The following is a 65,707-nucleotide window of genomic DNA, read 5'->3' as shown; positions in this document are numbered from 1 at the left end:
GTTTGAATGTAAGAGCTGGACCATAAAGAAGGCTGAGTGCGGAAGAATTGATGCTTTTGAACTGTGGTGTTGGAGAAGACTCTTGAGAGTCCCTCAGACTGCAAAGAGATCAAAGCAGTCAATCCTAAAGGAAATCAACCCTGAATATTCATTAGAAGGACTGATACTAAAGCTGAAACTCCAATACTTTGGCCCCCTGATGCAAAGGACTGACTCATTGGGAAAGACCCTGATGCTGGGAAAGACTGAAGGCAGGAGGAGGGGATGACAGAGGATGAGTTGGTTGGATGGCATCACTGACTCGACGGACGTGAGTCTGAGCAAGCTGTGGGAGCTGGTGATGGACAGGGTAGCCAGGGGTGCTGCAGTCCATGGGGTCATAAAGAGTCAGACGTGACTGAGCAACTGAACAACAAACCTGTCCCAAACCTGTCTTGGGGCCCTCCTGAAGCACCTCATCCTCTGCCCATCAGGATCACCAAGCTACATGGTTTATATTGAGTCCTGCCCCAAGGCCACAGGTGCGAGCCCTTGTACCATGGCCACAGAAGCGGAGCCCAGAAACAAGGTCACCTCTGAAGCTAAATGAGCCCCTTTGTAGCTCTTGCCAAAAGCCCCGATCATCACTAACAAGCTTTATGATTAAAATTAGGCAAAGATGCCCACTCCAGTAATCACCCTGCATGCTAAGTTGCTTCTTTCCTGTCTGACTCTTTGCGACCTCATGGACTATAGCCCACCAGGCTTCTCTGTCCCTCAGTCAAGAATACTGGAGTGGATTATCCTAACCAATCACCGAACGTCAACCTTCTGGCAGGAATTTTCTTTGTCTTGAGGCTATAAAAATTGGCAATTAACCCACAAAAACTGTGGACTCTTCCTGGTCTGTCAGGAGGTCGGCCCGCTGCACTCGCAGTGTCCTTGTTATCTCTGCTCTTTGTTCTTTTACTCCTTCCCTTCCGAAATACTCTTTGTCTGGAAATTCCTTTCCAACCTGGGCTCAGACTGCCTCATCAGTTTAGGGACAGGAGGGCACTATCTCCCAGGCTCTGGCTTCTTCTACCTCCTGCCAGCCTGAGATCCTTGGGGACCCTGGGTCTGCAAGATTGCGTTAGGGGTAAATGAGGCCTCACCTCACTCCCTCAGAGGCCAATTTTACCTAAAAGAGGGGCCCCAAAGTGCTGTATGATGTCCTGAGGGGGAATGTTGGCCCCTGGCCTCCCTACTCCCATCCTGTGTTCTTGTAGGGTGGTCAGGATGGCCGAGGGGCCAGTCAGTACACATGCATACACTCACGCCCACTTTCACATCTGCACTCACACCCACACCACAAACTCCCAACCACTTCCTTTGTTTTGATGGTGAGAGAGACAGGATCTTGGAAGTTTCCTAACCTCTTACCACAAGTCTCTCCTTCCATGGTCCCCCACCCATTTAGGGGACTGGCCTTTGCCCTGGGTGGGGCAGGATTGGGGCAGAATTGTATGTGGGCGCTGACTCAGCGCCAGGCCCTTCTTGCAAGTGGAGTCACGTCCCTCCTTATTCACCCTGGCGACGTGTGCTTTGGCTGTGGTGGCCACATCAGAGAGTAGGGGCCCCCTTGGGCCAGCCCGGGCTCCCATGGCCAAAGCCCAGCCTCCACTGTCCTCGTGGGTCAATTTCCTTCCAGCCCCTCAGCACTGGGCACACTGTGGGCAACATGAAATCTCTTTCTCCTCTAGACTAATACAAATCCTACATTTCCAGAAGATCTCATTCAGGAAGCCCCTCTGTTAAAAAAAAAAAAACCTTCCTGGGATTTCCCTGGTGGTCCAGTGGTTAAGATTACATGCTTCCAATGTAGGGGGAGCGGGTTCGATCCTTGCTCAGCGAACTAAGACCCCACATGCTGCGTGGTGCTGCCAAGAAAAACAAACAAAAAGTCTTCCTGATGGCTCTTTCCCTTTGGCACGCCCACTGAGGATCCTGCTGTTGCCATGAGTTTCTGCCCTGCCTGGTGTTACTGGTATCGTGAAAACAAGCCGAACCCAGAGTTTCACTTCTGCTGAAATGTCCCTGATGCCAAGATCCACATCTTTGACCTGGGGTAGAAGAAGGCAAAAGTGGATGAGTTCCCTCTCTGTGGGCACACAGTGTCTGATGAGGATAGGCAGCTGTCCTCCGAGGCCCCAGAGGCTGCATGTATGTGTGCCAACACATACATGGTGAAAAGCTGTGGCAAAGATAGCTTTCACATCCAAGTGTGGCTCCACCCCTTCACATCACCTGCATCAACAAGATGTTGCTCTATACTGGAGCTCTTAGGCTCTGATAGGCTCCAGACAGGTATGTGCGGTGCCTTTGGAAAGCCCCAGGACCCAGTGACCAGGGTGCACGCTGGCCAGCTTATGATGTCCATCTGCACCAAGCTGTAGAGCAAGGAGCATGTGATTGAGGCCCTGGTGTGTGCTAAGTTGCTCAGATGTGTCCAAATCTTTGTGATCCCATGAAATGTAGCCTGCCGGGATCCTCTGTCCATGGGATTCTCTAGGCAAGAACACTGCAGTGGGTTGCCATGTTCTCCTCCAGGGGATCCTCCCCAGCCAAGGATCGAACCCGTGTCTCCTGTGGCTTCTGCTTTGCAGGTGGAGTCTTTGCCACTGAGCCACCAGGGAAGCCCTGAGATCCTATTCATGGCCAGATTCAAGTTCCCTGGCCACCAGAAGATCCATGTCTCCAAGAAGTGGGGGTTTACTGAGTTTATTATTTATTTAAAAAAAATACCTATTTATTTATTTGCCTGCATCGGGCAGGTCTTAGTTGTGGCATTTGAGATCTTTAGTTGCAGCATGTGAACTGTTAATTGTGTTCTGTGGGATCTCAGTTCCTTGACCAAGGATTGAACCCAGGTCTTCTGCCTTGGGAGCACCAAGTCTTAGCCGCTGGACCATCAGAGAAGTCCCGGGACTTACTGTTTAATGTAGATGAATTTGAAAACATGGTGACAGAAAAGTGGCTCATCCGAGATGACTATGTAGTCAAATACATCCCTAATCGTGGCCCCTGGGCAAATGGTGGGCCTTGTGCTCAGGAGAACCTTGGCGCTGTCCCCTCCTTATCACACTCACCAATAAATCCTACTTTCCTGTTAAAACAGAAAAATGGCCTTCCTGATGTATTGCTCCACTTCACATCTCGATCCCTCCACGTACCACCCACCCCTGTGTGAGGAAGCCCAGTCTATGGGAAGTTTCTGGTGATTTTAGGAGGGTTTCTCCAAACTCAGGGAAACAAAAGGCCCCTCAAACTCTGTGCTGCAGTGGACCAACTGTGTGATCTGGAATAATGCCTCCGGCTGAGGGTGGAGGTGGAGTGTGAGCGGTGACTGGCCTACTCCACGCTCTGGGCGCTCCAGATCTGGCCACCTTTCTGAGTGTCAGGTGGCCATGGGGAACAAGGCCATCATGTGCTGGGCCTGGACACCTTCCAAACAGGCACAGCCTGGGTGTGAGAGTCAACAGGAGTGCAGGCTGAATGGTCCTGTTTTTACGCTGCCTCTGGGTGGATGGGGGGGGCCCAGCTGGGAGCTCAGAAGAAAGTGGGAGCAGAAGTGACTATTCTAGGTGGTAATGTGGGGGCCTTGGGCCTGCTTAATTAAAATATATATATTTAAAATTTGGAAATAATTCCAAAAGTTTATGAAAAGTTGTAAAAATAAAACATAGTTCAAAGAACATCTTTATTCTTTTTGTCAAGATTTACCTATTGTTGGGAATTCCCTGGTGGTCCAGTGGTGGTGGTGGTGTTGTTTAGTCACTTCAACCGTGTCCAGCTTTTTGTGACCCCGTGGACTGTAGCCTGCCAGGCTTCTCTGTCTGTGGAATTTTCCAGGCAAGATTACTGGAGTGAGTAGCCATTTCCTTCTCCAGGGGATCTTACCAACCCAGGGATTGAATCTGAGTCTCCTGCATTTCCTGTATTGCAGGTGGATTCTTTACTGCTAAGCCAGCAGGGAAGTCCCCAGTGTTTAGGACTCCACATTTTTCACTGTTGAGTCCCCAGGTTTAATCCCTGGTGCAGGAACTAAAATTCCACAAACTGTGTGCCTTCCCCACCACCGAAAATAAAAAAGATTTACCTATTACTAACATTTTACTCCATTTGTTTTATCATTTTATCATCTGTCCCTGCCAGTGTGTACACACACAGATGGACACACATATGTGTGTACATGCATAATTTTTTCCCTAAACAATCCAAAGTTAAGTTACACATGTCATGACCTTCACCCTGAATACTTCAATATTTTCCAAGAATATTTTTCTTGTGGTGTCAACTTTACAAATTGACCCTGAGCCAGTGCTTTAAGCTGCCATTGATCATCTAGTCTTATTTGTTGACCTTATTATGTCCTTGGGTTAAATCCCCTTCCCCGATTGAATATCTGAGAGTAGATACTGCAGTTGGTTGGCATGTCTCTTTAGCCTCCTCCTCTGAAACATTCCCTCTGCCTTTGTCTTCCACGCTGTTGAAAAGTCCAGGGTCTCTGTGACGGCTCTAGGCAGAGGTGGGTGAAAATGAGCTAACGTACCTCCTGCAGCCTCCATAATTTTGCCTCACCATCTAACCGTTGTTCATTTGGAATTACCAAGGATGGGACTAACTGTTTCACTGAAATATTTTCTTCCACTCAGATAATTTCTATCCCTTCAATGGTGTCTAACTTCATTTAGTTTGGCCATTTTGGAGAGAATATTTTATCAAATGTATCATAAACTTGTGTTCCTTTTTAAAAGAGGACATGCTACATCCTTTAAGTCTTTCTGGATGATCCAGGTCAAAACTCTAAATGGAAATCATCGTGCTTTGTTGCAAAACCAGCAATTATGGACACTTAGGGCCTGATTGGGTTTCCCTGGTGGCTCAGATGGTAAAGAATCCACCTGCAATGCGGGAGACCTGGGTTGGGAAGATCCCTTGCAGGAAGGCATAAGCCACTCCAGTATTCTTCCCTGGGAACTCCCCATGGACAGAGGAGACTGGAGGGCTACAGTTCATGGAGTCGAAAGGAGTCGGACATGACTGAGTGACTAAGAACAGCACAGCACAGGGCCTGTTTACAGCTCTGCACTAAATGATCACAATGACTCTGCTCTTGGGTATTCATTTTTGTACTTTTTTCCCCCCTGATTCTGAGATTCTAGTCATCTGCCATTTCTTATAGCTTCTGGTACACTTCTAGGGCTTCCCTGATGGTTCAGCGGGTGAAGAATCCACCTTCAGGGCAGGAGACATAGGAGATGTGGGTTTGATCCCTGGGTCAGGAAGATCCTCTGGAGAAGGAAGTAGCAACCCACTCCAGTATTTTTGCCTGGAGAATTCCATGGACAGGGGAACCTGGCAGGCTACAGTCCATGGAGTTGCAAAGAGTCAGACACGGCTGAGCAACTAGGCACACTTGTAGCAATTCTTTTTTTCTTTTTACAATTTATATTTATTTATTTGGCTGTGTCGGGTCTTGGTTGTGACATGCAGGATCTTAGTTGCATCATGTGGGATCTTTCTTTGTGCTTGGGCTCCAGAATGCACGACTCAGTAGTCGCAGTGTGGGGGCTCAGTTACTCCAATGCATGTGGGATCTTAGTTCCCTGGCCAGGTCACCTGCATCTCAAAGTGGATTTTTAACCCCTGAGCCACCAAGGAAGTCTCCAGAAATTACTCCTTTAAATGGTCTTGGGCTGGGAAGATTGATAACCCAATGTGCTAGAATTGTTTGTAAAGCAGGAATCCTAAGTGCTTTCTTTCTTTATTAGACACTTTATTTATTTAAAAATGTTTTTAAAACAAAATTCACACTTTATTTAGGTTGAAATTAATTATGCAAAAGTTTATTTCCTTCACTAAAAATAACCGCAATATTTTGTGTATTATTCCTAGGTAAACCACAAACACTTCTTTTTGTAAGTTTTCTATGTTTTGCTTGTAAATCAAGATGAGGCAGTAGACATAGTCATGTCTTCTGCGCAGCCAGTAGCTTGACTGTCATGCACTTACTGAATACACTTACTTGCATTCAGTAAGTGAAGTGATGGAAAATATCAAAGTTATCATGAATTTTGGTTTGAGGAAGCCACAAATGTAGCAAGCAAACTTGACATTCAGATGACACTCCAAGGGAAATTTCGCAGAGTTTAGCACAGTAACCTGGAATCTCAGCTTGCCTTTGACAGCTATGGTAAAAACACTCTAGATGTTCTAACAGTGGACCACATTACTCAGGAACAGAAAGATATATTCTCAGAACAGTACCTCAAAGCTCTTAAAATGCTTATCTCTGCTACCCTCTGTCATGGGACAGTCTTTTATTTTTAAAGCATATGAGTCTCCTGCCTTTGCAACCTCCATGTTTGTTGCACTCTGAGTTCTCTGCTACATTCTAGGTTGTTGTGGTCCTTGGATAAATCCAAGAAGTGAAGATAGTATAATACAGATGAATTGTTCTTCCTTGATTTTTACTGCTTTCTGTCTTAAAAAACAGGGGCTTCCCTGATGGCTCAGCTGGTAAAGAACCAGTCTGCCAATGCAAAAGAGACGTGGGTTCACTCCCTGAGTTGAGAAAATCCCCTGGAGGAGGAAATGGCAACCCACTCTAGTATTCTTGCCTGGGAAATTCCATGAACAGAGGAGTCTGGAGGGCTGCAGTCCCTGGAGTTTCAAAGAGTCGGACAAGACTGAGCGCACATGCACTTAAAAACAGAAGGGACACCAGAGACTGTCCTGGCTGACTCCTCCCCCAGAGGAGGAGGAGATGGGGGCCAGGGTGGGGCCAACAGGGTCAGCAGTGTTGTCCAGAAGGTTTGAGGGAGGGGAGAGCTGCTGGACACCACTGATAGTGGGCAGGTGACTGGAGAAAGAACCACGGTATTCTCACGCCTGGTGGTGATGGCCAGTGTGGATGGGAGAGAGCTAAGGGAGGCCAGAGGAGAGCCGCAGGCCGTGGAGCCGGACTGGCATCAGCGGTGAGATGGATGAGGGGTGAGGGGATCATAAACACCCCATTTCCTGACATACCCCATACAACACAGCAGCCCTGGGACTGACTCCTTCAAATACACAGAGATGATGACGCTGAAACACAGGCAAGCCCCTGCTCTCACAAGGGAACATCCTCCTGCAGGTGGGCAGCGGCTGACCACGTGGAAAACTGACTGTGTGCCTGAGTGGGGGGGGGGCTCTCCCCCTCCCCCACCCCCAGACAAGGCGCTGTGTGCGGCCCAGCTGGGACACACGCAACATCTCTGAGCTTGGACACAGCGACCTCTATCAGGAAAGGGAACCCCCACTGACCAGGGCACATCCTCGCTCTTGGGGATGTCCCCAGAACACTCCCACGGTGAGAGGAGCTCTGCATACGCTGGCACGCGTGCTCAGATACACACGTGTTCTCAGACACACGCAGGCCCAGGGAAGCCCTGGCCCTTGGAGTTTGGGGGCGCTGATCCGGACATCCTCCCCTTTCCAGGATTTTTGTCAACTGCAGCCTGACGATGGGGAAGATTGGCTGCTTCGGCTTTGACGCGGACTACACTCTGGCTGATAACGGAAAGGGGGAGGGGTGGGGGTGCGGGAGTGAGGAATTGGGGGCCAGGGGCGCCGGCCGGGGAATGGGCACCAGCAGGCCTGGGTCTGCTCGGCCCGTAGCTTACAAGTCCCCGGCTTATGAGACGCTGGCCTTTGAATTGCTGCTCCAGCGCTAGGTGTGCATCGGATACCCGCACGAGATCCTGCGCAACACCTACGACCCCACCTTCCCCACCAGGTGAACAGGGCCCGGGGGCGGGATGATGAGCCGAGTCCCGGCCCCGGCACCCCATTCACAGCCTCTGTGCCCTCACCCAGGGAGCTGGTATTCGACACGCTCTACGGAAACCTGCTGAAGGTGGATGCCCAGGGGAACGTGCTGCAGGGCACCCACGGCTTCTCCTCCCTCTCGAGTAAGGCACCGGCTGGGGGGCAAGGATGCTGCAGGAGAGACGATGGGGGCTGAGTCAAGCACACAGCAGGGGCTCGTCAATGCCAGCTGGAGATAGAGGGACAGGAGGATGGGGACAGGCGCGAAGGAGTGGCTGGGCCTGGCCGACCACTGGGGGGCGCTGTGGAGGGGGCATCATGGCATAGTGCTCACTGCCCCCTCTGGAGGTCTGGAGCTTCTACCCCAGCAAGTTCATTCAGAGGGACGACCTGCAGCGGTTTCACATCCTCAACACGCTGTTCAACCTGCCTCGTGAGGGCTGATGGGCTGAGGGCTGATGGTGAGGTGGTCCCGGCTCTGGCCTGGATCCTTGGGCCAGAGACTGACTGGCCTCCCCACCCCCAGAAACCTACCTCTATGCCTGCCTGGTAGACTTCTTCTCTGGCTGCTCCCGCTACATCAAGTGCGTTCTGTGCCCCTCCCCTCCCCCAGCCCTGGGTGACCCAGCAGGATACTGCTCCCCTTAGGGGCCAAGCCCTGAAGTGGGGGCTCCAGCAGAAGGCAGAGGCTCCTCCTGAGGGGTTCCAAGGGCTTCAAGAACTCAGTGGGAAGGCCTTAGATGTGGGAGCCCCCAACTCTATAACTGATACCCCCAAGGGGTGACCCTCGGCACAGGGTGACACCCCTCCCAAGAGGGCTGGGACATGAACCCAGTGTCCTCACTGTGGATGGAAGGATCCCACTGATGGGGCTCCAGGGTGGTGGTCACCTCAGGGGCCCTTATCAGCCTCCCTCCTGGCTTGACTCAGCTGTGACACGGGCTATCAGCATGGGAACCTCTTCATGTCCTTCCAAAGCCTCTTCCAGGATGTGATGGATGCCATGGATTATGTCCACCATTCAGTGCGTGTCCCAGGACCCCAGGCTGCACCCAGGTCCCCAGATCCCATAAGGGTTCACTCTGCTTCCGGTTGAGGATGGTGGTCTGGGTTCCTTCATCTTGGATGTAGGCATGTGCACACATGCCCATGTGCGCACACACACATACACACATGAGATGTGAACTCACAGCTCTGCTCCCTCCTGTGGGGCTGTCTCAAGGAGAAGACCTTGGATGACTTAGAGAAATACCTGGATAAGGTGTGAGTGGCCCTAGACTAGGGTCATGACTAAGCCTTGTCCCCCTTGTCCCCTCCTCCCCCAGGGCAGTGGGGCTGCTCCACCTTTCTCTGGCTCCTTCTTCAAGATGTGGACAGAGCTCTGCACCCTGGTCTTGTTCCTTGCCTTCCTGCCTGACCTGGGGCCCCCTGCCCACCCATGGGGCTGAAACCTGAGAACAGGCTCCCAGGGCAGCTCCCGGGAGGCCCCACTGCTGGAGGTGGCTCCTCTCTCTGCCCCAGGCACGAATCCCCGTCCTGCTGGACAAGATGAGGGAGGTGGGAAAAGTGTTCCTGGCCACCACCAGCAGCTACAACTACACAGATGTGAGTGTGTAATAGGAGGTGGGTGGAGGGGCGGGGCTCAGCCTCTGGGCTGGAGAACTTTCCTTTCTGGCTCTGGGGAAGCTGAGGCCCTGCAGAAACAGTGAGGGAGTGGAGAAGCAGTGGGGGTGAAACCCTCACTGCCTGGTTGGTATCTTGGGTTCCATTTCTTGGCCTCTTAAGGTCTCTGTGAAATGTTAATCACTCAGTCATGTCTGACTTTTTGTGACTCTGTGGACGGTAGCCAGGCTTCTCTGTCCGTGGGATTCTCCAGGCAAGAACACTGGAGTGGGTCGCCATTTCCTTCTCCAGGGGATCTTCCTGACCCAGAGATCAAACCTGCCTCTCCTGCACTGCAGCAGATTCTTTACCCCGAGCCATCAGGGAAGCCTAGGGTCTCTGTGACATTATCCATCTCCCCTCCATCTTGCTCCTGTGGTCCCCGGTGTGTCCTGTGGGCTGAGGGCCTTGGCAGCCGCTGGTCCGACCCAGCTAGGTGCTCTAACTCCTGGCTTGTCCTTGCTAGGCCATCATGACCTAACTCTTAGGTGCTGGTGAGGTGAGTGCCATGGGCCTGGCTGGTGGAGGCTGTGCCTAGGGCAGGGAGGCCGGGCCACCTTGCTGTAGGTCCCTCCCATGTCCAGCTCTCTCCTCCAGAGGAACCAAGGGTATGGGAGGGATCGTTTCACCTGAGTGGGCCCAGTGAAAACTCCCCAGTGGGTGCTGGAACTTCCCCAGTGGGTGGGAGACTGGTGACTTCAGCCAGGCTATGGGAGGAGCCTGGAGGGGTGGGGAGACCTTGGAAAAGTGACTAGATATTTGGGGAGGGGCTGGATGGGGCAGAAGAGAGTGAGGGAGGGGGTGAGAAGTGGCTTTGGCAGGCCTGGGGGTGGGCAGTGTGACATACCTTGTGGGGACCCGGCCAGCTAATGGGTAAGCAGGGCTCCAGCTGGGGGGCGGGGGGCGGGGGAGGAACCTGTTGGGGGAGGAACCTGTGCTCTCGTCTTGTGTCCCTGGGCCTCTGACTCTGTGCTATGAGGGACTCCAGGGGCTGCCACAGCCCACTCAACATCCAACGCTGGCCTCTGCTAATAGCTTTTGAGCACGTCCTGCCAGCGTGGCTGGGGATGCTGGGTGGTCAGAGGCCCAGATTCCTGAGCCCTGGGATGTCCCATCTGGCTGAGAGGCCAGGGCTGAGATGGGGGAGCTGGCGAGTTTTCACCGGTCCAGAGCCAGGCATCCCGGCCAGGTGTGGGTGGGGCAGCTGTGGGTGAGGACCTGGCTGAGAGCCTGAATCAGATTTTCCAGGCTGAGCGCGTGTGTTGGCACGTGCCTCGCCATGTGCCCCACCATGTCTCATCCACCCACCTGCAGGCTGAGGCTGCAGCCAGGCCCTGGAGGTCCTACTTTGATCTGATCGTGGTGGACACACAGAAGCCCCACTTCTTCGCGGAGGGAACAGTGCTGAGATGGGTCAACACGGTAATGCAGGGGTCGAGGCCTGTCCTCCGTGACCCATGAACCCACTGTGGGGAGGGAGCCCGCCTCTCAGGCTTGACCTGCCCTTGGTGGTGGCTGCTCTGCTGTCTGTCTGTCCCTGGAGGCAAGAATCCAGGGAGGTGACTCCTTCAGGGCCCTCTGTGGCCCCCTTCTCTCCTCACCCCATAGTTACCCCTGCCAGTCCCAACCCCCCACCCTCTCTGACCAGGGCACCCCTCTGCCCCCTCCAGGACACGGACAAGCTCTGTGTTGGTACCTACACTGGCCCCCACCAGCACTGTGCTGTCTACTCTGGAAGTACCAGCTCCCCCTTTCCCCTCCCTCCCTCCCTCCCATTCCTCCTTAGTGACCCTTCTTCAACTAGAAGCCCACATCCCGGGCCTGCCTGCCAGGACAGGACTAGGAGCCCCTGTCCCCAGCCTGCTCACTAGGACAGGAAGGACTGTGAGTGGGCCTGTCCTTCCCTGGTCCGGCAGGGTCATTGCACGTGGTGTGTGAGCTGCTCGGGGTGCGGGGGAAGGACATCCTATACATCGGGGATCACATCTTTGGGGACATCCTCAAGTCCAAGAAGCAGCAGGGCTGGCAGACTTGTCTGGTGGTTCCTGAGCTGTCCCAGGAGTTGGGCATCTGGGCCCCAGAGAAGGGTGAGTTGTAGGGGGCAGACCAGCAGGGGGCACTGGCCAGCGATGCTAACGCCTGCACCGTGGTCATCGTCCCCTCTCTCCTATGTGGGGTCAATAGTGACCATGATCATACTGTCTGCTCTGTGGTTTATGAGAGTGGATCTGTTTATTCATGAGGAAACAGAGACCCAGAGAGGTTAAGTGTCTTGCCCAAAGTCACACAGCCTGGAGGGCTAAAGCTGAGACTCACATCCTGTCTCCTGACTCCAGAGCCCTGTGGTGCTTCTGTAGTCCCAGATTTCCTCCCTCACCTGACTGCGTCCTCCCTACTCACCCTGAGAATTTAGTGAGTGCAAGGCCCAGTCCTCCAGCCGAGAAGTCAGGAGTTAGTATGAACCCAAACAATTTGGGCTTGTTCTAAGGGCTGGGTTTGAGTCACTGACGTCACAGAGTGAATGGAGATGCTGAAGAGGCTGGACACGCATCTAGTGGACCTGTACCAGTGAGAGCCCTGACCTGTGACCCCTACCCTGGGAGGGAAGCAGGATGGAGGGTGGTGGTCCATGTCCACGCCTGGCAGCAGGGTCCATGCCAGGTTGCTCAGGAAATCATGATCTGTTTCAGACTGGGCTTCCCTACTAAGCTGGACTCTGACCCCCTTGAGATGCTCACACTGACTGCTAGGCCCTTCCTCCTGAACCACTGACCCTCTCACACGTGGGCACACACCCAGCTCAGCGCCCCCACTGGGTGCCCACAGAGTGTCTCCCACCCCATGCCATCTGGGGAGGTTGTACCTGGAGTCTCTGGGGCCCCCAGCTCCTCTCCTCCTGGGTCAAGTGGCCATTTTTGCACCGGGCACACAGATGGCAGCAGTTACGGCCTGCAACTCATCAACTCCACCAAGAGGGAGATTCGGGGAAGAGCAGGGTGCTGAGGAGGAGGGGATGGGCCTGGTGGGGCAGAGGGTGAGGTGTGTGACTCCAGGTTGCCTGCCTGGATTAGCTCTTTCCCAGGTCCCCAGAACCCAGTTATGACTCCCCCAGTCTCCAGGAGTGCCACTGGGCCTTGTGAGCTGGTGCCCTCTGCTGGCCCACCTGCTGAATGACAGTAGTGTGCTCTTGAGGGGTTGAGGTTTTTCCATCTCCACCATTAACCTTGAGAAGTGCCTGCCTCCTGGATTGGGTCCTCATGTGACCGACTGCCTGGCTGGTGTCTGGGGTCAGCCAGACAAAGGGCCTGAGAAGACAGGCTTTAGGGTGGATGCGCTGGTGGGTCTGGGTGAGGAAAGGACACGTTCCCTAGTGTCTTTCCTGACGAGTCACTAGAGGTGGAAGAGTCCCACAGGGATTCAGGCCACTCGACCTTCCCAGGCCCAGTAGGGACCAATAGGGCAGGATCTCGGCTCAACCTCTTGTAGGAAATTCAGTGTTTTCATGCCGTGTGATCCTCCCACAGCTCCTCGAGGGGGACTGGACAGGGATTGTCACCTTTATTTTATAGATGGGGAAACTGAGGCACAGAAAGGGGAACAGGGAAGCCCTTGGTCACACTTGGTAACACGGGACCACTTTTCTTTTTTTAAAAAAACTGTTTGTTTTTAACCTGGGTCTTCACTGTTGTGCACGGGCAAGTGGGCTTCTTACTGTGGTGGCTTCTCCTGTCGTGGAGCACAGGCTCAATAGTTGTGGTGCACAGGCGTAGTTGTCCCCGAGGCATGTGACATCTTCCTGGACCAGGGATCGAGCCCGTGTCCTCTGCATTGGCAAGCAGATTCTTAACCACAGGACTACCAGGGAATGGAATGCTTTTCTAGATTCTGAAGGCAGGGCCTGTAATGAGGTGGGGCCTGCTAGGGGGGTGGTGTAGGAGTGGGGCTGGGTGTGTGGGTCTTACCAGAAAGTAAGTGATGCTGAGAGTGTAGAGCAGGCTGGTCGCTCTCCAGGGCCAGGCAGGGAAGCAGGGAGTGGGGCCTGGGGCCAAGCAGAGAGAGCTGCCCTACCTCCCAAAGCCCGCACTGGCTGAGCGCCATGGCAGCCCCTTCCCTGTGGTGGGCGAGGGCCTCAGCATCCTTGGTGGTGGTGGTGGTTTAGTCGCTAAGTCGTGGCCGACTCTTGCAATCCTGTGGACTGTCAGGCTGTCAGGCTTCTCTGTCCATGGGATTCTCCAGGCAAGAATACCGGAGTGGGTTGCCATTTCCTTCTCCAGGGTATCTTCCCGACCCAGGAATCAGACCCAGGTCTCTTTCATTGCAGGTAGATGATTTGCCAACTGAGCTGTGAGGAAGTCCTCAGTGTCCTTAGGGGATTGTTTCCCGGGAGGGCAGAGCTGGGCCTGACCCTGGTAGACAGGTTCACTTGTGGGTGATGCAGGTACAGGGTGTCGGGGGGAATGGAATCTCGAATCAGTGAGCTGCCCCTCTGCCAGAGAGTCAGCCGGGAGTTGGACCTGTGCTACAGTGTGATGGGCAGCCTGTTCCGGTGTGGCTTCCACCAGACACTCTTCTCCAGCCAGCTGATGCGCTACGCCGACCTCTACACAGCTGCCTGCCTCAATTTCTTGTACCACCCACTCAGCTCGCTGTACCGGGCGGCCCCGGAGCTGGTGGGTCCCTGCGGAACCTCCCTAGCATCCCTGAACCTCCGTCCCAGAAGGACCCATGGGTGGTTGGCCCTGCCAAGAGCATTTGAGGTCACCAGACCCCCCTCTCTCATCTCCAGGCACAAATGGGCCAAACCCTTGCAGATAACTGTCTGCCTCATAAAGAATGCTCTGGAGGGGTTATGGTTCTACAGATAAGATGCCTCTGCTAGGAAGTTTTCCTCCTGCTCAATTTTAACTCCTGCTTTAAACTGAGACTGCATTATCTCCCTAGTACACATGATACCACTTTCAAGGAGGAAGGCTGTGGTCCCCCTACCCTCAGTAATTGCAGTACAGTGATCGCAGGGGAAGTGGATGAAACAGCAGACTGCATAGTAAACACTCCAGCTGGTTTTCCTCTGGAAGACCTGGAATGCTTCTCAGTCAAGAGCAGGGAAGTGAAGGCGACAGTGATGCCACAGGGTTCATGGAGGCCATGAGACTGACCAGTGCAGAACTCCCCGGGGCATGCATGTCCCTTCTCCCAACGAGCAGTCATTATTTCCATCTTAGATGATGTACTGTCTGCAGTCAAGGATCTAGACTTGAAGCTAGTTCTCTGGGGCTCCATGCACCCTGTTTTTCTTGCCACTCTCAGCTGCCTTCCTGATAATTGAGAGCAGGAGAAACCATTTTATGTTTCTGGGCTGGGTGTGTGTGGTTTTTTTTAAATGATTCTGCTTAATGCTTAATATAACTCAGCAAAGTAGGTTTTCGTCTCCTCATTTTACCACTGGTGAACTGGAAGTGCAGAGAACCTAAATTACTTAGGTTCAGACTGCTGCTAGGTAGGCTGCAGAGTCAGGATTTGAATCCAGGGCCACTTTGTCCCCTGCACCACACTACCGCACTGAGCTCTCGTTGTGCAGCCTCTTCTCATCTCCGGGCTGTTAAATGAGCAGGCTGGAGGATTCCTGTAGGCAAAACAGGGCGTCTGAGGCGTTATCGTGCAGTTAGACACCGTTGCTAAAGTACAGACCAGACAGGTGAAGAAACAGCATCCGGAGCACCCAGGTGAAAGAGTTGAAGAAACCGGAACTTACCCAGCAGTGCTGCCTGGGATTTTTGAGGAAGTGAAGTCCATCTGCCAGAAACTTCCTCCTCCTGCTGACCCTCTTGGGCTCCCTTTTCTGTAGCATCACTGGGCAGGAAGCTGGCAGCTGTGGGCAGAGGATGGCGTTGGGGGGTGTTGATGTGTAACTGGGGACTCCGGAAGGCCTCGGCACCGATGGCGCTCCTCCACCTCCTGTGTTGGTCCTTACAGATGCCCCATGAGACAGCAGTGGAGCAAGAAAGGGCCGGTCTGGTTCCCGCCTTCAGCCTCTTCTCCTGCAGCCAGAGGCTGAGTTACTGGGAAGTGAGGGCTGCCAGCGGACTGGCCGGGGAGCTCAGAGACCTTGGGGGCTCCTCTTGGGCTAGAGCAGGTGTCCCAGTGGAGCAGTATCAACCTGAGGGGTTATTTGGGAAGTCTGCGGGAGCTATTTTGTCTTCCAGTGCAATCATTCCTGAATATTCATGTAGGAATACATACTATTTTATTATATGTTGCTTTTCATTTCTCACTTGTTATAGTTAAGGTATGATATTGATTGTTAAGATTATAGAGACAATCATATTGTCTATGAATCTCAATTCAGAATCAAGAAAAGCAAATGCAAATATTTGTTTTATTTATTTTTTAATTGAAGTATAGTTGATTTGCAATGTTGTGTTAGAAAACACTTGGTTTTAAGATGAAGCAGGGGGTCTGAGAGGGCCAAGAACCACTGGCTGTCAGACTCACAGGTCCTGCTCGGCTGCCTGAATGGGGGCCCATATCTCCCCACATCTCTTCTGGATCATTCCTCTGGATCATTCATCCTCATCCTCTGGATCATTAATCCTCATCCTGGGAGAGGTGACAGAACACAGACTCTCCCTGGCCAGGCTTCCTCAGCAGGCAACTTTTATGGACACAAAGTGGAGGGGCTCCTTCTTCACCCCCTCTGTGACTCTGCCGTCTGAGTGGAGACCCAGGCTTTCCTGAGTGGCAGCCTCAGCTCCTCACCTAGTTCTGCAGCCCCGAGCCCTGTAGGAGGGTTCCTGTTTCTACCCTGGCATTCCCAGGGCTTGAGTTTCAAAATGCCCATCTTATCGGTTCCCTTTAGTGTGGTGGCTCCAGGCTCAGTTTACATTCTTTCCACCAGTGATTTTCACCAGGTGCCTCCCATGTGCCTGACAAAGTAGAAACTGAATTATGAGCCATTTTACTTCTGCCCAGGAGAAGCTCAAAATTCAAGTGCATCGATAATATTAAATGAGAAGCAAAAGAGATTAAGAAGAGGTGGGGAGAATACACAGAACTGAAGGTCCTAATGACCCAGATAACCATGATGGTGTGGTCACTCACCTAGAACCAGACATCCTGGAGTGTGAAGTCAAGTGTGCCTTAGGAAGCATCACTGCGAACAAAGCTAGTGGAGATAACAGAATTCCGACTGAGCTATTTCAAATCTTAAACCAGTGGTTTGCAACTATTTTTTCCCTCCCAACCCACCAGAGGACTAGACCCACTCCCCTCTGTAACTGTGGGTTCTCTGGAGATGTGTTGGTTATTCTATCCTCTCATCTCCATCCCAGGGCAGACTAAGGCATTTGGACACATTTCCTACCCCTGGCTGGGAGTCATTTTGTGAACCTGAGAAGCTTCCATAACCAGCTTTCTTTGTTTCTTGTAAGGCTGAGGGCAAAGAAAGGAAGACCAGGAGGGCTGCATGGAGGCACACTGAATCTAGGACATGGCTGGCATCACCATCCTCTTCTATGAGATATTTTTCAGATAACAGGAAAAATATGGGAGAGAGAGAAAGCAACCATATTGAAATCTCCTAAATGTAACAGATCTGGAGCCCAAGAGCCCTTCTTTTAGGGAGGAGGAAGGGGTCTTGTTCTCCCTGGCTGCTGGGCCATTTGTGTGTACCAAGTGGAACTATTTAACCCAGTTCCCCTGAGTGTATCCTTTCTCATCCATTTTTATTTCTATAAATTTCTTTTTAAAAATAGTGTTTCTGTGCACTCAATTTTTTCATTCTGTTACTAGTAATGACAATGGCTATAGATGACTTCATTAACTGTTCTTTCCAGTCACTGTGAAAGACAGCGAGATAGTCTTTGAACTTGATGTACGTACATGCATTAAAATCTATAAAAAGTCCTACTTGTGATTTTAAAACTTGATTCTTCATTCTAGTTGGAGCTCCTCCATGGTGTTAAGCCCTCGCCCTTCACTGAATTTGAGTTCACTTTTCTTGTTAATGGTATCACCTGGAGGCTTTTGTTGTTCAGGCTCTCAGTCGTGTCTGACTCTTTGCAACCCCATGGACTGCAGCATGCCAGGCCTCCCTGTCCTTCACTATATCTCCTGGAGTTTGCTCCAATGCATGCCATCCAAGCATCTCATTCTCTGTTGCCTCATTCTCCTCCTGCCCTCAGTGGAGGCTTAGAAGGAATATATGTTTGAAATGAAAGCATGTGATCCAGTTCGCTAGTTTTATTTTCTGTGGGTAAATAGGGGAAACATTTGGAATATCTGAGGATAAATAAGAGACAACAGGCCCTGTGCTCAGAGTTCACATTTTTTGACATCTCCTGTGCATTTTAGAAGCTTCCAGACCTTTCATTCTTCTTCCTGTGTTGACTTTTGGGCCTCAGAGTCACCAGAGGCAAGTTTTCCAGGAAAGGACTAGGTACCCCTGAACTTGTGTCTTTATTTTTTAAAGAAACAGAAAGTATATTTTTAGCTCTGTTTTCTTTCTTTTTAAATATTTATTTGGCTGCACCTGGTCTTAGCTGCAGCATGCAAACTCTTAGTTACGGCATGTGGGATGGAACCTGGGCCTCCTGCATTGGGAGTGCAGTCTTAGCCATTGGGCTCCCAGAGAAGTACCTGGCCTTGTTTCTTTAAACATTAGACTCTTATTAAAGGCCTACAGGATAGTATTTTACCAGGAAAACTGCTCAGACCCTAGGACACATGCTTTTCTTTGAAATACAGCAGCATTACAGAAAGTATTTTAATATTACAAAAATGAATGCTTAGAATTCCCTCCTAGGGCAGAGAGAATGCAGAAATGGCCTGGGGGATAAGCGGCCTGGCAGAAGATCCTTGAGGGGTCTGAGGAAGAGATGAGGTAGAGGGAGGGGAGAAGGGGTGGGGAGGGGGAGGGGGAGGGCAGCCCCGCAGAAAGAAGAGGTGGTCAAGGCCCTTTCCTGTGCTTCTCTATCTCACCTCTGCTCCTCCCTCAGGCCTCAGGGGCCTCCCACCTCCCTGATCCTCTTTCTCTGACATTTGTGATGCTTTAACATGTGTCCCCACTAGACTTGTGGCTCCATGGGGACAGGTCATTTGGGTCACCATTGTATCTCTGGTGTCCAGTGTCCTGTATGTTTTATTGCATGAGCCATGTAACCTGATTTATTATTACACTGGGTCAGCGTGTAGAATTGCAGGGAAAAGAGTGGGGCTAAAGATATATCATAAAGACCAGAGGAAGTGGGGAAAGGAAAGACAGCTTTGGATTAGAATTCTGCTCAACTTCTAGGAAGTCATCTGTATTTCTGTCTGGGGGTTGTTCATTTGATGCGGTGTTTTGTTTTTGTTTTTAAAAAAACACATTATATCGGGACTTCCCTGGTAGTCCAGTGGTTAAGACTCCACCTTTCAATGCAGGGAGTGCAGGTTCGATCCCTGTTGGGGAATTAAGATCCCACATGTCACGTGGCAACTAAGCCCATGTGCTGAAACTAGGATCGACATATATATGCTATCATGTGTAAATATTAATAGATAGCTAGTGGGAACCTGCTGTATAGCCCAGGGAGCTCAGCTTGATGCTCTGTGATAACTCTGTGATGACCTAGAAGGGTGGATGGGGCGGGGAGCATGAAGGAGGGATGTCCCAGAGGGAGGGGATATATGTATATAAATAGCTGATTCATGTTTTTGTACAACAGAAACTAACAATATTGTAAAGCAGCTATCAGTTCAGTTCAGTTCAGTTCAGTCACTCAGTCGTGTCTGACTCTTTGCGACCCCATGAACCGGAGCATGCCAGGCCTCCCTGTCCATCACCAACTCCTGGAGTTTACCCAAACTCATGTCCATTGAGTCGGTGATGCCATCCAACCATCTCATCCTCTATCATCCCCTTCTCCTCCTGCCCTCAATCTTTCTCAGTTATCAGAGTCTTTTCAAATGAGTCAGCTCTTCACATCAGGTGGCCAAAGTATTGGGAGTTTCAGCTTCAACATCAGTCTTTCCAATAAACACCCAGGACTGATCTCCTTTAGGATGGACTGGTTGGGTCTCTTTGCAGTCCAAGGGATTCTTAAGTCTTCTCCAATACCACAGTTCAAAAGCATCAATTCTTTGGCGCTCAGCTTTCTTTATAGTCCAACTCTCACATCCATACATGACTACTGGATAAAACATAGCCTTGACTAGACTGACCTTTGCTGACAAAGTAATGTCTCTGCTTTTCAATATGCTGTCTAGGTTGGTCATAACTTTCCTTTCAAGGAGTAAGCCTCTTTTAATTTCATGGCTGTAGTCACCATCTGCAGTGATTTTGGAGGCCCCCAAAATAGTCAGTCACTGTTTCCACTGTTTCCCCATCTATTTGCTATGAAGTGATGGGACCAGATGCCATGATCTTAGTTTTCTGAATGTTGAGCTTTAAGCCAACATTTTCACTCTCCTCAAGAGGCTCTTTAGTTCTTCTTCACCTTCTGCCATAAGGGTAGTGTCATCTGCATATCTGAGGTTAGTGATACTTCTCTCAGCAATCTTGATTCCAGCTTGTGCTTTATCCAGCCCAGCGTTTCTCATGATGTACTCTGCATAGAAGTTAAATAAACAGGGTGGCAATATACAGCCTTGATGTACTGCTTTTCCTATTTGGAAACAGTCTGTTGTTCCATGTCCATTTCTAACTGTTGCTTCCTGACCTGCATACAGATTTCTCAAGAGGCAGGTCAGGTGGTCTGCTAATTCCCATCTCTTTAAGAATTTTCCACAGTTTATTGTGATTCACACAGTCAAAGACTTTGGCATAGCCAATAAAGCAGAAATAGATGTTTTTCTAGAATTTTCTTGCTTTTTCGATGATCCAGTGAATGTTGGCAATTTGATCTCTGGTTGCTCTGCCTTTTTTAAAACCAGCTTGAACATCAGGAAGTTCACAGTTCATGTATTGCTGAAGCCTGGCTTGGAGAATTTTAAGCATTATTTTACTAGTGTGTGAGTTGAGTGCAATTATGTGGTAGTTTGAGCATTCTTTGGCATTGCCTTTCTTTGGGATTGGAATGAAAATTGACCTATTCCAGTCCTGTGGCCACTGCTGAGTTTTCCAAATTTGCTGACATATTGAGTGTAGCAGTTTCACAGCATCTTTTAGGATTTGATATAGCTCAACTGGAATTCCATCACCTCCACTAGCTTTGTTTGTAGTGATGTTTTCTAAGGCCCACTTGACTTCACAATCAGGATGTTTGGCTCTAGGTGAGTGATCGCACCATCGTAATTATCTGGGTCATGATCTTTTTTGTACAGTTCTTCTGTGTATTCTTGCCACCTTTTCTTAATATCTTCTGCTTCTGTTAGGTCTATACCATTTCTGTCCTTTATTGAGCCCATCTTTGCATAAAATGTTCCCTTGGTATCTCTAATTTTCTTGAAGAGATCTCTAGTTTTTCCCATTCTATTGGTTTCCTCTATTTCTTTGCACTGATCACTGAGGAAGGCTTTCTTGTCTCTCCTTGCTTTCTTCAGAACTCTGAATCAGATGGGTATATCTTTCCTTTTCTCCTTTGCTTTTGGCTTCTCCTCTTTTCACAGCTATTTGTAAGGCCTCCTCAGACAGCCATTTTGCTTTTTTGCATTTCTTTTTCTTGGGGATGGTCTTACTCCCTGTCCCCTGTACAATGTCACGAACCTCCGTTCATAGTTCATCAGGCACTCTGTCTACCGGATCTAGTCCCTTAAATCTATTTCTCACTTCCCACGGTATAATCATAAGGGATTTGATTTAGGTCATGCCTGAATGGTCTAGTGGTTTTCCCCACTTTCTTCAATTTAAGTCTGAATTTGGCAATAAGGAGTTCATGATCTGAGCCACAGTCAGCTCCCAGTCTTGTTCTTGCTGACTGTGTAGAGCTTCTCCATCTTTGGCTGCAAAGAATATAATCAATCTGATTTTGGTGTTGGTCATCTGGTGATGTCCATGTGTAGAGTCTTCTCTTGGTTGTTGGAAGAGAGTGTTTGCTGTGACCAGTGCGTTCTCTTGGCAAAACTCTATTGGCCTTTGCCAGCTATCCCCCAATTAAAAAAACAAAAAAGAGAATTGGTTGTCTCATATTGGAAAGTACAGGGCTTGGCTGGCTCTGGGCTTTAGCCTGGGGATCAAATGATGTCACTGGATGTCACCTCACTCTCTCCAGCCCTCAGGCTTATTCCATATTGGTGCCATTCTCAGGTAGGCTTTTTTTCTCCATCGGTATAAGTAGATTTACAGATTCCCATCCTATCTCTTTGGCAACTCTACCAGGAAAAGTCTCACTGGTTTTGTGTGAGACACAACCCATTGTCCAGTCAATGTCATTAGCCAAGAGATACTGGGTGCTGGTCGGCCTGACCTGGGTCATATGTTCTGGTGGGTGGAGTTCATTCCTCTTAAGCTACAGACTGTGAGCAGGAAAGAGGTGGTCCTCAGGAAATTAGGGTGCTCTTTTTTAGATAGTTATCTATTTTTATTTATTTTGTTGCTCCAGGTCTTAGTTGTGTTATGTAGGATCTAATTACCTGATCAGGGATCAAACCCAGGACCTCTGTATTGGAAGTGTGGAGTCTTAACTGCTGGACCACCAGGGAAGTCCCTAGGGTGTTCTTATTAGGACTGTATGCCCAGCAGGCACGATGGATGTCTTTTATAGCAGGTGTAACTGGTACCCAGTAAACAGTAATAATGGTCATAGCTTCTCCCTTCCCTGTCTCCTGGTTCCCAGACATTCTGCACCTGATGTCAGCACATAGCCATCCCTGTTTATCTTCAATACTCATACTCCCCTCTCCTAAGAAGCTGTCCCTACACATTAGATTTAATACTGTTTAAAGCCCGTATCTCTGCTACAATTCCCTGTGAATCTTCCTGCCAAGCGATTAAGGGCCTGCCTTCTTTCCTTCCCGCCTGCTCTGGTTTCTAGGAACAGCTATTTACTGAACAAGAGGGTTACTGAGAACCTACAAACAGCTCCAGAATCGGTGTAGTTTTCTGCAGCTGCTGTACCATCCACTATCATTTCCACATCCTTTTAGATCTTGAAGATGCTACTTAGTCTAATCAGGCTGCTTAAAACCTCCAATTTGTCAGTTTGAAAACTACACATTATTAGATGCCAATAATTTATCCTGCATTGTCAGAACCCAGAATGGTATCAAGACATCCTGCTAAGAACTGGCAATGGTGAAGTTGCTCTTTTGAGAACCAGGAGGGATGAGCTTGACTCTTGTTGTCTGCTGATTCTGAATATTTGATTTCTCCCAGTCCCCATTTTCAGCTTCTGTGCCTTCTAAGCATTATTTGGCTTCACAGATGAAGTGAGTCTGTCTATAAGGGGAGAAAAGGGCTGGCTGCTTGGATTCCTGCATTTTCATTGTGGTGACAGTCTATTTCTCATTGAGAGTTAGTCTATTAGCTTCAGGGTTTTATACCTCAGTTTTAGAATCTTGTTTTTATAAATCTTAGAGATGGCTCTGCTTGCCTCACAGTGGGAACATCCGCACCCTGGGTGAGGCTGGGGGTCAGATCAAGGTGAGTTCTCCCGGGTAGTGGGTGTTCCCTGTGAGGCCTACTGGTATTTCCCAGTTGTTGTTGTTGTTCAGTCACTAAGCTGTGTCTGACCGTTTGGGTCCTCATGGACTGTAGCCCGCCAGGCTCCATTGTCCATGGGATTTCCCAGGCAAGAATATTGGAGTGAGTTGCCATTTCCTTCTCCAGGGGATCTTCTTGACTCAGGGATCAAACCCAGGTCTCCTACTTGTCAGGCAGATTCCTTACCACTGAGCTACCTGGGAAGCCTGTGTTTCCACAGACACACCCCTAATTCTCTAGGCCAAGCTACCATCACAGTTTTCTGTAATAAATAAGATAAATTAGCAGGAATGAACAAAGGTTAATTTTTTTTAAGATAATATAAATATCAAGAAAACTGAAATCTAAAATACATCAACTAGGTCCTTTGTACTTTATATTTACACAATGATTCTGACTGGGAAAGGTGAATGGGGAGTCTCTGGGGCTTAGGTGGTCTTCTCAGGCCAGATGTCCCCTACAGAGCACAGAACTAAAGAGGCAAGGGTCCTCTCCCCACTGCTCTCTGCTACTCCCTTTTGCTTTATTCTGAAGCATTTCTGAATAATAAATGCTAACTAGGTTTGAATATAAAAAGCTTAATGACCACCCCAATTCAGGATTGTGTATCATTATAGGAAACCAGGCACAGAGAGGATGGGAATTACCCCTCATCTCCAGGGATCTGTGAGGGAAGTAAAAGATCACACAGAAAAGTCATTTGTGACCTCTAAGCCAAGGCACGGCTGGTGTAAGCTCATCAGCTAAATGAGGGCATTTGACCAGGTGGTGGGTTACATTCCATCTAAGTGGGGAAGGCCAGTGTCTAGGCTCTGGTCTTTCAGGCTGCGAGGACCTGCCCTCTCTGCTAGGGCAGATGCAGGAAGGAAAGTTTATCATATTGTAGATCTGACTTCCTGATATAAAAAGTAACTATGGTGGGATTAAGGTAGGTCAATAAAATTACAAAATTTTCTGTACTTGTGGGATAAATTAATTTTCAAAAGTTGGAAATTTATGTATGCTGTAAAACTGTGGCCAACTCCAGTCTTAAATAAACCAGACTTTCCTGCAGGGATATAAAATTTGAGAGTCAGTCCCGGTGAGTTACTTTTCAAGTTCCAGGGGCCCATGTCCTGCATCCACAATGCCTCTCCATTGTACAGTTTCTCCCAGGTCACCTGGGTAAGTGCATTTCTTGTCTCATGGAGGCTCTGAAATGTCTCTTAAAAAAGAAAGCATCAAGAAATTATGATTCAGGGACTTGAAACCCTAACGTTACAGGCAAAGCCTCATTTTTGCGGAATATAAAGCACTCGGTCTCTTCCACTTCTAAGAGCTCGTTGAGAGAAGCCACCACGAGGTCGTGTTCCTGCAGCATTTCCGGGTAGCGGGACACAGCTCGTTCAATCCTGGCCGAACGCCTCACGGGTGTGATCAGCTTCATGTCCTGCACCTCTGGCATCCCATTTATCCTAAGAGAGCAAGAGGTGCATTCAAAACCTTGTAACTCCTTTCAAAATTCTACTTATTATTTTTTTCTTATTCTCTAATAAAACATGACAGAATCTCAACGCTGGCTGATACAAGAGATGTGTCTAGGGCAGCTCTCATCCTAAGACGGACGTTCCCTGAATGTTAGAATGAACCGGGTGGAGTCCATCTGTTGTCAGATGGTGTCAGCAAAGGGATTTCCTTGAATGAAGTGCTAAGTGTGGTTTTGTTTGAAGTCAACTACTTGGCAGTTGGTGTTTGTTTATTCCATAAACTTCCACAGAGTTGACATCCTTTGGGGAAATTGGGCCTAACACCAAAAGAGGCTGGACTAAAGAATTCAAGACACTTTCTAGCTTCAACAGTACATTATCCAAAAACATCTTTTAAGATGGTGGACCAAACCACAGATGGAGATTGGAGCAAATTGGGCATCTTCCTGGTAAGGGCTTTAATACATTCCTATAATAGCCTGAAAGACAAGCTGCAGAGACTTTCCACGGAGTGAATCCTGGCCACAGGAAACAAAATCACAGATTACATTTAGTCTTATAAAACTCATGGCCAGTCTCCTAAAAATTCCCGAGCCAGTGAGAGGTGGCTTTCACATCAGCAGCTTAACTTCATCCACCCATGAGCGGAGTATAGTGGGGAAATGACACATCTGAGAGAGGTGTTTAGAGTGGAAGAAGCTCACCTGTGCTCCCCAGGAAAGTAAGACAAAGAACTGTGGTCTTGGTGCTTTTGTTTGAAATTTTCCTTTCAAGAGCATGAACAATGACATTGATACCCTGACACAGTTCCTTAAATTATTACACATTTTGTCTTAAACTTCCACTTGTTTCAAAACCAAACACTTGATACATGAGCAGCCTCTAACTAGTACAGTCCTGACCGCCCTCCTGTTCTTACAGGCTATTCACGGCCCCTTCCTTCCCATAGCTCCAGAGGTTGCCCTTGCTTAGCAATTTGTGCAGTACCCCCACTCCTGATCCCCAGGAAAGGTGGGTGGGATCTGCCATTGCAGGACAAAAGAGGGTGAAGGGGGAGGACTGATTTCAGGAGGAAGGGGTGACTTCACTCCAATACCCCTCCTGAGTCTGGCAGCTCCTTCCTCACAGGAAGGTCAGATCTCCTTGGAGGTGTGGTGGTGGGGTGGGGTGTGTACAGAGAAAGGACTTTCTCCCTGGCATGGGTTCCACCCCTCCCCTTCCCCTCTTTCCCTTAACACCAAAGATGGATTAGATCACCTAGTCCTCATATGAGGCAGGAAGTATTCATATCACTATTCTGCTGGTATTCCGGATCTTCAGAGGAAAAGCTGACAATTGGACCTAATTTAGACCTGTGAACACAAAAGCTTTACAGCATGCTTACCGAGGGATTGGGGCGATCTGTAATTTGATACCAGGATGACCATCCTGTTCTGACTTTGTTATTTGGGGTGTTACTGACATCTGTTCGATCTCTTTTGGGGAGAGGCAAGATGCTCCAGATTCTGTCTTCTTGGCCAGCTCTTCTACTGATGTTATATTAGTTTCAGCAACTAAGGAGTTAGAGATAATTCCTATGTATATAAGGTCAAAAGGAAAGACTTAGCAATTTAACACTGAAGATAAAAAAATCAATACAGTGAAACAGGAATATCTCCGTGACTTCTTAGTGATCCTTATGGATTCCATATGCTAAATAAAGAGTAACTGATTTGGAGTGGGACTTACAACTAGTTTTTCCCACTAAGCCTTGTAGTAATATGCTGCTGCATTAAGCCTCCTCCTAACCAGTCCTCCACACAGCCTTTGGGCCTTTGAGAATGGATCCCTGCTACCCTTTCAATATTCTGAATACATCCCCAGTCTTATTCATTCTTGAAGGAGCTCCCCTAGTGACTAACCATTGGCCTCTTACACTCATTCCACACCTTGGGTCAATTCTCCTAACTCATTAGGGTTAACCCACTTGACCTTCTGATCCCCTTGGACCCAGGGATGATCATATGGCTCTCACCTTGGACGTAGGTGTAAATGTCTGTGTTAACACAATGTGCATCATAGCCTAACCACCATAGCAACCAAAATAAAGGGAAGGAAATTTGACTGAGACAGATAGATATACTATGGCTGGAGGCTGAGACCCCAAGAGAGGCCACCGGGTGGAAAAAGGCATGAATTCCTGTCTCTCTCTCTCTCTCTTTTTAATCCTTTAAAGAACACTGCCACATATTATAAACAAATATCTGAATTGTAGCATCATTCTCAGTAAGGGTACCATTGAGTATATATATACTACAACCTTATTCCTAAAAGTAATGGGTTAGTTGGCTGTAATTCCACATGGCTTGATTGTTCCCCAAAGTTCAATCTACTCTTAATGGAAAAAGATTTGTCACCTTTTAAGATTATAAAAGTAATCCATTTTATTTTCTCAAGATGTCTTCCCCCAACCCTGTTCATATCACAAATATAATTATATATATTGTAATTATATTGTATATATAATGTGCCACTCGCTTTATTTGGCACATTTTTCATAGAAGAATTCTCTAAAGGTTTTGACCAATGACAGCAACTGTGAACTATGTGAAATGATTCCTGAGATGGCTATATTTTAAAGGTAGAACATGAATTTGGATGTATCCAGGTTGGTGGGCATGTAACAATTAAACCCATAACTTAAACTAAAGTACCTCTCCTCTCTGGCTCAGTCTCTCCTGGTAAAGAGCCTCTTGTCTTCTCTCCAAGGAAGCAAGTCACCCTGGTCCAGGATGCTCTGGTGGGAAACCTTTGTTTGGTGTTGGAGCAGTATATTTACTTGTAATAATAGAAATCAATCAGCTGATGATGAAAGCTGAAAGGTCCACACCAGGGAAACCAAGAAGCAAGAGGCATTTCAGTGAACTTAAAATTCTTCTTTCCCTATATGTGTTCCTCAGTGACCTCTGCTTGAGTAACTAGAGGGAATGAATTTAAATACAAAATAGCAGTACCTTCTGTGGTTCTGTTTCGGTCTTGCAAAATATTAAGGACAACTTCTCGCAACTCTTGTATTGGCTAGAAGGAAGAAAGTACACGAATGGTATACTAAAAACATTCATGGGAAAAATGACCCAAGGAATTTATGATGTTGTTTAACATCAAATAGACTTTTTATAACAAGAATGTTTCCCTTTTTAATCTCTTGTCTAACTATAAGTAACATTTAAAAGGCTTCAGTTTTAGCTTTACAGGAAAAATAAAGAAAGAGAAAAAAAATTGGTTTAATTGCTGGCATGCTTGACTTTAATGAAGAGATGAATTCATGGAACATTGTCTATAAGAAAATTTCTTTAAATCAAATTGGGTTTCTTATTGACTGACATGATCCCATCAAAGATGTATTCCCATATCAAGATTCTAATCCAAAGACACAGAACTAAGCTATACAGAAAATCTGATATATGTTTTCAGTGTTGTCTTAACTGAATTTTTGTTTTTATCATGAAAGTCATATGTCAATACACACAACTGAACAACAGGTCAAAGTTAAAAAGGAAAACTACCCATAATCCCATCATCTAAATATAACCTTTAGTTAGCATTTTAGACAATTTTCCCCCAGCTTTTCCTTTCATTCTTTTATTTGGTAACATAATATAAAAAAACACTAAACTAAAAGCTATCACAGAAAAGTAATTTTATGATAAAATTATCTGAGATAGTCTTCCTTTTTTTCCCTCCTTCCTTTTTAAAGTATGTAAACAATGCCATGAAACAGAACATCACAAACGAACTGTACTTTCTCATAGGAACATAGTATTTGGAGGCTGGTCTTCCTGACCTGGGACCCTGTATCAAATAAATAACAGATATAAACTGAAAATAGAGCATAAAAGCAAAGCTGTCTGTACATTTTTACAAAAGCTAAAATGCTTAAGCTAAACGCTTAAGGAAATGGGAATAAATGTACAGAATACATTGCAAAGCATCTTAATTATATAAAACACTCATTAAGTGTATATTTTCATAAGCTTCTGGTTAAAGATGATAGATTGAGTACACAAATATGCCTAATCCCTCTTGAAACTCTTCTGAAATGATTTTAAAAGGGGGTTAAAAGGAGGCAATAGCCACAGAGAATAGAGGGAATAGCAACAAGAATGTAGAAGGAAGAGGTAACCAGCTTGACCAATGAAAGAGTCAAATTCTATGCTGGCAGTTTGGCTGAGAAAGAATCTGATTCAACCCCAAAGCCTCTGAAAGGCTCAGGAATTGCTGGAGGGCTCTAGAACATCTATCAAAAAGCAGTCACACCTGGGAATTGCCTGGCAGTTCAGGGATTAGGACTTGGTGCTTTCACTGCCAGGCCTGGATTCCATCCCTGGTCAGGGAAGATCCTGAAAGCTGGTGGTTTGGCCAATCAGTCAATAAAAACAATCAGACCTCCAAATCCACCCTGCATCCCTGAACTCCAGGCAGGCTGGTGGCTCTGTCCCGCCCACCTTCACCCCAACAGGGCAGCAGGCACATACGCTCCAAGTCTCTGGGTGATGTCATGCAAGACTGAGGGTGGGGGTGTCTGCTGAAAAATGGGATAAATGAAAGTTTCCACACTGAAGGTTGAGACTCCCAGCTCCCTTTTCCCTAATAAGGGGAACTGGTAGCCCAGTTCCTGGTTCTCAGGAAGGAGGATGAATGAGCCTTCTTCAGAGAATATGACCAGCCTTAGAGGAAAGACCAGAAGATACTGATATTGGGGGTTCTTCAATCAGCTGACTCAGCCAGATCACTCTGTGGTAAAGCCTCATCTGTGACCAGAGTTTTTAATAAGTTTTTAAAACCTACTTCATACACATACAAACAGTCCAGTTTCACCAGCATCTGAGTAGAGCCTCTAAAGAACAATAGAGAATACAACCAAACAAACACCCCATTCTTCCTTCAAAAAAAAGGAGATGAGAGAAGAAAAAGCATTGGAGAAGAGTCAGGCAGTGCAGGAAGAAAAGGTAACTTGATAGTTCTGGTGAAAGGAGATCCCAGAATGACAACTGATAAAGATGGGGTGAAGAACCACCAGTTGGCCACTCACCGCAACCAGAGAAAGCCCGGCAGTGCAGCAGTGAAGACCTAGCATAGCCAAAGGAAAAAAAAAAGAAGAATAACCCAAGGAAAAGAAATCAACAGAATGTAATGTTTTGAAAGTATTGAAAATATAATTATAGAAGAGTTTGGAAATACTAAGCAAAGGGAAAACAAGAAAATAATTTCAGGAAAATTAGAAAACCATACTTAAAAGGCAAAGTAACCATAGTATGTACTACATGGATCAGTGTATACGTCTCACCTACTTATGACAATGTAAGCACTGGACAGTGATCAGAATGTCTGTACGATTCTAATGGAAATATGGAGGACAGTGAAGTCTACAGGGGTGATGGGGTGTCTGTGTGTGTATGCTGGGGATCTGTGCAGATGTGTGTGATAAAGAGGGTTAGATCCTCATCCTGCAGAGTTAGAAGTCTACAAATCATGTCTAAAGATAAAAAATCAAGAAGTAGTAATATTAGTGCATTATCTGAAATTATCAAGGTAACAAAATACTCAGTTTGTTGTCAATGGGAAATGGGAGGGAAGGAAAATAGGCCTTATGGTATAGACTTTATCAAACTATTTAAACTATGACCATGTAAAACTCTGATTTTGAACAATCATGGAAAAGGTATGGTAGAACATACAATGACATAGAAAGTGATATTATAGGGAAAAGATTTTTAAGACTATTTGATGCAGTCTTTGTTAAATTATATAGAGACAGTGGTTTTACTAGGTTTTAGAATTACAAGTTACTTCATGAAATGGCCTTGAATGATTGATCTATGGATATTGATGTGTTGGGTTTAATATATTTTTTTAGGTTCTTTACGGTGAGGGGTGATTTTCTAAGTATTGGATATTGATGTTATACTATAATTTTCTGTGCTGTTGCTTTCCATAAGTGCACATTTCTACAATGAGCGTTAAGTGAGACATATTCACTTGACAAGAAAGTGACTCTATTTGTTTACATGTGACACTATTTTCTAGAAAAAAAATATTTTAATTAAAATGTTCACAAAGGACATATTGTACTTCATATTTTGCATACAACTTTATGAAGTAAATTAGAACCTTTATCATTACATTATATAACTGCCATTTTGCAAACAACAGAGAACTCATATGAAAGAGGAGTTTTAAGAAGTCACCCACTCAAGACAGATACTTACTGTGGCCCCATTTCTAATGGCCTCTTCGTAGAGCCCAATAACATCAAAGGTGCCTTTGCCTGCCAACAACTTTGCTTTGCAGATCCAAAATTTAGCAAATTTTTCAGCCTCAGGAATACTGGACAAAATGGCAAATACTTCATTAGAAAGTACACCCTGGAAAAAAAGAAAAATACCCAGAGGTAATTGTTACTGTCTTGCTGTTATTTTCACATCTTTTAATACTTACCATAGCAGGTTTGCAGAAATCAGTCTGATAAGTGTTTTTGTTTTTAATTAAAAATATTCAATTTTATTGAAGTAGTTTATATAAAAAAATGCACCTATTTAAATAGTTTCAAAGAGTTTTTGCACTGATCATTAAATTTTAAGAGTTAAGAGACCAAATAGAAAAATGTTTATCATAGCTCAAAGTAAGAAATTGTTCTACCTGTTTATGCAAAACCAAAACCAAACCAAACCCTAGAGTAATCAACCTTCCATGTATTTTTTACATAGTCATAATAATTCGAACACTGAATAGTGACCAGAATTTCTGCTTAACAGAAGCGTAAGGATGCAGGTGTGAAAGGGTCATGGATGTACACGCGTATGTGTTGGGGATCCATGCAGGTGTGTGTGTGTGTGTGTGTGAGTCGCTCAGTCGTGTCCAACTCTTTGCAGGTATATATAAAGAAGGTTAAACCACATACAAAGGAACTTTATAATGGCTTCATAGGTTTGGACCCTTTCTGCCTTGTACCAAGAGCAGCGCAGTGACATGGACTAGAAGGAAAATGGGAGCTACTATGCTCACACTGAACCAAGTAGCACCTCCTACTCTTCCTGAGATGGGAAAGACACAGGGGTAAGCTCACGGTCAAGAATCACTAATGTCTGAGGAAACCAACACTGCATGAAAGAGGCATAAAACTCAACAACCAGAAGAACGAACACTGGTGCAAACAGCTGAGGGCGCAAAGAGGAATACATTTTAAGAGTGTTGTAGTCAATATCTTCAGAGTGATAAGAAAATACTGCCATCATAAAACTAGAATCAATGTTATGAAAAAGAATCAATAGATGGGCAGAACAGTGGCACTGCTGAAGAATAAATCAATGAGCTGAAAATCCAGCTGTGGAATTCTTCCAGAACCCAGTGAAACAGAACAAAGAAATGAAGTATATAAAAGAGTTGTAGAGGACACATCTATACTCTATATTGGATATATTTATGAGATACATCTATATTGGATACATTCCAATATCCATGTAACAGAATTTCTTCAAAGACACAGAGAAAGAACAAAGTTGAACATGCACTGCAGTTATAGAAGAAAATTCCCAAGGACGGAACAGAGAAACAAGTGTTCAGACTGTAAGGTCCCCAGAGAGCTAAGCAAGATGGATGAAAAAAGATCCATACTTAGAAAACCAAGGATAAAAAGAAAATCTTAAATTCTTCCAGAGAGGGAAAAAAGACCCAAGATTACCTACTGAGGAATGAGAGATTGACATGAGACTTTAATAAATCAACAATTCCAGATGCAAGAAAGAAAATGAAACAATAACTTTCAAATCTTCCAGGAAAAACCATCTGAATTTAGAAATTTCCCCCAGTCAAACTATGAATTCAACATGAAGAGGAAATGATGACATTTTTATAAGCGTAACAACTCAGAAAGTTTACCATTCAAAAACCATAAAGTTATTAGTGAATGAACTTTAGAATTCAACTGGAAGACTTGAAACAAAAATAGCCACAAGAAGAATATGATATATAATTGCACACCATGTTTGAACTCATACTTAGCACTTTCTTTTGTGATTTCAATTTATATGCTTTCTTTATGAAATAAAAACTGGATCAAACAAAGACATGAAGAAAAATAAACCAAAAAATACTGCATGTAAATTGAGTTACTAAATAAAATGGGAGAAATAAAGCTAAACATATATGTAATTACAATAAATGTACATGGGCTAAATGCACTTTTTAAAAGCAGAGAGTTTTCCATATTTTGTTAGAGAAATTAAACTAGGTATTCATATGAGACATACCTTTAAAAATAGAGAGATAGGGAAAGATTTACCAGACAAATTGTAACAACAACAAAGCAGGTGCAGCAAGATTAATATCAGACAAAAGAAAAATCAGAGCAAGTCATGAATCTTTATGCACTTAACAACATAACTTTGAAAAATAGAAAGTAAACATTGATAGACAAAGTGACATTATGAAATCACAGTGCCAGTAAAAGACTTTGGTATATTTTTTTCAGAGAACAAAAAAAAAAAAGCAAGTAAATGAACAAAAAAATAATTGTGCTATTTAAAATTTCTAAGTTTGATCTAATGGATATCCATGTAGAATTTTCTATTCAACCGAGAATACATACACTTTTCAAACACTTTTGGAACATTCACCAAGGCTAATCAGACATTAAGATCAGAAAGAAAATTTCAACAAATTCCATCATAGGCTACATTCACCAACCACAGAGCAGTATAATTAAAAATTGACAGACAAGTAGCCAGAAAAACAAAAACAAACAAAAAAAACCCAACACCAAGAAAACCAACTACATATCTGGAAGTTAAAAGATACTCTTCTAAGGTAACTTCTGGGTTGAAGACCTCAAAATGGAAATATCAAACTAGCAACAAACGAGAACGTGTCAGTTATTGAACTTCAGTGTCTTAGCTCTAAACCCACCTTTTATCCTCTGCTTTGTTGTACAGAATTCTCTAAGTCTATAAATCACTTTCTGTTTTGACAGCAGTTCCTTGATGGGTTCCGCCAGTGTGGGGCGGGAGAGGAAGGCTGCAGGCTGGAGAAGAGGGGACTTCCTCTTTCTCGTTTGCTTTCATCACCCCACTAACGGTCCTTCACTCTGGCAGCAGCAGTTGGTTCTAGCCTCTACCTTTTTTACCCTGGCATGCATGGATCCTGCCTCACTGTGCTCCTTCGGAGGCAAAAGCCCCAACTGGGTAGTTAGCATCCTTTTCTCCAGGTCTGAATCCCAGCCCCATAGGGCCCCTCCTGCAGTTCCTGTGGTACCAGCATCCTAAGAGCTGGAGTCCCATTTACACCAGGGTTTGTCTCTCCCAGCTTCTAGGTTCTGACGTCCCCAACCTCTCTCTGTTCCCCTAGACCCAGTGGACGCTGCTAGCTGCTTCCTGCAGTTACTGCCACTGTTACTGAGATTCATTTCTGCTGTCAGTTCTGTGTGTGGCACCCCTCTCTCCTTTGATGATTCCCTTATCATTTCTGTGCACACAGGCTCACAGAATACTTTACAGGCAGCATCTGTGCCTCTTTGTGATGTGTCCATGGAGTCAGAAGGGACTGGGCATTTTTGACCCTCAAGGGCAGCCATTAATCAATGACCATGGAATGACTAATGTCACAGTTTCCTTGCCCCGATCAGGACAGCTCTGAGAGATGAGACCTGCGCTGTCTCTGGAGCTCCCAGGTGCTGCAGTGACCTTTCATGAACTCTGCTTGAGACCACACCCTGCCTGCCCTCTTTCCCCTCTGGTCCCATATCCCCAACTCCCCTCCCAGTTGTCCCTTGGAGCCTCTTCCTAGTAAACTACTTCCACACAAATTCTCCTCGTAGGGTCTGCTTCCAGGGAACTCACATAAGATACTGTGAAAGTGATCTTCATACTACATTCATTCTACTGTGATTTCTTGTGTTTCTGTTTTCCTGATTTGACTCTTAACTGATATGAAATATTACCTAGTCAAACCTGAAGGATAAGACCAAAGCTAAATTAGGAGGCTAGGCCTTGCCTTTTGACTATAGCTTCACCTCCAAATGTCAAATGTGAACTCTTTGGACCTTGATACACAAAGAAGGCAAAGTTCCTTTTGGATCATTCTGGATCCAGACTGCTTGGGTTAATTTCCCAACTTCTCTGGGCTTCAGCTTCATTTATAAAGTGAATATAGTAATAGTTGTTATGATAATTGTATGAGATAATATAAATGAAGTGCTTAGAACAGTACCTGGCATACCAGGAGCCATTATTTAAGTATGTATATTATTATTACTATCACTCCTCCCTGTTAAAAGGAGTAGCTAAATTTCTGCTTAGACAGAGGTTGTCTCCCCAAAACTATACTTAAGAAAAGTGTTTAAAAACCCTAAGACTTGGCAAAGCTTTGGAAGATTATCGTTCTCACTCACCCTTTCAATGAGCTGCAGACATTCTGTCAGAGTGCTGTTAATTTTATTGGACAGTTCAAGTTGTGCTTTCTTTTCTTCCTCTTCTTTTTCCATACTCTTCCAGAATGAAATATTCATTTCCTCTATTATTTTTCTTTTTGTTTTAAGCTCCATAGGAGGCCGTTTATAGATTTTCCCCTTAGATTTCCGCCATTCTTCCAATTGTTTCCTGTTATACAATTAAAACAGGGAACGGGTTTAGGGTTTTTTTCTGGCACATGGTTTTAAGACTCTAAAGTACGATGAGCATAGATTAGCATTGCACACCTTCAACTGCAAAATCAGGAGAATGTTTTAAAAACAAGTTACTAATTGTTACGGAGGCACTGGTTGCTCCCACCCTTTAGAAGGGTAGATGCCAGATGGAGTACTAGGAATACAACATGTGGTTAGCATCTCCATCTTCAAATTCCTTAATTTCCTGATTGTTATTCAGTCGCTAAGTCATGTCTGACTCTTTGCAACCCAGACTGCAGCATGCCAGGCTTCCTTGTCCTTCACTATCTCAATAATTCCCTGATTATTCTTCAATATTATTCCCTGAAAATTTTTATTTCACCTGTATGCTACTTCTGACAATTGTTTTCTCAAGACATCCCTCCAGCTTCGAGATCACTAACTCAGCACTCCATTTTTCTTCTCATAAGCTCTGTATCTGCCACTCAACCAGATGTACCAAACCTATATTCTGCCCTCAGTAGGGTCTTGGCCACTCAAAGTGACCCACTTGGCCCAGTTCCTTAACCCTCTCCTGATGACATAGGACCCCTGCTCCCCCTAACAGGGTCAATAATTTCAGGGCTCCTTTCTTAGGTAGCTAGTCTCTGATGGCACCAAGTCTTAGGCCTCACCTTCCCCACACTGTTCACACTCTGCACCCCTGCTTTGAGGCAGTCCATAGACTACTCTTGGGGGTGGCACCAAAATATGAGGACCCAAGCATCTGCATGTAGGCTCTTCAGCTTCTTTAAATCACAACTACACTTTTATGACTCACAAATGTACATTTCAGCCCAGACCATTCCCTAGGGCCCCAAACTTTGTAAAACCCTCTGCCTAATTGATATCTGTTACTTGATGTCTGGCAGGTATTTAAAATTTAATATCGTCCAAAACAAAGCTCTTGATTTTCATCTCTAAATCTTTTCCCAAAGAGCCTTCCCTACATTGGTAAATACTATCCCAACTTAGCCAGCTGCTAGGCCCTAAAACTAGGAGTTGTCGTGAGTAGTCCTTTCTTTCCTTGCATCTGACACATCATCGTATAGTCAGTACTGCTTCTGTCCCCACTGCTACCATTCTTGGTCCAGTGCACCATCACCTTCCGCCTGGAATGCTGCAGCAAGCCTCCTAAGTCCCCTCCTTGCTTCCACTCTAATCCTTCTCAGATTTATCCTGTGCACAGCTGCTGGTGATCTTTACAACGTAAACCAGAGTCACTGCCAGGAACTTCTCATGGCTCTTGGTATAAAATTCAAAATGTTCTCCATGGCCAGAGGCGCAGAGCAATGTGCCCCCTGCCTACTCCTCCAGATGCACGTCTCACCACTCTCCTGCTCACTCCCCGCCATCCAGGAGCCCTGGCTTCCTTCCAGTCACCTGACCTAAGCTCATTCCTGTCTCAGGGCCTTGCACTATCAGTCTTTGGTCCTCTACTCAAATGAAACCTCCTTGAAGGGGTAATTTTCTGTAATTAATCTTATTTAATCAATGTGTTGGTTTTCTATTAGTATCTTCTGTACTGGAAAGCAAGGTCTGTGAAGATGGAAACCTCGGATGGCCTAATGCCTAGCATGGTGTTTGGAACACACTGTTTAATTACTGTAAAATTCACCTTTTCTGGCACACAGTCCTGTGCGTGTCGACAAATGCATGAATATCATGTCACTGTGACTATAATCAAGATATAACACCCTTAAAGATTCCCTGATATTTCTTGGTGGTCAGCCATGCCACCCACATCCAGGTCCCAGCAATCATGGATCTGTTTGCTGTCCTTACCGTTTTGCTTTTGCCAGAAAATCAACAACTATTAACACTCTTAGAATTTGCCTTTTCTAAAGTCAACTCATTCCCAGGACTTGAAAGCCATAGATTTATTATTCTAGTACTTTCCATATACACACCAGAAAAAAACTGTTCCCTAAAAGTAGACTGTGACCGTGTGCACACCACTGTATCTCTCAGTGCCTGACACATTGTAGGTGCTGAAGGAACACTCCAGGAATGAGTGAAGATCTATTCCCTCTAAGGACTCCTCCTTTTTTGGTCATCAACGATGGCCAATTGTAATCAGACTATCTTATGATCCACTGTAGGTTATGTGGTCTAGACTGTGAGCTCCAGGGTAGGGACCCTGACCTCCTTGTTCACCAGCTCTAGGTCTTTGCATTCAGTTTTCTCTCTATTAAGAAGACCTGTCTTTCTTCTGGTTACTGTCCTTTTCCCAGCCCAGTTGTCACTGTTGAAAGTACCTCCCCTGACCCTTCTATCTGAAAAAATCATCCCGGCCTCCCTTTCTCAATCACCTCACCCTGAATCAAGTTGTTTATTTTCTGTTTCTTTAGGGGGCAGAGAGCTTGTCAGTTGTGCTCAGGGCTGTATTAGAAAATAAATCCTGCCCTCACTTCACTCTGCTACACCTTTTAGCTACCATCTTATTTTATGTGGTCCTTTCACCCTTGCCAAGAATCTCCTTATTTTCTACTCCAACCAAGTGTACCAAAGTGCTTCTCCTGGGATGTTCACCACATCATGAGAATATATATGGTCCTGTGCAGAAAGTGTATGAAATCCTTTGGCTCAGTTTCAAGCATCACCTATGTTAATGCCTGAGGTCCTGATTTCTACCATCTGAACTCTATGTGAACTGCTTACTTCTTTCTGCTTCAGTTTACTTTCCAAGAAACTTGGCCTGCTCAGACTCATAGAAGCTTCCTGCTCCTTCTTCCCTGATAACCTTTCTGGCTTTACGCACTAGTTGGCTTGATGAAGGATTACCATCTCTGCACTTCCTATCTATGCAAGTTCACTACTCTGGCTCCTCCCACCCTGCCTCTGTTCTGTCCCCGTGGGGCACTTCCTGCATGAATAGTCTACCTCTGCAACCCCTACTTCTTGGTCAACTATTTTGCTTGAATTTCTTTTTTAAAAAAGAAATTAAAAAGAAAAAAATTAAAAGGAAAATAAAAAATAAATTATTTCAAGCATACAGAAGATTACAGAGAACAATCTCCACCCAGCTCTATCAAATCTTAATATTTACTTTGAATTTTTAAGAGTTATAGCTAAAAATTACCCAGGAGCCATTATTTATGACCCATTTCCTGACTTTAGCTCTCTTGATGGTCAATTTGCCCAGCCATCTCAATTTGCAAAACTCTGGAATTAAAATAAAGTACCTTCGATCCTCTGCTGCGATCTTCTGACGTGGATTAGTTTGGGTCCCATCTGGGACTCCTCTTCCACTTACGGTTGGGCCACCAGCTTGAATCCGGGGAGCTGTCTTGTTTAGAAAACAATTCTGGGGAGGAGCGCCTTTGAACTTGGAGTCCACAGTCCGTGCTCTTTGTTGACAGCTGTTGTTGCATTTATTCCCAGTGGCTCCATTTGCTCTGATGCTAGGGGTGCTTGGAATGACAGAGTTAAAGCTGCCAACAGTCAAATTTGGCCTTTGGCTCACGGCTTTTGATTTCTGCAGTGCATGTGATGTCCGAGGTCTACCACAAGCCTGAGTGGGTTTATGATCTTGCTTAATGTTTGGGTGTCTGTGGTTACATCCTCCTTGAAGCACATTGGGGTGCGTACTGGGTTTGCTGTGTTTTACTTTCTGCTCAGTAACAGTGTATGGCTGTAACTTAGTTTCATTTGGTCTTTCATACTTACCTCTATTAACCTTTACAGCCTTTATGTCCTTAACCACTGTTTTCTTTGTGGCTTGAGATCTATTAAGTGTCTGGACAAAGTGAGAGGGAAGGGTTTTGGGGGGTTTCCCCCCTGGTCTTATAAGGTCTGCTCCTCTAGAGAGTTGCTGAGACTTCCCTGGTGGAACCCTGGTTTGTGTTTCTTCAACAAATGGTTTCCTAACTCTCTGTGTCAGAGCAGCACCGTTTGCTGAGCTTTTGCCCAAGACTTCTCCGGTAGGAGCCAAAGCACTTTTGGTTTGATTCGTTTTGGGCTTATTTATGGTCCAGGATTCAGGATTTAGCTTCCTTTCAGAGTCTGGTAAGTCTTGGGGCAAGTTCTCTTTATTCATCTCCTTTAGACAGCCACCCAGGGATTCATTTTCAACATGCGTATTGTCCACAGGGTTTGTACGTTTAGCAGTTCTTTGATCTGTTACCTGCTGCTTTGTAGTTTTCAGTTCCGGTATATTAAGTGATCCCAGGGTTTCTCTTGGCTGTTCTCCATCAGTGGACAATCCAAATCCATGCAGCTGTTGACTATTGCCAGGAGGCTTACCGTTTGGGTTAGAAGAAACACTTTCTGAAGTGAACCTTTTGCCTAGTTTTGGTGGCTCCAACTTTGGCCTCTGAGACCTGGTGATATTGGCAGGTCTGGACTGCAGTTTAATGCTGATGGATCTTGTAGCTTTGACTGGCAAGGCAACACAGTTGGTAACATCCTTTTTGGGTCCAATAGTCTAAGAAGACAAATAAAGGTAAAAACATTAGTCCATTGTTTTTAAAGTAAAAAAAAAAAACTAGTTATTTTGTTTATAACTTAAGAAAACTGATCCTGACAAAACAAAGACTCACTAATAGATGACTTTTATAACTTGAGTTCCTATTAGAAATATATTAGAATCCTTTAGCTTGATAGAATTAAGCAGAGATGCAGTGAACACACAAATATTGCTGTTTAACAAAATAAACAGGTACTTGCTGAGTGCTCACTATGTCCCAATGAAGTGTCCTTCCTGGAATTCCGGAAAGATACATACAAAATAAACTTATGTTAGGGTACCTCCTGAGTTCCTCCTCATACTTTCTTTTGTTTTTTTGTTTTGGTTGCATCAAGAGGCAAGTGGGATCTTAGTTCTGTGACTAGGGATCGAACCTGCGTACCCAGCAGAGGAAGTGCGGAGTCTTATTAACCTCTGAATCACCAGGGAAGTCCCTTCCTAATACTTTCTATTGCTACACTAATTCTCTTAAAACAACACTGCCTTTGAAATGTCAGAGTGTCACTTAAGGAACACTCTCTCATCCTGGAGACTAGTGGTATGGAGTGGTGGGAGATGCTGGCAGGCCTGAGATACTTTGAGACAGCTCTGAATAAGCATCAAATATCTCAGTAGAAAGTGAGTCATATTTGTGAAGTTAGGACAGGGTTTTAAGGTTAGATTCTACATTATTCATAAGTAAATACTTCAGTCATGTGACTTAATTTTGATAAGAAAGGGAGGACTAGGTAGCAGAAAACTGAAAACTAGGGAGGGGTGTTTAGAATTAATATGGTAAATAACAGGAACAGGCCACTGAGGATTCTACAGCATCCACATTGAAAGCAATTACTTAGAAATGAGAATTTGTCAGAGATTTACTGACTAGGGAAAGATATGTCAGTGCTAGAGCTACGACTTTCTGTTTTTGGTTTGGTAATATGATGAATAATTACTGTGTAAGTGTCATGAATGTGTAACCAGAACCACTTGGCATTAAGGGCAAAGACTAATTTCTACTTACAGATTTAGAAGGCGGAGGATTTGGGCAATTATTCTTGGCTTTCAGGTAAGGCCTAAAAAAGATGAAATAAGATTAATTCTTAGTATAGAAGAATCAGCAAGGCTTGGGAGTACAGTGATTAAAAATATTAAAAATTATTGCGGTTATAATTTTAAATCATTAGAATTTCTATGTGGCTAAAAAATTCAAAAATTATAATTAATAAAAAGTCTCCTTATCATCCTTTCCTTAGTCCTATTATTCCACTCCTTGGTGATCATGACCACTCTTACCTATTTTATTTCTGTGATCCTTTCATAGACGTCCTATGCATAGATACAACATTCTAACAATATTAATAAAATATGTTTTCTTCATATCTGCATAGTCTTACTCATTTAAACATCATTCCCTGAACACTGCAATGTGCCAGGCACTAGAGATTCAATGCCAAATAAGATAAATGCTTCTTTAAAAAGTGTGTTTGTTTTCTGAGTCTGTTTTGCAAATAAACTCATTTGTATTAAATCAGCTATACTTCAACTTAAAATAAAAAAACTTGCTTGTTTTTTAAGTGTCTTCAACTAGTTAATTTTTAGGTGAGGAAAGTGATATAAATAAAAGAACATAGAGGCACACATGAAAACTAGCTAGTGAGACAGAAAACTTAAAAAAAAAAAGAGAGAGAGATAAGCAGAGGAGAATTTAGACTCAAACTTCACAGATTCAAACTTCACAAACTGCCAAACAGGAACTTTGATCAAGACTTGATATTTGTTTCTCTGGTCTTGGATGCACATCCCAGGAAGGCAGGGACTGCTTTGTTTTGGTAAGCACCTTATCTCTAGAACTAAGAGTGATTGATACATTATAGGTATTAAGTAAATTGTTGAATAAATGAATTAAGTTTATTTATTTAATCAAGGAAATCAAGTCAAGTAAAAACTCAAAGTAAAAGAAGGCAAGAATATACAATGGAGAAAAGACAGCCTCTTTATTTTTATTTTTTTTCCAGAGTTAGTTTTATTTTATTTATTTTTTCCATTTATTTTTATTAGCTGGAGGCTAATTACTTTACAATATTGTAGTGGTTTTTGCCATACATTGACATGAATCAGCCATGGATTTACATGTATTCCCCATCCTGATCCCCCCTCCTGCCTCCCTCTCCATCCCATCCCTCTGGGTCTTCCCAGACAAGCCCTGAGCACTTGTCTCATGCATCCAACCTGGGCTGGTGATCTGTTTCACCCTTGATAGTCTACTTGTTTCAATGCTGTTCTCTCTGAACATCCCACCCTCGCCTTCTCCCATAGAGTCTAAAAGTCTGTTCTGTACATCTGTGTCTCTTTTTCTGTTTTGTATATAGGGTTATCATTACCATCTTTTTAAATTCCATATATATGCGTTAGTATATTGTATTGGTCTTTCTGGCTTACTTCACTCTGTATAATGGGCTCCAGTTTCATCCATCTCATTAGAACTGATTCAAATGTATTCTTTTTAATGGCTGAGTAATATTCCATAGTGTATATGTACCACAGCTTCCTTATCTACTCGTCTGCTGATGGGCATCTAGGTTGCTTCCATGTCCTGGCTATTATAAACAGTGCTGCAATGAACATTGGGGTACACGTGTCTCTTTCAGATCTGGTTTCCTCAGTGTGTATGCCCAGGAGTGGGATTGCTGGGTCATATGGCAGTTCTCTGTCCAGTTTTTTAAGGAATCTCCACACTGTTCTCCATAGTGGCTGTATTAGTTTGCATTCCCACCAACAGTGTAAGAGGGTTCCGTTTTCTCCACACCCTCTCCAGCATATATTGCTTGTAGACTTTTGGATAGCAGCCATTCTGACTGGTGTGTAATGTTAAAGAGGTTGTCTTTTTTCCATTGTATATTTTTTTGCCTCCTTTGTCAAAGATAAGGTGTCTGTAGGTACGTGGATTTATCTTTGGGCTTTCTATTTTGTTCCATTGATCTATATTTTAAGACAGCCTCTTTAATAAGTGGTACTGGGAAAACTGGACAACTACATGCAAAAGAATGAAATTAGAACACTTCCTAACACTACACACAAAAATAAACTCAAAGGGACTTCCTTGGTGGTCCATTGGTTAAAACTCTGCTTCCAATGCAGGGGGATGGATACAATTCCTGGTTCGGGGAACTAAGATCCCATATGCCATATGGCTCAGCCAAAAAAAGAAAAAGAAAAAAACTCAAAATTTGATTAAAGATCTAAATTTAAGGCCAGAAACTAATAAACTCTTAGAGGAAAACACAGGCAGAATACTCTTCGACATAAATTTCAACAAGATCCTTTTTGACCCACCTCCTGAAGTAATGGAAATAAAAATAAACAAATGGGACCTAACTAAACTTAAAAGCTCTGGCACTGCAAGGGAAACTACAAACAAGATGAAAAACTCAAAGTAAAAGGAAGCTAAAACAAAGGCTGAAGCTAACTTTGTAAAAATTCGTTTTCAACTAAAAATTTAGCAACACGTTGGGGAGAAAAACATATCAGTGCTAAGGTAAGTGTGGTAACACCATTGAGATGACAAGATGTTGACAAAAGAGAAAAGTGAGGCCATCATATTATGTTCACCTCCACAGTCAGTGCTAAGAGGAAGACCCAACCATACTCTCAGGCTAGAGGTTGGGGATGTGCAGTTTACAGAGGAGGGATTATATAACTGGCTCTTGTTTTAGAAAGCAGCACCAGGACCAGGACCATCCCTCTCCCAGCAAACAAAGCAGAGATGGGAGAAGCTTCCAGCATTGTAGGTGCTACTGTAGACCCTTCTCTCTCACCTTGGGAGACTCACAATAATAATGCTTTAATCTTTGCCAACATTTTTATCACGCCTGCACCAAAATGCCCTTTTTGAATAATCCTAGGATCTTAATACAGTCTGAGCAGACTGCAAACAAACAGGTTATGTTTTGGCAGAGCTTTAAATTGGCATTAGCAACCAGGGCAACAGAACTTGCATAACTGTGGGAGACAGACTCACTTGGTGTTTTGGCACTTCAGTTTTCCCTTGGCTGCTAGGTACTCCTGCAGCTTTCTCTGCCGCTCTTCTGCAAAACAGGCAAGCAAACAACAGAATTTTAGCTCAAGATTTTAACAAGCTCACTTATATTCTAAAAGAAGGCACTTTTCTGTATTGATTTTGGTGTTGGACCATAATGTTTTAAAGTCCCTAGCACTACAGACTTGCCTCCAGGTTCACATCCACATTGACAATAAAATTTGTATGTCTCATTTTATGCTAAGCTCTTTACACTTACATTACTTCCTTTAATCTGCAAAAAAAATCCTATAAGGTATTTTACAGTCTGAAATTTAAACATGGATAAAGGCTATACAGGGAATTTCCTGGTGGCTCAAGCAGTAAAGAATTTGCCTGCCAATGCAGGAGATCCTGGTTTGATCCCTGGGTCAGGAGGATCCCCGGGAGAAGGAACTGGCAACCCACTGCAGTATTCTTGCCTGGGAAATCCTATGGACAGAGGAGCTTGGCAGGCTACCATCCATGGGGTCGCAAGAGTCAGACATGACTTAGCAATTAAACAACAACAAAATGGTATACAAAGCCAGACTTTGAAACCAGGTTTATTCAACTCAGAGCCCTTGCTCAGAGCCACTGTTCTCAGCTACAACCTATCAAGCTTTGCATGAAGAAATGCTATTACTGGCCCACCTGAGCTGGTGAGCTCAGGGCTTGTTTTATTAATCCCTTCTGACAGGAATGATGATTTTTGCCCACAAACCCTTTCTTTTGGAATGAAGGACAAAATAGGCTAGGCTGGAGGTTCATCGCAAACATCTATCCATATAGTGACTTTCTTTCTAAGCAAGCCATCTGTGAGGGGATGAAAAGTCAGTATTTCTCTCTTTGAGAACTTTCAACCTGGTAGTGGTGATAAAAGCAGGTCAAAAAAAGAACTATGGGAGTCCAGGGCAGGAACTGAGTGAGGGGAGTGGGCGATTGGAAAAGGCTAACATTAAGATGGTCGTGGCACTGAAAAAGACCTTTGGGAGTCTCTTGGACATCACAGAGGTCAAACCAGTCAATTCTAAGGGAAATCAACCCTGAATAATCATTGGAAGGACTGATGCTGAAGCTAAAGCTCCAATACTCTGGTCACCTGATGCAAAGAACCAACTCATTGGAAAAGACCCTGATGCTGGGAAACATTGAAGGCAGGAGGAGAAGAGGACAACAGAGGAGGAGATGGTTGGATGGCAACACCAACTCAATAGACATGAGTTTGAGTAAACTCCAGGAGACAGTGAAAGACAAGGAAGCCTGGCGTGCTGCAGTCCATGGGGTCGCAAAGGGTCAGACATGCCTTAACGGCCAAACAAAAACAACAGCTATAGAGGGTGCAAAACAACTCAATCTCATTTAAACTGAGTTGCGCTGTGTTTTGATATCTGGTTCTGATCCTTCCCCAGGAGACAGCTGTGTCGAGAGGACTGATGGAGTTGAGAGATGTGGCTGGAATCCCAGTTCTATGATGTCTAGCCAGTTAGCAAACCTTGCTGTTGCTGAGCAGATAAAATGGGGCAGAAATGCCCATTTTTAAGGGCTGTTGTGTAAAATGCCTAAGACAGTGCCTGGGCCCTGGGAGACAGTCGACAGGTATTGTTGCAGAAATTAACAAAACATTGTGCATTTTGGAGCAGGTGACAGATATCTGAGCGGGAATATTTAAAAAGTCAACAAAGGGCTCCAGACACATTTAGGAAGTCAGGGAGCCCAGGACCCTCAGCATCGATGCAGATTTAACCCATCAGCTTCCAGGGCGCGTGTGTTGCAAGAAGACCTCCGCGTCTGGGTGAGACCCGCCTTGACAGCTGTCACAGTCAGCTTGGGCGGGCGGCGTAGCCCCGAGGGCCACACCCCGGCTCCTCCTGAAGCCAAATCTGGGCCGCTGGAGCGCTTGGCTTTCCACTGGTTGTGCGATCTCGGGCAAGGACCCTCGGTTCTTTCCCAAACGAGGTGACAATGGCAGCTTTTTGCAGAGCTGCTGCGGGACTCTTTGGGAGGGTGCCTGGGAGGCGTGGCCCCGCGCACAGCCTCCCAGAACCCCAGTCGCGTTTTCTCACCGAGGCCTGGAGCGTGGGCTTGAGTCAGCCCCCGCTGAACCAAAAACGCCCACGGGGAGACAGAGGCAGGCAGGCAAGCGATCGGGTCACTTCCGCAGAAAGGACTCACCCGGGGTCCTCCCTTCGTCCCCGCCCGTAATACACAGCTGCTGGAGGTCATACTTACCAGCAGCGGCGGAGGGTCCAGGCCGCACCATGATTCTCAAACGACAGTTTTTCTTCAAAGGCCGCGCCTGGAGCGAAAGCCGGAGCGCCGCACTTGCGTCCGCTCTCATTGGCTCCCGTGGGTTTGAAACATGCCAATCGGAAGCCTGGGAGGGCGGGCCCGAAGGAAATAGGTGCATTTCGGTTGGCTCTACCCTTCAAGTCCCACCCTGGGGCCATTTGATTGGAAGAATGTACAGGGAAAGAGCCGTTGGCATTGAAGACGGCTGGTTGGGCGGGAGGCGGAGCCCTCCCCACCCCTTTAAGGATAAGGTTTCTGGGTTGCTGTGCTTTCAGTTACGAGAAAGGTGGCCAGGACTGGCGACAGGGCGCGGGGTGCACCCGGGCCCCACAAAGCTCCTCCTCCGCCCTTTCAGATTCTAAGGTTCATATAAAAATAGTATAAAACCAAATTGATGAATTTGGCAGCTCCTCACGAGTATACTCCTACTTTTTATGGGTCTCTGAAGTTAAATGATCTTAGTTCTTAGTACAGCAGTTCCTGGGTGCTCAGTCGCTTAAATCGTGTCTGACTCTTTGCGACCCTGTGGGCTGTAGCCTGCCAGGCTTCGCTGTCCATGAGATTCTGCAGGCGAGAATACTGGAGTGGGTTGCCATTTCCTCCTTCAGGGGATCTTCCCCACCCAGAGCTCAAACCCACGTCTCTTAGGTCTCCTGCTTCGCAGGATTCTTTGCTATTAGCGCCGCCTGGGAAGCCCTAGTACTGAAGGGTGACTCCTCTTTGTTTTTTATTATGGTAAGATATACAAAGGAAAGCTTACCATTTAAGTCATTTTTAAGTGTACAATTCAGTGTCATTAAATACATTTACAATGTTGTGCAATTATCATCACTGTAAAAAATTAATAAATAGGAACCCCCCGATAGATTAGGGAGACCAGCAGGGGGAGATGTCATATCCTGTGATCATAAGTAAGTGAAAGTTGCTCAGTAACGTCTGACTCTTTGCGACCCCATGGACTGTAGCCTGCCAAGCTCCTCTGTTCACGGAATTCTCCAGGCAAGAATACTGTAAACATAGCAAGCCCAATAATAAGAAGAAAGACTCCTTTTCCCTGACAAAGACTTGCCAGTGAAAAGCCAGGGACCCAGTTTATTACAATCCCCTTCCCCCAACTTTCTTTCTCCCCTCTATAAAAGCATTTTCCTTCACTTGACTTGAATGTGGTGGCTTGCTGTGGTTGCAGACCTCAAATTGCAATTTATGTAATTCTCTATACTGAAGTTCTTTCAAAGTTTAATGAACACATTATCAACTGGAGGCAGTATTTTCCCTGCATTAGTTTCTACAATTAAAAAAAAAAAAACCAAAAACTAGTGTTAAAACTTCTCTGTATAAAAAAAGAGACATATTTCCTTCTGAATGAAGTTGGCGTACTGTCAGTAAGGAAGAAGGAGAGATGGTGATTGTGTGAACTACTAACAGTGTTCATCATATTCTTCTCTCTCTGATGTCACTTTTCAGATTTTACCTGCTATAAACCTACTGACATCTTCCAAATCTGTATCTAGTTCTAACTTCTCTTGAGTTCCAGACACATCATCATCTGCTCATTGTACCTGGGTGTCCTGCCAGTAGCTAAAATCACGTGTCTAAAATGGTACTCATTATGTTTTATCCTGGGGCTAAGAACTCCATGCATGCTCAGTTGCTCACTTGTGTCTAACTCTTTGTGACCCCATGAACTGCAGCCTGTCAGGCTTCTCTGTCCATGGGATTCTCCAGGCAAGAATACTGGAGTGGGTTTCCATTTCTTCCTCCTGGGGAATCTTCCCCATCCAGGATCGAATTCATGTGTCCTCCATCTCCTGGATTGGCAGGTGGATTCTTTACCACTAAGCCACCTGGGAAGTATTTCCACCAAAAATACTGATTAGGACACCACTGCTCACCCACTACACTCAGTGCCCACAACCCTGCATCAGGCCAACACTGACCCACGCCTCTGTAAGAGACTCCTGGATACACACAGGCAAGTCTGGGTCAGTCTCTTTTGGGTCACTGCTCCTTTCTCCTGGGTCCTGGTGTGCACAATGTTATGTTTGTGCCCTCCAAGAGTCTGTTTCCCCAGTCCTGTGTAAGTTCTGGTGTCTCTATGGTGGGGTTAATGGCGACCTCTTCCAAGAAGGCTTATGCCATACCCAGGTCTGCTTTACTCAGAGCCCCTGCCCCTGTGGCAGTCCACTGCTGACCCGTAACTCTGCAGGAGTCACTTGAACCCAGTTCTGTCTCAGTCTCTGTGGGGTCTCTGGGTCCTGGTGTGCACAAGGTTTTTTTGAGCCCTCTGAGCATCTCTGGTGGGTGTGGGATTTGATTCTAAGGGTGATTTTGCCCTTCCTACAGTCTTTCTGGGGCTTCCTTGCACTTGGACATGGGGTAGCTCCTCAAAGTCGCTCCAGCGCCCTGCAGCCGCTGCTCCACTGCTGTGCAGCCACCACTCCAGTGTGGTGGTGTGTGCATGGGACCTTTTGAAGGAGGTCGCCATTATCTTCATTACCTCCACCATAGTTTGGCACCAAGTAAATAAAAGGAAGGGGACACAGCCCCACCCATCAACAGAAAATTGGATTAAAGATTTACTGAGCATGGCCCTCCCCATCAGGACAAAATCCAGTTTCTCCCTCAGTCAGTCTCCCCCATCAGGAAGCTTCCATAAGCCTTTTATCTTTCTCCATCAGAGGGCAGACAGACTGAAAACCACCATCCCAGAAAATTAACCAATCTAATCACAAGAACCATATCCTTGTCTAACTCAGTGAAACTATGAGCCATGCCATGTAGGGCCACCCAAGATGGATGGCTCATGGTGGAGAGCTATGACAAAATGTGGCCCACTGGAGAAGGGAATGGCAAATCACTTCAGTATTCTTGCCTTGAGAACCCCATGAACAGTATGAAAAGGCAAAAACATAGGACACTGAAAGATAAACTCCCCAGGTTGGTAGGTGCCCAATATGCTACTGGAGATCAGTGGAGAAACAATCCCAGAAAGAATGAAGAGATGGAGCCAAAGGAACAACACCACCCAGCTGTGGATGTGATTGGTAATGAAAGTAAAGTCCGATGCTATGAAGAGCAATATTGCATAGGAACCTGGAATGTTAGGTCCATGAATCAAGGCAAATTGGAAGTGGTCGAAGAGGAGATGGCAGGAGTGAACGTTGACATTTTAGGAATCAATGAACTAAGATGGACTGGAATGTGTGAATTTAACTCACATGACCATTATGTCTAATACTATGTGCAAGAATCTCTTAGAAGAAATGGAGTAGCCATCATAGTCAACAAAAGGGTCTGAAATGCAGTACTTGGATGCAATCTCAAAAACAACAGAATGATCTCTGTTTGTTTCCAAGGCAAACCATTCAATATTACAGTAATCCAAGTCTATGCCCTGACCAGTAATGCTGGAGAGCCTGAAATTGAACACTTCTATGAAGACCTATAAGCCCTTCTAGAACTAATACCCCAAAAAGATGTCCTTTTCATTGTAGGGGACTGGAATGCAAAAGTAGGAATTCAAGAGATACCTGGAATAACAGGCAAATTTGGCCTTGGAGTACAGAATGAAGCAGGGAAAGGCTAATAGAGTTTTGCTAAGAGAACACACTGGTCATAGCAAACATCCTCTTCCAACAACACAAGAAAAGACTCAATTCATGGACATCATTAGATGGTCAATACTGAAATCAGATTGATCATATTCATTGCAGCCAAAGATGGAGAAGCTCTATACAGTCAGCAAAAACAAGACTGGGAGCTGACTGTGGCTCAGATCATGAACTCCTTATTGCCAAATTCAGATTTAAATTGAAGAAAGTAGGGAAAACCACTAGACCAATCAAAACCATTTTGATTCAGACCTAAATCAAATCCCTTATGATTATATAGTGGAAGTGAGAAATAGATTTAAGGGATTAGATCTTATAGACAGAGTGCCTGAAGAACTATGGGTGGAGGTTCGTGACATTGTACAAGAGACAGGGAGTAAGATCATCCCCAGGGAAAAGAAATGTAAAAAGGCAAAATGGCTGTCTGAGGAGGCCTTACAAATAGCTGTGAAAGGAATAGAAGTGAAAGGCAAAGGAGAAAAGGAAAGATATACCCATTTGAATACAGAGTTCCAAAGAATAGCAAGGAGGGATAAGAAAGTCTTCCTCAGTGGTCAGTGCAAAGAAATAGAGGAAAACAATAGAATGGGAAAGACTAGAGATCTCTTCAAGAAAATTATAGATACCAAGGGAACATTTCATGCAAAGATGGGCACAATAAAGAACAGACATGGTATAGACCTAACAGAAGCAGAATATATTAAGAAGAGGTGGCAAGAATACACAAAAGAACCATACAAAAAAGATCTTCACGACCCAGATAATCACGATGGTGTGATCACTCACCTAGAGCCAGACATCCTGGAATGAGAAGTCAAGTGGGCCTTAGGAAGCATTACTACGAACAAAGCTAGTGGAGGTGATGGAATTCCAGTTGAGCTCTTTCAAATCCTAAAAGATGATGCTGTGAAAGTACTGCACTCAATATGCCAGTAAATTTGGAAAACTCAGCAGTGGCCACAGGACTGGAAAAGGTCAATTTTCATTCCAATCCCAAAGAAAGGCAATGCCAAAGAATTCTCAAACTACCGCACAATTGCACTCATCTCACACGCTAGCAAAGTAGTGCTCAAAATTCTCCAAGCCATGCTTCAACAGTATGTAAACCGTGAACTTCCAGATGTTCAAGCTGGTTTTAAAAAAGGCAGAGGAACCAGAGATCAAATTGCCAACATCTCTTGGATCATCGAAAAAGCAAGAAAGTTCTAGAAAAACATCTATTTCTGCTTTATTGACTATGCCGAAAACTTTGACTGTGTGGATCACAACAAACTGTGGAAAATTCTTGAAGAGATGGGAATACCAGACTATCTGACCTGCCTCCTGAGAAATCTGTATGCAGGTCAGGAAGCAACAGTTAGAACTGGACGTGGAACAGACTGTTCCAAATCAGGAAAGGAGTATGTCAAGGCTGTATATTGTCACCCTGCTTATTGAACTTATATGCAGAGTACATCATGAGAAACGCTGGGCTGGATGAAGCACAAACTGGAATCAAGATTGCTGGGAGAAATATCAATAACCTCAGATATGCAGAGGACACCACCCTTATGGGAGAAAGTGAAGAAAAACTAAAGAGCCTCTTGATGAAAGTGAAAGAGGAGAGTGAAAAAGTTGGCTTAAAGCTCAACACTCAGAAGACTAGGATCATGGCATCTGGTCCCATCACTTCATGGCAAATAGATGGAGAAACAGTGGAAACAGTGAGATACTTTATTTTTGGGGGCTCCAAAATCACTGCAGATGGTGACTGCAGCCATGAAATTAAAAGAGGCTTACTCCTTGGAAGGAAAGTTATGACCAACCTAGACAGCATATTAAAAAGCAGAGACATTACTTTGCCAACAATATTCTGTCTAGTCAAAGATTTGGTTTTTCCAGTAGTCATGTATGGATGTGAGAGTTGGACTACAAAGAAAGTTGAGTGCTGAAGAATTGCTGCTTTTGAACTGGGGTATAGGAGAAGATTCTTGAGAGTCCCTTGGACTGCAAGGAGATCCAACCAGTCCATCCTAAAGGAAATCAGTCCTGAATATTCATTGAAAGGACTGATGCTGAAGCTGAAACTCCAACACTTTGGCCGCCTGGTGTGAAGAGCTGACTCATTTGAAAAGACCCTGATGCTGAGAAAGACAGGAGGAGAAGAAGGCAACAGAGGATAAGATGGTTGGATGTCATCACCAACTCAATGGACAAGAGTTTGAGTAAACTCGGGGAGTTGGTGATGGAGAGGGAAGCCTGGTGTGCTGCAGTCCATGGGGTTGCAGAGAGTCGGACATGACTGAGTGACTGAACTGAACTGAACTGAGGCTCACCCACTTTCCAATAGCGGTAAACTGTGAATCATCTTGAACTACTCCTTCCCCATTAATTCCCACATCTAATTCCAAGATCTCTTGATTTCAACTTTTTCCAACTCAACATACTTTGTATGCATGCTTTCCAAAAGGATTCATTAGTCTTTAATGTGGTTCTGAATGTGTGAATTTGTATAAACACATGAACACACATGCCGTGTTTAATACAAGTTTTAAATGAACCAGGGAATATTATCATTCCTAATGCCATTTATGCATACTGAGAAGCTAACAAAGAGGAGAGAAAAAGCATAAAATCTGGGTTTAGTTTTGTAAAATGACACTAATTATAGTTATTTTTATGAACTCTTATCATCTGTTCCTAATTATACCATGAAGTAAACTAATGGTTAAAATGTGCCAGATTTACTTTTTTAAGCTTTATTCAATTATGATTGATAATAATGTGTCAGTTCTCATTGTTGATGATAATGTAACGCTATGATTGGATCAGAACTTTTGGAACCTAGCAGGAACATTGCTTATGTTCCAGAATAAAAAGTTTAGATAATGCTTGTTTCGTGGTTGCCAAAGTTAAGTTCATCCCATTTTAGCTAGTAGGATTCAATAGCAGATGAAACTGAATCACACAAGAATGCCAAATCAAGTTTAAAGGCAGAGGAGTGAAAGATTTTGGCCAATTACCATCTCAGACAAACAAAGTAATTAATATAAATTTATTATCATAATCACAGGGCTCCCAGGTACTGGAATGCAGAAGTTCATGACAATGGAAAAGGCACAACTTGAACCAAAGTGCTTTAGTACCTCAAACTCACTCAGCCTGGAAAACACTGTCTACTATTATTGAAGATACCTGGTCATACTCAGAGATTGCAAGGATTGCCATAAATATAAATATAATTGCCATAAATATAATAATATGTTAGAAATAATAATAATATCTTAGAAATAATGGTTATAAATATATATGCATATATAAATAATAACTTAAAACAACATTTCATACTTTGAATTCTTCTTGAGGCTCAGCTTCAAGAAAAATTTTACTTAAATGAACTCATTGGCATAAAATACTATTGAGGTAGGAGGACTATAGTCATCATTACCTTGATTTTGAAGATGGTCAAACTGAGACCCCAGAAACTTACAGTATTTGATAAAGGGCCCATCAGTGGCTTAAAAGTAGAAGCTGAGCAGTTGGAATGAAATTGTGTGTCCATGGCTTATTTCAACTGCTGTCATGGGTATTAATATTCTTATGCCTTAGTTTACTCATCTATAATGTGGAAAGAACCTTTTGTAGCCACAGATAGTAGCCTCAGTCTTCCCAAGATTATTGTGCAGAATAATAATTAAATTGTTTGGTAGTTTGCAAAGTATAGGGTGTTCTTTAAATAACAAGCAACATTATATGTTAGTGTTGGTTCTACTGGACTTTGTGTTCTCTCTTACAAAGAGAGTAAACATTCATTTAGAATTACAAAGGCTCAGCACATGCTCAGCAAGTGACTAACAGCGAAGGATTCCACTCCTTCATGTACATAGTACATACGGATGGTCACCACTTTACAAGTAAGTAGAGTGCACAATCAAGGCTATTTTTCCAATATCTGAAAGTCAGTGATCGAGGGTGGCCCGCTTGCCATGTGCACCAGCTTTTCTTGCTTTGTGGCAATAAACAACTTTGGATGGGCAACTGATTTGAAGTAGTCCATAGAGCCATGCTTTTCCCAGAAGAAGAGGAGATTGGTCTCATCTTTAATGATTTTGGGTGTCTCAGGCATCTCCTAGGATACAGAGAACAAAGATCTGTTAGAGAACAAGAAGATGCTAAAAAAAGAAGTGACCTCAATCCTTTGGCATTTGGCCTTCGTGCGAAACACAGCACTTTAGGACTATGACTACGTAACATGATAATACAAGTTCTTCATTCATTTGTTCATTCCAAAAGCGTTCATTACATGCCTATTAGATGTATGGCCCTGTCTATTCATAATAATTAATTTCCTTAGTTAAGTGGAGAGAAATCCAATTTCATCATGAAGACTGTCAAGTACACTAGTGTCTTGTTGTATCCTGAGAGGTAGGGTGAAACAGTGCCTCCAACACAGGCATAAAGCATTCTGCATCAAATCTGAGCATGAATGACTCTAAGACCTGAAAACCTTTTGACCTCTAAATGTTCAAAGCATACTTTGGGAAAGTAATTTAGAATTCAGACATGTTTATCTCTATATTTAAGTCAACAATTGAAGGTAAAAAGAACCTCACCCCAACACACACAACTTCCCAGGCATATCAGCAGTTGAATCCTTTCAAGACAATTTTTTGACAGTTGTAGTCTCTTTAGATCATACTCCTCTTGTGAGTATGAGAAAAGTCTGAAAGTGCTTTCATGGAAAAACAAAATTCAAATTCTAACTTGAGATGCTTCTCTGTTCTTTTAATCTAAAAGAACTAAACATCCTTTTGAGGTTTCCCTGGGGTTTTCAATGTCAACAAGGATTTTATTTTCCAAACCTATTTTTCTCCTGTTTCCCCCCCCTCCCCCATCTCAGTAAATGGAATTTCCCCTCTTCCTCCTGTTGGTTCAATCTCCAAAATATAACCAGATTCTGTCTCCTTCTTTCCACTTGTCTCACAATTCTCCTCACTCACCCCAACTGTTATTACAGCATCCTAATTGGACTCTATTGCCTGCTTTCTGTTCTATTCTCCAAGTTAGAAAAAATATGCAAAAACAGGACACTTCTCAGTTTGAATTCCCTTCCTCTACTTATCTTTCCTCTTTTGCAGGGTACCCTAGCTTCCAGATCCTCGGGTGTCCTTTCTGATCTTTAAAACTCACCTGTAACCTCTTGAAGGTCTAGGGCTAGGTACACTCAGACCCCTCTATTTGGAATGCTTGCCCCATCACCCCTTTGATGGTATGCTCCTTTCTATTGACAGCTCTCTTCTCACAGGGAGCTCTGTCTAAACAGTATGGTCCTATTTTCTCTATCTCAGCACCCTGTTCATTGACTTTACAGCATCTGGCCCTTTTTGCTGGTCATTTGGCTCGTCTGCCTCCTGTGTTCCTCGGAAGATTGAGTTCTATAAGGCTTTGGCTCACTACTGTCTACTGAGCTATTGACACTCTGCTTGAAAAACTGAAGGCTCTCAATAAACAGCGTTTGTTGAGTGAATTCACGAATGAAGCTACTGCTCTACTCTGTAGACATCACTTTCATCTCACTTGATCCAGGAAGAGAAACACATGCACCCACATAAATCCTAGTTGGGGAGGGACTGGGTGGTGGATTATACATTTAGTGAATAAGAATCACCTACTAGTCAGTGGAGAAACATTTGGCTGTAGTGGGCATGTGTTTATGTCTTTATGTTCGGACGGGAAGGTGGTAGTGGAGAGGAGGCTGGGATGACACAGAAAACTGGCACCAATGAAGAGAGGGAGGAGGTGGAGTCAGGAGGGCTTGGGGCTTGGCTCACAGCTTTTTGCTTTGTACCCTTTGACAGGTGATTCATCCTCCCTGATCTCAGTGGCTTACTGAGTTTCTTAGAGGCAGGCTCCATTGTCCTAACACCTACTGTCACATAGGTCAGGTAAGTGTCAGTAAATCTCAAAGAGTGATGGAATAAACAGATGCCCAGGAATGGGAAGTGAATAAGGATCAGGCAGGGAAAAGAGCAAGAAGAAGGCAATTTGCCTTTTATGTACTTTGCCACTGCCATCTTGCTCTATCTTGCTGTCTCACAGATCCTGCCTAGAACTGCCTCTGGGGATAGTGGGTCAGAAGTAGGACGGGAAGGTAGGTGGGCAGGTGAAACTGTGGTGGGAAGGAAAGAACTGGGTCATCCTGCTAGGGATGTCTGCCTCTTGGGATCATCTACAAATGCATGGGCTGTAAATGAAGGTAGATTGGAGACTGGGAACAACTGACCTTTAGCAAGACAGGTTCGTCTTCATTTTGAGCACTCACAAACAGTTGAGTTTTTGAGATTCTTAGAGTCACAGGAAGCTGAGAATCCTCTTCTGATACATAAGCAACAATGTCAAATTTCACTGGCAAAGAGAAAAGCCAAAAAAGAAAGTAAATCCATTGTATTTGTATAAAATCAAATGTTTATGAAGATGCTGTATGTGTGTGTATGTATGTATGTGTGTGTGTGTGTGTGTGTGTGTGTGCGTGTGTGTAGTTATGTCCCCAACTATGATGTAAGTACCTGAAGCTCAGAAATGGAATTTATATTGATACATCTTTGTATCCCTCACAATGTCTGCCATATTTACTAGGAAAGTAAATACCTAATGACTTTAGAATTTTCTATGTTGAATGAATGCTTGTGGGTGGAATATTATTGAATCTCTTATAATTATATTAATGGGATAAGACCCTGGAATTTGTGAAGTCATGAGCAAAATGGGGAGATTTAGGGAAGCTGATGCATTCATATGTTGCTAAGAATAGTGAAAAGCAGTTCAATTTTCCTTAGAGAACAATGCTTAATAAGAGCTGTAAGATTATTTATGCCTAGAAATCCAGCATTTGGAATATGCTCCAAAGAAATACCCTCATAGAAAAAGAAATAATTTATACAAAGACATGTGCAACTGAATTATTTAGAGGAAACCCTGGACACCTGCACAGCAACATGACTGAATATCCTAGCACCATTAAAAATGGCAAATAACATATACTCTGTCCATATATGGGGAAATTGTGTGAAATAATATCAAGTAGAAAAACAATTTATTTTGTAGAACACAAAATAATTTGTGAATGTCATAGAGTAGAAAGCATGTTAGCTGAAATATATCCAATTAGAAACAGCCCTGCTTGTTAGCACAGAGTAACCTCTTTTGATCTCTGGAAATCATTTTGTTTACTGATGACATGTCCTTAAGCTAAAAATATGTGCAATGTGGAAGCTGGCTCGGTGTAACAAAATTTCTTGGATCCTAAATTTCATTCTTCAGAACACATGCAAATCTTCCTGGTTTCTTTTTTTTTTTCTTTAAAATTATTGGGTGCTTTGCCTCACAATTATGCTATCAAAGATAAGGATTCTTTCTAGTTTGGTGTTAATAGGAAGTTTGATCAACAGGTTCCTCATTGGCTTCTGAGTAAATTTGGGTAAGTCATTATATATTTCTGAGACTCAGTTTCCTTACTTTTAAAATCTGAGGATAAGAGTGTGTCAGAGAACCAAGGGAGAGAAAACCTCAGAAAGCTTTTTACTGCCCTTAGTCTTTCAGAGCTAGAACACTTGTTAAAGCTTTCAGATTTAACTGAAATTGGCTGAACTTTCTGGCCTAACCTAGAAGTTTTTTTTTTTAAAACCAGGGGTCCAGAAGTTTTTTTTTTTTTTTTAAACCAGGGGTGATGGGCTTCATGTGCAAAGCCAGGAATCTAGAGAGGTTTATTCTTTAAAAGCAGAAAGCTTAAAAGAAATGCAGAAATAAAAAGCTGAGGAGAGGGCTTCCCTCAATGGTAAAAGAATCCGCCTGTGAATGTAAGAGACAAGGGTTTGATCCCTGGTCCGGGAAGATCTCACATGTGGTGGACAACTATTTAGCCACTGTTTGAGAGCCTGGAAACCACAACTATTGAGCCCTTGTGCTGCAACTGCTGAAGACTGAGTCCCCCATAGCCCCCATGCTCTCCAACAAGAGAAGCTACCATAATGAGAAGCCAGAGCACTGCAACTAGAGAGTAGGCCCTGCTCCCCACAACTGGAGAAAAGCTCTTGCAGCAATGAAGGCCCAGCACAGCCAAAAATAAATAAATAAATAAAATCAATTTTTTTTTTAAAAGATGGGGAGATGACAGAATTGTCCATTTACCTGCCTCATCCAGATTATTTAATGTAGCAGCCGTGAGGTATGGACCTGACATATCTCGAATTATACTTTGATTGAGGGCGTCGTTCAGGATGCATTCCTCGTGGATGACTCTCATGAAGTTGTATTTCACGTTACTCTGGAAGCTGTAATGTGCTGATCTGGGCCTGATGATTTCTAAAACCATTATCACAAGCTCAGATTAATGTCCAAGTACAAACACTGATGATGTATCTGCTCTACTACAAGCATACAAAGTAGTTATTGAAGGCACCTGAAGAATATCCCAAAGGAGGTGAGGAAATTGACAAAGAAGTGAAATCACCCTATCAGCGGAATTGATTCCAGGATTACCCCTGTGGTTACTTATCTCTAAAAACTTTGATTCTTTTCTTCAGGCAATGGTTGTTTTTTTATTAAAAGAGATCACATGTACAATTGTTTTGGTTGTTTGGAGGTTTGTAAGTAACCAGGAAGACTCCTCGTATTCTCCAACTACATTTTCAGATCAATGCACCCTGAGAAAAGAATCCACTAAAAATTTTATATGTCACTGAGGTGCCATTATAAATGTCTGCTTTAAAAAAGTTTTTTTTCTTTTCTATCTACCACCTTTCTGAATGGTGGTATGTTTCGAAGCTTTACAAATTTTCATGGCTCTGAATAATTTTACTTCCAGGAATCTTTTATCACTGAGGAAGTAAATGATGATAGAAATCAAGATTTATTGATATAGCCAGTCATTGTCACATTACATATATTGGTGAAAAACTGGTGCTCTAAAATGTCCTTTATGTATTGATAAATGAAAAAAGCTGCCTATTAAATTGCACACAGTTGATCCTGGGAATGTTCATCATGTTTGTTAGTCTGTGTGTATGTACACGAAAAAGACTATAAGGAAAGTAACGTAGTGCTGGCAGTGGTAAACTCTGAGGGGTAGTACGAGTAATTTTAATTTTTTTTCTTATATTTTCTAATTTTCTAGGTGAACATGTGTGATCAACTGTTACTTTAAAAATATTAGATTTATAGTTCACAAAGAGGCTTGTACAGTAAAGGCATGGGAAAAAACTCATGACATCTATAGTCAGGTAGAACTGATATGATTTGATGCTCTACCCTTACACACTGTGAGATTTTGGGCAGGTCACTATCTCACTGAGCTTAGTTTCCTCACATATAAAATGAGAATGCAGAGTTCTTGTGAAGGTTACAGATAATGCAGTCATTAATAAGTTAGTAGTGTTTGTAGTATTAGCAAAAGTAATAATAACAATAATAGCAAACACTTATTAGGTATTTTCTATGTGCCAGGCATTATTTTAGTTCAGAAACTAGCAAGTGTTGACTCATTTAATCTTCACAACAATTAGGGGCTTGGATTAACTCCATTTACAGTAGAGGAGACTGAAGCTCAGACAGGTTAAGTAACTTGCCCAAGACATAACTAGTATGTGGAATAGCATAACTTATAAGTGGTCACTCACTAATGGTATATAATTACTTTCTGCCAATAGGCTAGAAGTCACATGACTTAATCATATGGCCACCAAGTAAGCCTGTGAGCACATATGCTAAGCTCAAGTACCTACTGCTCTCTTCCCTTTGCAGAAGTATAAAAATTAATTTTCATTTCTTATAATTATCAGACAAATGGGTGGTTGCCCTCTTGTTACTCTGATTTTAGGATTTATTTCCGCCTGTACTCTGCCGTCTGCATTTTCTTGAAAACAGATATTATTGCGTTTGACCCCTTACCTTCTTCTGTATTATTGGCAATGGCTTCCAGGTCATCATCGGTGATGAACTGATTTAAACTCAACCGTCTCTTCTTCAGAATCTTCCCATTGGCTGCCACCATCACCACATTCTCCTTGAAGCTAAGCTTGGATGTCTTAGAGGTTTTCGAGGTATCCAGGGACATAAACTTATTCATGTGGTCCCCATGAAGTGGCTCATAGCTTGCATCATAGAAGGACTTCTGCGATGAAGGAAAATAGAAGCTGAGAGGCTGTCCACGGCCAGTGAACAAGACTCCTTTACAGTAGGAGTTTTATTCAACAGTCTTAGAGAGAAGAATGGCCATTTTGGTCTTGGCGACCCACGTTTCATCGGTCTTTCCCTCCTCCCACTCTCCTTCCCCCTTTTCTCTGTATCCCTCCCCTTTCCCCCTTTCCTCCCACCTCTCCTTTTAGGATTTCTCTCAAAGGATGTGATCTTGGCAAGGTTTTTTGTCATCCCTCTTCAGACTCAAAAATGAGACCTTGTTATACTTAGTGAAGTAAGTCAGAGAAAGACAACTACTGTATGATATCACTTACATGTGGAATCTAAAACATAATACATGGCTCCCCTGGGTGCTCAGTGGTAAAGAATCGCCCTAAGAAGGCAGTTTGGGAAGTTCCCACTTCCTGTGGAGCAATAGTGACCGGGAACCACAATTACTGAGCTCACACACCACAGCTATTGAAGCCCATGTGCCCTAGAGCCCATGCTCTGCCACAAGAGAAGCCACCCCATTGAGAAGCCCGAGCACCACAACAAAGAGTCGCCACCGCCGCCGCAGCTAGAAAAAAGCCCGCGCAGCAGTGACCCAGAACAGTCAAACATAAACAAATAAAATTATTAAAAAAAAACTTGAAAAAAAAAACACAACAAATGAACCCATATACAGATCAGCAACAGACTCACAGACATAAAAAACAAACTGAATGGTTACCAAAGGGGAGAGGGAAGGTGGGGAGGGATGAATTAGGGATATGAGATTAGTAAATTCAAACTATTATACATAAAATAGATAAGCAACAAAGATTTACTATATAGCACAGGAAATTATATTCAGTATCTTGTAATAATCTACATTGGAAAACATCAGAAACAAATGTATCATTGTGCCCCACTCCTGCAGCTAACACAGTATTGTAAATCAACTACACTTCAGTAAAAAAAAAAAAGAGATGTTGTGATGATTCAGGTCTTCAAGTGATGCTAGTGAGGGACTTAGTTAGTTCCCCCCAGAAGATTAAACATCTACTTGACAAGGCTCAAATATTTTAGGAATACTCCTCTAGATACAGCTTTTAGAGTCAGTATCGAAGACATACAAAGCAGAACCTATACTGTCTATGTGTGGTCTCTTAGCGAAATAACACAGCATCTGAATGACTGCAGATTTTTTACTTTCAGTTGGCCTGCTTCCTCCACCTTAGCTTCATGGACTATTAGATCTAGAAAGCTATCTCTAATCTCCGGAGCTGATGTTAGAGAGGAGGTCCACAGCATATCATTTAAGACCCCTGGGGAAGTAGCCCAAGGGTGCTGGCCCTGGGGGGCATAAGCAACCTTCTGATGGAAGGCTGACCCAGGAGATTCCATTCTTGGAGTTTCAGGTTCGTTCTGCTCTGTTCTGGGAAAATCCAGTGAGATGAAGGGTGCCATCAGCTCTTAGTCTACAGAGGGAGCTGGCCTCACTTATCATGAAGAAATGAATATCTCTGGACTTCTAGTGACGGCAAAACAAACGCATCTAAGATTCAAGCTGTTGCTGTTCTAGTAGAGAAAATACTGCGTAAGGAGAGCAATCTCCTAAGAATTACAGTCATTTGCTTACCTGATTCAGAGAGAGGTGATCAATTTCAGAACTGTAGTCTTCATTTTCACTGTTAAAACGAGATGATGAGAATTTAATTCTGTTTGTTATATCACTACATTCACTGGGCAACATATTTTAATAACCAAACTAGCTTTGGTTACTAACACACACACACATAGCCATTACTGTCATCTTTGAAAATTAAGGACCTCTATGCATACGCATCCATACAGTAATTTGTACCCGATAATCTGAAATTAGTAATCATCAGGCCAGGCCTTGAACTTTACTTGTACTCTATCGATAAAAATGAGGCTTGGCTAATTTACTGTATAGCACAGGGACTATAACCTATAATGGAATAGAATCTGAAATACATATATACATATAACACTGAATCACTTCGCTGTATACCTGAAACTAACACAACTTTGTAAGTCAGCTATACTTCAATTAAAAATTTTTTAAACTAGCTCCCCCCTCACCAAAACAAACCAAAAAATGAGGCTTGGCTAATGGATTGAAGAATGGTAATCGAATTTCAGGGAAAAAATTTAAACTTAAGAAAGAAATCCTTTTGAAGCACTTCATCTAAATTTGAATCAAATAGGTTATTTGTTACACTTTGCTTTCATGTATTCACTAAAACAGATTTAATCATTTATACTTTGCAAAACATCCAGGCAACATTTCCATCGCCTACTTTGTGTTAGTGTGTAGGTACTGTGGAACACTGCATCTGTTTAAGGTGTTCTACAGTTTAAACTTTTTATTTATTATCTTTCTCTTGCATCTGAATGAGACTGACTGCGTAGGTTTCACATGCTCAAATTGCTGTGAAGCCATTTCGCATTCCAGATTGAGATCAAGTTTTCCTAAGAAAGGTTTCTCTTTCTGACAATCCATTGCTGTAGCAGGGCATGTGAACTTGACTGAAGCTGGGTCTAAGTAGATGTTGAGAACTGCCAGGAGTCAGGAGACCTTAAAAGTAATCTTTCTAAAATGGCCATCTCCCTGTCAAAAATTTCACCTTGGTTTACCTGCTGGATACTTAATTTCCCTGAGTCTTCTCTGAACCTGCCCTGACTTCAGAGGTAGAACACATCTCTACAGACTCTGCTGGTCTTGCCCCATGCTAGTTACTGTAATCCCAGCTGAATTCTTTCTTTTTAAAAAATATTTATTTTATTTACTTGGCTCAGCCAGGTCTTAGTTGCGGCATGTGGGATCTAGTTCCCTGATCAGGGATGGAACCCTGGGTCCCCTGCACTGGGAGCACAGAGTCTTAGCCACTGGACTCCGTGGCAAATCCCTCCTAGCTGGATTCTAATGTGCCTTGCTTCCCTCATTAAGTCACAACAAACAGAATCTCTTTCCTACCTGTAACAGTTCTTCAGGTCTTCAAAGAGGTCAGGGACTTTGGCCATCTTCACTTCTGCAACAGAAAATGCCAGTAGCTGTCAGTCTGGCCAGTGTGTGAACAAGACACCTGCAAGGGGAACCACCTCCCTTCTGCGCTTCTAAAACACTTAGTGAATGACTGAGCCCACACTCAGCATTCTTCTTTTCACTGCCTTTGAATGATCTGCATATGTATTTGCCTCCTCTGCTAGACTGTAAACTTCTGTTAGAATTTCAGTATCTCTTAGGCATCCAACGCAATGCATTGCATTTGGTAGGCATTTGATGAAAATTTGAATAAGTAAAAAACCAAAACCAAAAAACCCCAAAGCATGAAATATTTAATTTATACAGTTGCAAGAGAGAGAAAGAGTTAGAAATTCCCAGTTTTCTCTGAATAGTTTTGGATAGCAGAGACTACCCCGAAAGGAAGGCTTGGCTGTAATCTACTGCTTTCACAGGAAATCATTTCCTCTGTCGCTCAATTTCCCACCAGCAGAGAGAGAATCATTTTCTGAAATCTGACTATGATTCTAACTCACCCGCCAAACCAGAGAGGGACGGCAAAGGAAGGAAGAGGCTTAAGCTTCAGAGAAGGCAATTTGAGAGATCACAGCCAAGGAGGAAAATATTTTAAGAGCCAAAGATGTGATAAGGACGATACCTTTGCTGAACCGAGCTAGCAACAATGAGATGACTGGCTCCCTGGTCTTCGCGTGGAGGCTTGAACTGAGCCAGGCTACCTCGCCTTTTGTCTGCTCCGGAGTGGGCGTGGCCACGATTGCGTCACTGGGAATTTACAAGAATTCTGTTTTGTATGTAAATTCATTCTACCTATACCGGTCCAAATAATGACAAATTATGTACTTGCATATAGTGTTTCCAGGAAAAATTCCTAGAGATTCCAGGAGTTTCTGACTTGATTCATTTACTTATTGCTTTTGCTGTTAACAATTTTAAACATGTGGTCTTAGAAAAAGGGGAAAAGAGCAGGAAATTTAAGTTTCTAAAAGTATTTGGTGGGGGAGGGAGGGAAAACTCCCCAAGGCAGAATTGTAGATGGTTAGAGTTAGAGGGGTGATTAGGAGCTTAATTCCTTTGTTGCACCCCCGGGGCTGAATATGAATTGATGGTACTTGACAGCCCCTGGCAGCTAAGGAGCGGCTCTTGAGGGAAGCCAACCCATCTTTTCTGAAGAGGGAGGTTTGCTTGAGTAGCCATAAATCACTCTGAGGATGGGAAGACAATCTCCCAGTTAGGGCAGGGAAGAAGACAGAAAATCGACAGTCAACCACAAAAGTCAATCCTTTTACTCCTCTGAATACTGTCAATCTGTTTCAGACAGAAGTGACAGAGCTTTATGAGAAAACTCTACGCCCTGGCTCATGTTACAGTGAAGTTACCTTCTACCAGAGCCCAAAGAGAAGTCTAGTCTTCGCCAGGTTAAACCCAAGGTATATTAGGATAGCTGGAGACTCAGGGAGTAGCTGGATTCAAGAATGGAGATTGGGTGAACTTCCCTGGTTGTCCAGTGGTTAAGACCCCATGCTTCCACGGCAGGGGGCATGAGTTTGACCCCTGGTTGGAGAACTAAGATCATGCATGCCATATGGCACGGCCAAAGAAAAGAAGATTGGGAGAAAAGAAGGAGGGACTCATACATGAAACTAATTCAGTGTTGCCTGGCTGTTATCATTAAAGACTTTTTCAGTATCCTGAAGATGGCTCAGTTCAGGTGGCAGAACACCAGACTCAGCAGATAAATGTTTCCGTTTTCCTGGTTGGAGTTTAAGCCACATAATTTTAAATAAAGGAAATGGATGGGGAGAGTCAAGGAGGAATTTTTTAAAAAAGTAAAGAGAGAAAGGCAAGGCACCAAAGTGCAACGTGTTACTGAAAAGCAAAAAAGCTCAGAACCAGAAATAAAGTGTGAGTGAGGTATGCTATTTGGTTTTGTTACTTGTAAATGATGAGGCTGGTTTTGTGATCATTAAGGTCTATCCTAGGTGCAAAGTCTCTGGTTCTGATTCTGTAGCCCAGTTCAGTTCCTCCTGGTCATAGACCTGGTGTTATAATTGTTATAAACAAGAGCCACAGAAATAAATGGTATCCTGGATGCTGTGCTGTGCTTAGTCGCTCAGTTCTGTCTGACTCTTTGTGACCCCATGGAATGTAGCCCACCAGGCTCCTCTGTCCGTGAGGATTCTCCAGGCAAAAATACTGGAGTGGGTTGCCATGCCCTCCTCCAGGGGAACTTTCCAGCCCAGGGATTGAACCCAGGTCTTCTGAGTTGCAGGTGGATTCTTTACTATCTGAGTCACCAGGGAAGCCAATCCTGGATGCAGGCAAAGTAAATGTAGGACCAGACTGGGGTCCAGCTTGGAGATCTCAGGATGGATCTTTTTGTGGACAGTGATGGCAGCCGATTCTCTGCATCTGTGCTTCCCTTTGGGCTCCCCTGGTGGCTCAATGGTAAAGAAGACGTGGGCTTGATCCCTGGTTGGAAAGATCCCCTGGAGAAGGAAATTGCAACCCACTTCAGTATTCTTGCCTGGGCAGTCTCATGGACAGAACAGCCTGGCAGGCTACAGTCCATGGGGTCGCTGAGAGTCGGACATGACTGAGCACACACGCATGCACGTGCTTCCCTTCAGGCAACACAGAAATATTAACCCTGATCACCCCCTCTTGCCTCCTACAGATCTTGTGAGAACTATTACTAAGAAACAATTGCAAAGCACATTGTGAACGTGGGCTGCTATGGAGATGCGACTAAACAAAAATAATAACAGCGCTAATGATGGTTTCTGTTCCTTGGGAATCTGTATAGTCATTACTGTAACACTTTAGTTCATTGAAGAAAATATCGTTCTTATGAAAATAATAATTG

The 65,707-nt window shown here is 44.2% G+C and overlaps 3 protein-coding genes and 1 pseudogene across 4 annotated transcripts; 2 read left to right on the top strand and 2 right to left on the bottom strand.

Moving 5' to 3' along the window:
• Nucleotides 1-299: 299 nt before the first annotated feature.
• On the top strand, nt 300-2,546 carry LOC122441786 (annotated as a pseudogene).
• Nucleotides 2,547-6,840: 4,294 nt separating this feature from the next.
• Nucleotides 6,841-18,525, top strand: NT5DC4 (5'-nucleotidase domain containing 4). The gene is given in 16 exon segments (XM_043470351.1): nt 6,841-6,998; nt 7,502-7,573; nt 7,679-7,798; nt 7,879-7,973; nt 8,141-8,263; nt 8,357-8,414; nt 8,761-8,854; nt 9,023-9,091; nt 9,352-9,435; nt 10,663-10,925; nt 11,141-11,229; nt 11,409-11,579; nt 12,009-12,060; nt 12,417-12,472; nt 15,461-15,656; nt 18,486-18,525. Coding segments are annotated over 16 exon segments (1,659 nt in total). The 5' UTR covers nt 6,841-6,921.
• Nucleotides 18,526-23,398: 4,873 nt separating this feature from the next.
• On the bottom strand, nt 23,399-46,081 carry CKAP2L (cytoskeleton associated protein 2 like). Of its 2 annotated transcripts, none has more exons than XM_043468803.1 (9): nt 45,988-46,081; nt 43,720-43,786; nt 40,723-40,774; nt 38,437-39,677; nt 34,997-35,204; nt 30,822-30,977; nt 27,567-27,630; nt 25,958-26,147; nt 23,399-24,561 (listed from the first exon to the last, which is right to left on the bottom strand). In XM_043468803.1, exons 1-9 carry the CDS (start codon nt 46,016-46,018, stop codon nt 24,336-24,338), a joined length of 2,235 nt encoding a protein of 744 aa, XP_043324738.1. In that variant the 5' UTR covers nt 46,019-46,081; the 3' UTR covers nt 23,399-24,335. The 2 variants fall into 2 exon arrangements, with proteins under 2 accessions (XP_043324738.1, XP_043324739.1); XM_043468804.1 differs by having other exon boundaries at nt 25,958-26,126.
• Nucleotides 46,082-52,694: 6,613 nt separating this feature from the next.
• Nucleotides 52,695-63,537, bottom strand: IL1A (interleukin 1 alpha). The gene is made up of 7 exons (XM_043470469.1): nt 63,482-63,537; nt 62,797-62,851; nt 61,435-61,483; nt 59,583-59,805; nt 57,825-57,998; nt 55,921-56,042; nt 52,695-53,766 (listed from the first exon to the last, which is right to left on the bottom strand). Exons 2-7 carry the CDS (start codon nt 62,841-62,843, stop codon nt 53,575-53,577), a joined length of 807 nt encoding a protein of 268 aa, XP_043326404.1. The 5' UTR covers nt 62,844-62,851; nt 63,482-63,537; the 3' UTR covers nt 52,695-53,574.
• Nucleotides 63,538-65,707: the final 2,170 nt, after the last annotated feature.

The sequence above is a fragment of the Cervus canadensis genome, chromosome 5 (assembly GCF_019320065.1).
Source record: "Cervus canadensis isolate Bull #8, Minnesota chromosome 5, ASM1932006v1, whole genome shotgun sequence".
Taxonomy (NCBI): domain Eukaryota; kingdom Metazoa; phylum Chordata; class Mammalia; order Artiodactyla; family Cervidae; genus Cervus; species Cervus canadensis.
The sequence above is the reverse complement of the archived record's forward strand: the minus strand, read 5'-3'. Positions and strand labels throughout refer to the sequence as shown.

Excerpts from the sequence above, each read along its gene's own strand:
- CKAP2L (XM_043468803.1), bottom strand. The coding sequence starts at position 46,018 with ATGGTGCGGCCTGGACCCTCCGCCGCTGCTG. Across the intron at positions 43,787-45,987 it reads TGGACCCTCCGCCGCTGCTG|AAGAGCGGCAGAGAAAGCTG; the intron begins GTAAGTATGACC and ends CCTGTTTTGCAG. Across the intron at positions 26,148-27,566 it reads CCGAAACAGAACCACAGAAG|GAATTATCTCTAACTCCTTA; the intron begins GTACTGCTATTT and ends TTATATACATAG.
- IL1A (XM_043470469.1), bottom strand. The coding sequence starts at position 62,843 with ATGGCCAAAGTCCCTGACCTCTTTGAAGACCTGAAGAACTGTTACAG. Across the intron at positions 57,999-59,582 it reads TGCCAATAATACAGAAGAAG|AAATCATCAGGCCCAGATCA; the intron begins GTAAGGGGTCAA and ends TAATGGTTTTAG. Across the intron at positions 53,767-55,920 it reads ACGAACCTGTCTTGCTAAAG|GAGATGCCTGAGACACCCAA; the intron begins GTCAGTTGTTCC and ends TCTGTATCCTAG.